The 62,701-nt window shown below is 67.3% G+C and overlaps 1 protein-coding gene and 1 long non-coding RNA gene across 2 annotated transcripts; both read left to right on the top strand.

The window, feature by feature from the left end:
* Window positions 1–4,184: 4,184 nt before the first annotated feature.
* On the top strand, window positions 4,185–5,101 carry LOC122102571. The gene is made up of 2 exons (XR_006146522.1): window positions 4,185–4,557; window positions 4,834–5,101. It is a non-coding gene; the product is annotated as an uncharacterized LOC122102571 (long non-coding RNA).
* Window positions 5,102–24,207: 19,106 nt separating this feature from the next.
* Il16 (interleukin 16) lies at window positions 24,208–58,937 on the top strand. Its single transcript, XM_042673321.1, is given in 23 exon segments — window positions 24,208–24,571; window positions 25,602–25,851; window positions 26,911–27,073; window positions 27,580–27,671; window positions 27,917–28,086; window positions 28,189–28,320; window positions 29,584–29,723; window positions 29,994–30,101; window positions 33,156–33,270; window positions 35,897–35,970; window positions 36,477–36,675; window positions 40,131–40,248; window positions 40,787–40,919; window positions 41,880–41,967; window positions 42,167–42,588; window positions 48,055–48,202; window positions 50,711–51,642; window positions 51,644–51,747; window positions 53,009–53,174; window positions 53,536–53,637; window positions 54,374–54,611; window positions 54,805–54,927; window positions 58,669–58,937. Coding segments are annotated over 23 exon segments (4,560 nt in total). The 5' UTR covers window positions 24,208–24,222; the 3' UTR covers window positions 58,863–58,937.
* Window positions 58,938–62,701: the final 3,764 nt, after the last annotated feature.

Genomic DNA, 62,701 nt, shown 5'->3' with positions numbered 1-62,701 from the left:
GGAGGCAGGGTCCCTGGGGACGGCGGGGGCTGTGGGGGTGGGGGAGGCAGGGTCCCCGGGGACGGCGGGGGCCTGGGGGAGGCAGGGTCCCCGGGGACGGCGGGGGGGGGGGGGGGGGGGTGGGGGAGGCAGGGTCCCCGGGGACGGCGGGGGGGGGTGGGGGGGGTGGGGGAGGCAGGGTCCCCGGGGACGCGGGGGGGGGGGGGGGGAGGGCAGGGTCCCCGGGGACGGCGGGGGGGGGGGGGGGGGAGGCAGGGTCCCCGGGGACGGCGGGGGGGGGGGGGGGGGGGGGGGGAGGCAGGGTCTCCGGGGACGGCGGGGGGGGGGGGGGGGGGGGAGGCAGGGGGTCTCCGGGGACGGCGGGGGGGGGGGGGGCGGGGGGGGGAGGCAGGGTCCTCCGGGGACGGCGGGGGGTGGGGGGAGGCAGGGGTCCCCGGGGACGGCGGGGGGGGGGGGGGGGGGGGTGGGGGAGGCGAGGGTCCCCGGGGACGGCGGGGGGGGGGGGGGGCGGGGGGAGGCAGGGTCCCCGGGGACGGCGGGGGGGGGGGGGGGGCGGGGGAGGCAGGGTCTCCGGGGACGGCGGGGGGGGGGGTGGGGGAGGCAGGGTCCCCGGGGACGGCGGGGGGGGGGGGGGGAGGCAGGGTCCCCGGGACAGCGGGGGGGGGGGGGGGAGGCAGGGTCCCCCGGCGGGACGGCGGGGGGGGGGGGGGGGAGGCAGGGTCCCCGGGGACGGCGGGGGGGGGGGGGGGGGGAGGCAGGGTCCCCGGGGACGGCGGGGGGGGGGGGGGGGGGAGGCAGGGTCCCCGGGGACAGCGGGGGGGGGGGGGGGGAGGCAGGTCCCCGGGGACGGCGGGGGGGGGGGGGAGGCAGGGTCTCCGGGGACGGCGGGGGGGGGGGGGGGGGAGGCAGGGTCCCCGGGGACGGCGGGGGGGGGGGGGGGGAGGCAGGGTCCCCGGGGACAGCGGGGGGGGGGGGGGGAGGCAGGGTCCCCGGGGACGGCGGGGGGGGGGGGGGGGGGGGAGGCAGGGTCCCCGGGGACGGCGGGGGGGGGGGGGTGGGGGAGGCAGGGTCTCCGGGGACAGCGGGGGGGGGGGGGGGGAGGGCAGGGTCCCGGGGACAGCGGGGGGGGGGGGGGAGGCAGGGTCCCCGGGGACGGCAGGGGGGGGGAGGCAGGGTCTCCGGGGACAGCGGGGGGGGGGGGGGGGGGGGCAGGGTCCCTGGGGACGGCGGGGGGGGGGGGGGGAGGGCAGGGTCCCCGGGGGACGGCGGGGGGGGGGGGAGGCAGGGTCTCCGGGGACAGCGGGGGGTGGGGGAGGCAGGGTCCCCGGGGACGGCGGGGGGGGGGGGGGAGGCAGGGTCCCCCGGGGACAGCGGGGGGGGGGGGGGGGGAGGCAGGGTCCCCGGGGACGGCGGGGGGGGGGGGGGGGCGGGGGAGGCAGGGTCCCCAGGGACAGCAGGGCGGGGGGGTGGGGGAGGCAGGGTCCCCCGGGGACGGCGGGGGGGGGGGGGGGTGGGGGAGGCAGGGTCCCCGGGGACGGCGGGGCCTGGGGGGAGGCAGGGTCCCCGGGGACGGCAGGGGGGGGGAGGCAGGGTCTCCGGGGACAGCGGGGGGGGGGGGGGGGAGGCAGGGGTCCCTGGGGGACGGCGGGGGGGGGGGGGGGAGGCAGGGTCCCCGGGGACGGCGGGGGGGGCGGGGGGGAGGCAGGGTCCCCGGGGACGGCGGGGGGGGGGGGGGAGGCAGGTCCCCGGGGACGGCGGGGGGGGGGGGGGGGGGTGGGGGAGGCAGGGTCTCCGGGGACGGCGGGGGGGGCGGGGGGGGAGGCAGGGTCCCCGGGGACGGCGGGGGGGGGGGGGGGGAGGCAGGGTCCCCGGGGACGGCGGGGGGGGGGGGGGAGGCAGGGGTCCCCGGGGACAGCGGGGGGGGGGGAGGCAGGGTCTCCGGGGACAGCGGGGGGGTGGGGGAGGCAGGGTCCCCGGGGACGGCGGGGGGGGGGGGGGGGGGGGGAGGCAGGGTCCCCGGGGACAGCGGGGGGGGGGGGGAGGCAGGGTCCCCGGGGACGGCGGGGGGGGGGGGGGGGGAGGCAGGGTCCCCCGGGGACGGCGGGGGGGGGGGGAGGCAGGGTCCCCGGGGACGGCGGGGGGGGGGGGGGGGGGGAGGCAGGGTCCCGGGGACGGCGGGGGGGGGGGGGGGGGGAGGCAGGGTCCCCGGGGACGGCGGGGGGGGGGGGGGGAGGCAGGGTCCCCGGGGACAGCGGGGGGGGGGGGAGGCAGGGTCCCCGGGGACAGCGGGGGGGGGGGGAGGCAGGGTCCCCGGGGACAGCGGGGGGGGGGGGGAGGCAGGGTCCCCGGGGGACAGCAGGGTGGGGGGGCGGGCCAGGGGAGGCAGGGGTCCCTGGGGACGGCGGGGGGTGGGGGGGTGGGGGAGGCAGGGTCCCCGGGACGGCGGGGGGGGGGGGGGGGGGGGGGGGGGAGGCAGGGTCCCCGGGGACGGCGGGGGGGGGGGGGGAGGCAGGGTCCCCGGGGACAGCGGGGGGGGGGGGGGGAGGCAGGGTCCCCGGGGACGGCGGGGGGGGGGGTGGGGGGGGGGGGAGGCAGGGTCCCCGGGGACAGCGGGGGGGGGGGGGGGGGGGAGGCAGGGTCCCCGGGGACGGCGGGGGGGGGTGGGGGAGGCAGGGTCCCCGGGGGACGGCGGGGGGGGGGGGGGGGGGGGGGGGGAGGCAGGGTCCCCGGGGGACGGCGGGGGGGGGGGGGGGGGGGGGGGAGGCAGGGTCCCTGGGGACAGCAGGGCGGGGGGGCCAGGGGAGGCAGGGTCCCCGGGGGACCGGCGGGGGGTGGGGGGGGTGGGGGAGGCAGGGTCCCCGGGGACGGCGGGGGGGTGGGGGAGGCAGGGTCCCCGGGGACGGCGGGGGGGGGCGGGGGGGAGAGGCAGGGTCCCCGGGGACAGCGGGGGAGGTGGGGGAGGCAGGGTCCCCGGGGACAGCAGGGTGGGGGGGGGGGGCCAGGGGAGGGCAGGGTCCCCTGGGGACGGCGGGGGGTGGGGGGGTGGGGGAGGCAGGGTCCCCGGGGACGGGCGGGGCGGGGGGGGGGGGGGTGGGGGAGGCAGGGTCCCGGGGACGGCGGGGGGGGGGGGGGGGGGGGAGGGCGGGGGGGGAGGCAGGGCCGCAGGTTACTCTACCTCGAGCAGCTTGTGTACATTCTCCCTTTCTTTCATTCGCAGCTCGGCTTCCAGGGCACTAGTTTGACAGCTGGGGCTATAGGTTCAAATCCAAGTGCTTGCTGTGAGGTCACAGGGTCAGGGGGTGCTTCCTGTCCGCTGTGGGAGGTCACGGGGTCAGATGTGCTCCAGCCCACTTGGCCAAGGGCTCCTTTCTAGGGATTGTGAAGGTCTTGGGAAGCACCGAGGGCAGCCAGGGAACAGCACTCGCTGCAGTGCCCGCCGTTCTGGTCCTCAGCCCCGGCCCGGGGCTCCGGCCTGAGGCCTTGCTGTGGCTCCGTGCAGAGGGCAGCTCTGGGTCAGCCAGGAGCGTTGGCGGTTTGGGGCCCATGTTCTGTCTGTGTTCAGTCATGACTGCCGGAGTCACAGAAGCTCTGTTGATGACTGGTGGAATGACTCTCCTCTCCGGGGGGGGGGGGGGGGTGTGGCAGTGGGGCCAGGCTCGCTGCCAGTGCCAGGGGCTGCTGCTGTTTCTGACGCGGCACCTAGCTTGTATGAGACAGGATTTTAGAACAGCATGGTGCCGCACGCCTGCCCTCTCAGCCCTGGGAGGCGGGGCGTCAGGGCTGAGGCTGCACAGAGACCCTGTCTCAGAAAATACTTAATTATAAATACATGCTCACTTACAAAGTCAGAGATCAAAACTAACACAAAAAGTACCATAGCTCTACCTTCCAGAGACAACTAGCATTGTTTATTATTTTTCTCTAGTGTGTGTGCGTGTTTCCTTCTCTTCCTTGTTTTTATAAAACAGGGCATGAAGCTGGGCGCTGGTGGCTCACGCCTGTCATCCTAGCTACTCAGGAGGCTGAGATCTGAGGATCACAGTTCAAATCCAGCCTGGGCAGGAAAGTCCATGAGACTCTTATCTCCAATAAACCACCAGAAAACAGGAAGTGGCGCTGTGGCTCAAGTGGTAGAGCACTCGCCTTGAGCTGAAGAGCTCAGGGACAGCGCCCAGGCCCAGAGTTCAAGCCCCACAAACAACCAAAAACATAAAATAAAACAGGGCATCATAAATGTACTTGTGTTCATTTAATAACACCAAATCTCACATTATCAAAGAGCCTCTCAAATACAACTTTGAATAATTACTGTATCATATGGATGGTATCTACCATAATGTGCTTAGTCAAAGCTAAGCTATCTCATATATATATGTACATCTGTTATGTTAAAATTAACATTAGTATCTTTTCAAATGTTTGCTTACAGGAGATGGAGGCCTTAACACAGAACACTAATAGCACTCTTGTTTTATCTCTAAAGGCAAACAAAAAACTGGTCCTCTACCATCGCTATACGAATCGAGCGCTGGTGGCCCATCGGAACCTGTTCTTAAGGTACTGCAGGGCACAGCGAACATCACAAGAGATGTGGGTGTGAATGTGGGCGAGGTTCCATTAGAGACTGCATGTGCGCGTGTATGTACTCGTGTGCGCACACACATGCATGTGCATGCACACATATGCACACCTGCATGCACTCACGCACACACGCTCACGCACTCACACACACAGATCCTTGGAGGCTGAAGGTTCTGTGGAAGCCAGCCTCACGGGTGCTCTGAAGAGGGAACTAAAACTCAGTAAGGCCACTCAGTTCCTCTCCTTCTCTAGGACGTACTTTGGAAAAGAAGTTGAGGTTGCAGCTCACACATATCTGGATTCACAGAGAGTGGAAAAGCCAAAGAACGTATGGCTTTTAGTGACTGCGAGCCCCAGGGATGACGAGGCCACCATGCTGGACGTGGCCAAGCCCAGGGCCGAGGACACCCGTGCTGTGGAGCAGGCCATGGGCCTTGGCCCGCAGTGACACACGCCCCACGCAGTCCTGTTCTTTCTGACCTTGCTCTTGCCAAATACAGCTTCCAACCAGAGACCTGGGCATGCCTTGCCGTGTCTTTTTGCACAGAGGCACAGGATGTGCTGGTGGTGGGGTTGAGGGTGTGTTAGCAGTGCTGTTAGCAGTGAGCATGCACTGCTCACACCAGGCACCGCAGGCCCGGGGAACCCAGGAGGGAGCAGGCCTGTGCCGGGGGAAGGGGCGCAGGAGGCCACGGCACACTCCAGGCCGCCGCCACGGGGAGACGCAGGGCGCTCGGGTGAGAGAGAGGCCAGGGCCGGGCTGGAAAGTGCTGGTCCACATTTAGCCCAGCACAGAGCTGGAGCAGGGGGAGGAAGGCTGGCCTGGGGAGGAGTGGGGACGGGTGAGTGGAGGGTCCCAGCGGGGCGTGGGGACAGCGGGGCTGGACACACGTGTGCATGCGTGTGTGCATGTGTGTCAACAGAAGACCATGCGTATTCCACTGGCAAAGTCAGTCAGCGTTTCCTGATGCTAGCCGGAGCAGGCGCTTTCCTCTTTCCTCTCCATTTGTTCTTTCCTCCTCTTCTCCCCTCGCCTCTCTTCCTTTCCCTCTTTTCTTTCTGGAACAGGTCCTCATTGTGGAAAGAAGGCAGAAGACTGGAACCGGCAGTTAGGAAAGGAGTAACTCAGTCTCCAAGAAGCATTCCAAAACACATTCAAACAAAGACAGTGACTGACAGGGCCTCCCTGGCCCCTCCCCGCAGAGGACCCAGGCCCTGGTGGGAAAGGGCAGAGCTAAGCGTGGGGACAGAGCCCGCGGGGTGGGGCTGTGGGCCCTGCAGTCCACCAGGGCAGAGAGGAAGCCAGGACTTTCTCCCGTCCGTGTGGTTCCCCAAATGGCCACAAGAGGGCGGCGCCTGAGCCCAGCATGGAATGCTCAGCATGGAATGCTCAGCGGCTGCTTCACCTCAGTTCCCAAAAGGGACATTTGTGGAGGGAGGAGTCACCAGCACCTGGCTCTGAGGTTGGTTCAGTTTTTCTTCATGAAAGAAGCAGTGTGTGGCGTATGTAAGAGCCGCTTTGCCAGGGCCATGGCTCACGCCTGGCATCGCAGCTCCTCACTCAGGAGACTGAGTTCTGAGGGTGTCAGTCTGAAGGCAGCCTGGGCAGGAAAGCCCGTGAGACTCTCATCTCCAATTAACCATCCAAAAGCCAGAAGGGTGCTATGGCTCAACGGTAGAGCGCTAGCTTTGAGCATAAAAAGCTCAGGGTCAGGGACCAAAGCCCCAGGACCTATACAAAAGAAAAGAGAGGAAAGGAGAGGGGAGGGGGGGAAGGAGAGGGGAAGGAGGGGGGGAAGGGGCTGTTTTAACTGGCATTCGGAATATGGGTAGCCAGGGGGTTCAGGTTGGGGTTTTTACGGACATTTCTTCTGGCGTCTGGAAATAGTGCCCACAACCAGGAGCCGGAGAAGCGACACCAGAGTCCTGTGTGTGGACACGCTGTGGCCGAGGCCTTGGTCCTCACCAGCCCTGGGTCTCTGCCGGCCCCGCGTCCTCCCAGAGCGGCTAGAAGATGAAGTGAACTGAGCCGGGCGCAGCATGGACGGGAGGGGAGGTTGCAGGTCTGGGCTCTGGCGCAGCATCAGACAGCTCAGCACGGACGCCTGGCTTCCTGGACATGCCACCCGCCGATCCGTGGCACGAGGAATGCCCACGAGCCGCCTGCCTGCCTCCCAGCACTGGCCCCGGCGCTGGCCCCGGCGCTGGCCCCGGAGCTGGCCCGTCCTGTGGGCCTCCGCCCTGTATTGCCTCTGCACTGTGTTATGGTTGGCTGGTGGGGCCCGACGGAGCCTCTGCCAGACATCTGCTCCTGCTCCTGCATGAACTCCGGGCGGCAGGAAGCGCCCCGCCCTGTCCCACACCGCCAGGCCCCGAGGTGCCACACCAGGACGCTGCCTGGAGGCCGGGGAGGGGGCTCGGAGCTGCGCTCAGCCCCTTCCCTCCCTTTGTGGGTCGAAGTGACTCTCGCGAGACCTCTAGGGCCAGTGCTCTGGGCTAGCGACATGCGGAGAGCGCCAGAGGAAGGCAGGAAGTCAGAGGCCCCGCACACAAGCGGAGGAGAGCGCCAGAGGAAAGAAGGAAGTCAGAGGCCCCGCACACAAGCGGAGGAGAGCGCCAGAGGAAAGAAGGAAGTCAGAGGCCCGCACACAAGCGGAGGAGAGCGCCAGAGGAAGGCAGGAAGTCAGAGGCCCCGCACACAAGCGGAGGAGAGCGGCAGAGGAAGGCAGGAAGTCAGAGGCCCGCACACAAGCGGAGGAGAGCGGCAGAGGAAAGAAGGAAGTCAGAGGCCCCGCACACAAGCGGAGGAGAGCGCCAGAGGAAAGAAGGAAGTCAGAGGCCCGCACACAAGCGGAGGAGAGTGGCAGAGGAAGGGAGGAAGTCAGAGGCCCCGCACACAAGCGGAGGAGAGTGGCAGAGGAAGGGAGGAAGTCAGAGGCCCGCACACAAGCGGAGGAGAGCGCTAGAGGAAGGAGACAGGGCAAGAGCGGCAGCTTGAGAGGAGCCCACGTGACCCGGAGAGACTCCATGAACAGCGTGGTGACAAACATCCCTGTGACCCCTCAAAGAGCCGGGCCCACATCTCTGCTGCCCCCACAGGGACCCAGGGTCCCTGGGGAAGAGGCACACACTGGAGGGGACCCCCATCCCCCCTGGAGACCTCATTGGACAGAAAGACCAGGCCAAAGGGAGGAGACGCAAGTCCTCCGTCTTGCTGACAGAGAACCGAGGCTCAGGACACCATGAAGCTGTCTCCCCCTGTCCCCCAAGGCCTTGGCACTGCCCAGGAGCTGTGTGCTGCTGAAAACCCATCCTTGGGACATTGCAAGCAGAAGTTACCAGCAGAGATGTCTGTGTCCCCCCATTGACCTAAATGTCCAGCGGTGACGATTATTCAGATAAACAAGAGCGCATTTCCACCTGGGGCCTGGGTCCCTGGGTGCTGGCAGAGCCCTCCCCCGGCGGACCGCACAGCCCGCGGACGAGGCTGGGAAAGCGCTTCTTCTCTTGCTTTCCTTGGCAGCTCCTGACTTCTGGTGGCAGAGACTCTTCAGATGGTCTCCGGGACACCAAGCTGCCACAGCCAGGCACTCATGTACGTAACGTGCGAGTGAATCACCAACACGTGGGTCCTATTTCTGCCCAAATAGGCGGGGACTGCAGATGGCAGGAGGGGCGTGCCGTGCAGAGAGCCAGCCCCACCACCGAAGGCACCGAGCCCGTCTCGGCACCCTAGCAACCAGAGCCACTCAGTCTGACTCCAAGAGAGGTGGGCGGCCAGATGGGGTTGCCAGAGGTTCTCCAGGTTTATTTGTCTTGTCCCACAGCCAGCCAGGCCTACGCGGCCTGTAGAGCGACCTCACTTTCCCTGGGCTTCTGTACTGGAACCTTCTCCCACCTTTCTCGAGACTCTCCTCCGCTGGGTGGTGTGAATCTCTTCCCTGGCACTTCTGGCCACACCCTAGGTCTTCACCCGAGCCTCCGGGTCCTGTCCCAGGGCTTCGCCTCTTCTGTGTGTCCCACAGGGGCGTCAGCCGGGTGACCAAGCGACCTCGTCCTGCTCCCCATTGTCCAGCAGGCTGCATCCGGCGGTCCTCACCCCGTCCGCTCAGGCCACAGCAGCGGCCAGCATCAGTTTTCTGTTGCTGATTGCCAGACCCGGGGTCAGTGATGAACAAGACCCAGGGTTGGCCTTCAGTGTGCTCACAACCTGTGGAGAAGATGGACGCAAGAACAATAAGAAACACACCCGGGCAATCCACAGAGCACCCCCGGCAGTGGACAGGGCGGCCTCCCCTTGGTAGGGGTGGACGGCCTCCAGGGAGACTCCCTGTGTCCAGCACGTGTCCCGAGGTCGGCCCGGGCTCCTCTCGTGTTCCGGCATCCCCGCTCTGCCCTTCGGGTCCCAGGCTGCGGTCTGAGCTTTGGAACTGCCCTGGGCCTCTGTGAGCACAGCCGCGGCCCTCGGCGGCAGCCCCGCGGTCTGGCCGGCCTCCAAGGGGAGGCCTGACCCCGGCACCCCCTGGCCTCTCTGGCTGGCTTCCGTCCAGACACGAGCAGTGCCCTGGGGAGGCGGGAGGCGCGTGGCCAGCCTCTGTCCCCGGGCCTTGCATTCTGTGCAGCCTCCGTCTCCACATTCCGGCCCAGCTGCCGCCTCCCCAGCCACTCATGGCCAGCTCTCCACTGGGAAGACTCAGACGTGAACTGCCCAGCAGTGGGCGAAACCTTTCTACCCACACAAGGCAGGAGACGGGCGTTTTGCTCAGGGCCCATTCTGGCCTTTTGTGAGCATTCTGGGCCTCGTGGCCTTCTCTGGTCCCACTGGGAGCCTTTGGGGTCCCAGGGCCTCGTGGGCTTCACATCTTGTTTTTGGACCATGCAGAGGGTCTGACCAAACCTCCGAGGCCTTCAGTCAGTCCGAGGGCCACTGGTGTCAGTCCTGTCCCCAACCCCCACTGAGCCCAGGAGAAAAACCCACCTTCGTGACGCCCCATGACATGCCCGGGCTGCAGCCGGCCTTCGCAGGAGAGGTAGGGAGGGTGAAGCTCATCCCTGGGGAGACGGCGGGTATTGTCACTACCGCCACCACAGCACCCACACCACCAGCATCATCACCACCACCACCGTCAGCACCAGCATCACCACCACCACCCTCGGCACCGTGACAATGCCACTGTCCACACCTCCGCCATCCCTGCTCATGACCTCGACTCCCACCGCCAGTCCCAGTCCAGCGGGAGCCGCCAGGGCTGCCAGCAGCTGGGGCCATGTGGAAGGGGTCAGGGTCAGCACATTCTGTCCCTAGGGCAGGGCCAGGCCGTGGTATGGGGGGAAGGCCAGAGGCCCCGTGGTCTGGGAGTCACCGGGGATGGTCCTCTAGGGGCTGGCATTGAGCAGGGAAGAGGCTGGGAGACAGCCAGGCTGGGACCAGGGCAGTGGATGCCGGGGGAGAGCGGGCAGGAGCGGCCACTGTGTGGGGAGGCACCCCTTCCGGAATGCTGCGGAGGGCAGAGGGCGGCGGGGAAGGACTGCCGGAGGAGGGGCCGGGGCCTGCGCCCCTCAGCCACCCCCGATCCTCGCGGCAGCAAACCGCCATCCCGGGCTGCGCACGGTTAAACGAGTATGTTTGGAATTTTGTGTGTGGGCCGCGGATAACTGATAAATATGCATGTGTGTGCGTGCATACACACACACGACGCAAAACCTTCACATTGAAACAGAAAGGTTCCCCAACAAAATGGACCATGTCTGCAGACAATATCCCGTTCACTCCTAGGATGCCCACAGCCACTGGAGGACGTGCACTTGCTGCCTCCATGCAGGCCCTGTCCCCAACGGGGAGGCCACGGCCCGGGGCTCTCCCCAGCCCCGGCCGCGGCTCCCGGCTGAGGCCCAGGGACAGTGGAGACCCTGCCCGGGCCTCTCCCCAGCCCAGGCCGCGGCTCCCGGCTGAGGCCCAGGGACAGTGGAGACAGGCCCGGGCCTCTCCCCAGCCCAGGCCGTGGCTCCCGGCTGAGGCCCAGGGACAGTGGAGACCGGCCCGGGGCCTCTCCCCAGCCCAGGCCGCGGCTCCCGGCTGAGGCCCAGGGCCTCTCCCCAGCCCAGGCCGCGGCTCCCGGCTGAGGCCCAGGGCCTCTCCCCAGCCCAGGCCGCGGCTCCCGGCTGAGGCCCAGGGACAGTGGAGACCAGCCCGGGCCTCTCCCCAGCCCAGGCCGCGGCTCCCGGCTGAGGCCCAGGGACAGTGGAGACCCTGCCAGGGCCTCTCCCCAGCCCAGGCCGCGGCTCCCGGCTGAGGCCCAGGGACAGTGGAGACCGGCCCGGGCCCCTCCCCAGCCCAGGCCGCGGCTCCCGGCTGAGGCCCAGGGACAGTGGAGACCGGCCCGGGCCCCTCCCCAGCCCCGGCCGCGGCTTCCGGCTGAGGCCCAGGGACAGTGGAGACCGGCCCGGGCCTCTCCCCAGCCCAGGCCGCGGCTCCCGGCCTTCGGCTCAGCCGTCAGCCATGGTTGAGATGGGTTCAGGCGGCAGGGCTGTCTTTGGGACTCTATTTCTAGGATCCTTTGTCATTGAGTGTCCGGGTCCCTTGGTGGGATGGATTTCCCTGTGCTCAGCTGGGCTGGGGCTCTGCAGCCGAGCCAGGGCCTGGACGACAGGCTTTCCGAGTCACATAGCGTGTGATTTTGCAGCTCCGCCCCGCTGTGGCGTTGCTGGCTCAGTGATGCGTCGTGGTCCTGGTGAGAGCCCTCGGGCTTGGTAGGAGGCAGGGCCGGAGCCCCTCCATCCTCCCTGTCTGGGTCCAGGCTGGTTTCACACAGGTGGGCCCTGGGTACCTCCCGCTTTGTAAACCTCCCATCCACTTAGCAGCGTTGCAGATGAGCGCTACAGCGACACAGGGCCTCAATCTCTGCCTGGCACTGGAGGCTGCATTTCCCACCGGGTTGGAGACCGAGGGAGGAAGGCGTGGTGGCCGTCCTGGACCCCTGGCTGGGGCAGCTCGCTGGTGCCCGTAACCCTGGGGCGGGCGCCTCTGGTGGCCTGTGCCAGCCTGCTCTCCTGCCCTGGGTGATGGTCTCCTAGGGGTGTGTGTGCTGTGGCCCACGGGGGGAGGGGTGGGGAGGGCCGAGGGGGAGCAGGGAGGGACTGTGGCCCTCGCTGGTGGTGGAGGTGTGGGTCGGCGGCCGGGGGCAGCTGCGGCGGCCGTGCCTGGACACCCTACGGCACTTGGGAGCTGACGGCGGTCGGGAGCCAGACCAGAGTCTCGGGCCGTGGCCCTGTCGCAGAGTTGACTGGCCCTCCGCTCTGCCTCCCGTGGCTTGATCTCTTTCCGGCTGCTCGCTCACTATGCATGCCTTGTGGGGATCCAGAGATTTACTTAACCCAACAGTCAAAACTGAAAACAACAGCACATCTCACGGCTGTCCAGACCCGAAGCGTGGGGGGAGAAGGTGTGCGGGGCGGGCCGCAGGCCTCTCCCGCGGTCGCCGGGCCAGAGCCCTGTTCTTTAGCCCTCTGGGCCCGGCCGGGCACTCAGAGCGCCTTCTGTCTGTCTGCCTCCCTTCCCCGCGCCCACTGCCTGCTAGGGACACAGGCCACATTCACCACAGAGGCCCTGCAGACCTCATGAAAGGCGTTTCCACTTGGCTTGAACAGGCGCTGTGTCTGTCTGTGGCATGTGTGAGGGAGAAAATGAATCACTGCGACTCGGGGCAGGGGGTTAGGTGTTGTGTGTGTCCCGTACAAGTCCGTAAACGCTTCCTGGCCGCAGGGCGGGGCTCCGGCCTCCACCCCTGGCTGGCCACACGCTTTCCGTACGTGGGACCTCGGAGAGAGCCCAGTTCTGCCCCACAACGCGTGCCCAGTCCAAGGGAAAGTCTGAGGTTTTCATTTCTGTTTGTGCGATCTGAGGACTCCATTCAGCGCATAGCTTTGCCTTTATCCACATTTGCCTCGCAAGAAGGGCAGGAGCTGGAAGCGGCCGTTGTGAAACATTAAAGAGTTTTCTGGCAGAGGGAAAGGGATTTTTTTTCCCTCCCTCCCTGCTGAGAAAAAAACAGTTCTAACGAGGAGTTACTTTGTAGTTGAACTCCTATTCAAATACTCCCAGCCCTAGAGCTGCGGCCGACCCAGCCTGAGCCTGGTCAGCAGGGCCGGCCATGAGCTCGCAGAAGAGCATCTTTCCCCGCAGGGAGACGGGTAAGTGGGGCTCTGTTAACGTCGGGCACACGGGCTGCTGGCCGGTCCTTCTTGACATCTTCCCAGAGGGGTGGGAGAGCAGTTTGTGCTGCTGCGCTGTGTGTGTGTGCAGATCTGAGTGCACATGAGCGGCCATCGCCGCCCCCTCTGCCTGTCCCGGGGTGGAGAGCCGCTCAGGGCTTGCCCGCACCCTCTCCCCTGTGGGTGTTGCTGGCCAGGCCGGTGTGGGGATGGCTGGCCGTGGGGGCCAGCGCGGGTGCCCCACCAGCTCTGCTCTGGTTTTGGCGGGAGCAGAAGGGAGGAGCAGTTACCAGGACTGGGTGGGGCCCGGGCCGCGGAGGTGGGACCCCGCCCTCCTGCAGGTACAAGCCATTGGATGAGATATTTCCTCCCAACAGCCTGCTGCTTCTGCTCGGGAAACACGAGCAGGCATCGGGCACAGGACTGTAACCCTCCTGCCCAGCTAACAAAGTCAGAGCGGCAGGATTCCAGTGCTGCTTTAGCTCTGGCATGGGAGAGCAGACACATGGTTTTCTTTAGAAAGAAGCACAGGGCGCGTCGGGCCTGCTCTGCCTCGCTCAGTGCAGGGCGCAGGGACCCTGGGGCTGTGTGCTCGGTCTCCACGCAGGCTCCTCAGTGCGGGGACCCTGGGGCTGTGTGCTCGGTCCCCACGCAGGATCCTCAGTGCAGGGCGCGGGGACCCTGGGGCTGTGTGCTCAGTCTCCACGCAGACTCCTCAGTGCGGGGACCCTGGGGCTGTGTGCTCAGTCTCCACGCAGGATCCTCCGCGCGGGGACCCTGGGGCTGTGTGCTCGGTCTCCACGCAGGATCCTCCGCGCGGGGACCCTGGGGCTGTGTGCTCGGTCTCCACGCAGGCTCCTCAGTGCGGGGACCCTGGGGCTGTGTGCTCGGTCTCCACGCAGGCTCCTCAGTGCGGGGACCCTGGGGCTGTGTGCTCAGTCTCCACGCAGGATCCTCAGTGCAGGGCGCGGGGACCCTGGGGCTGTGTGCTCAGTCCCCACGCAGGATCCTCAGTGCGGGGACCCTGGGGCTGTGTGCTCGGTCTCCACGCAGGCTCCTCAGTGCGGGGACCCTGGGGCTGTGTGCTCAGTCTCCACGCAGGATCCTCAGTGCAGGGCGCGGGGACCCTGGGGCTGTGTGCTCAGTCCCCACGCAGGATCCTCAGTGCGGGGACCCTGGGGCTGTGTGCTCAGTCTCCACGCAGGCTCCTCAGTGCGGGGACCCTGGGGCTGTGTGCTCAGTCCCCACGCAGGATCCTCAGTGCGGGGACCCTGGGGCTGTGTGCTCAGTCCCCACGCAGGATCCTCAGTGCGGGGACCCTGGGGCTGTGTGCTCAGTCTCCACGCAGGCTCCTCAGTGCAGGGCGCGGGGACCCTGGGGCTGTGTGCTCAGTCCCCACGCAGGCTCCTCAGCACAGGGCGCGGGGACCCTGGGGCTGTGTGCTCAGTCCCCATGCAGGCTCCTCTGTGCGGGGACCCTGGGGCTGTGTGCTCAGTCCCCACGCAGGATCCTCAGTGCGGGAACCCTGGGGCTGTGTGCTCAGTCTCCACGCAGGATCCTCTGTGCGGGGACCCTGGGGCTGTGTGCTCAGTCTCCACGCAGGATCCTCCGCGCAGGGACCCTGGGGCTGTGTGCTCAGTCTCCACGCAGGATCCTCAGTGCAGGGCGCGGGGACCCTGGGGCTGTGTGCTCAGTCTCCACGCAGGATCCTCAGCGCAGGGCGCGGGGACCCTGGGTCTGTGTGCTCAGTCTCCACGCAGGATCCTCAGTGCGGGGACCCAGGGGCTGTGTGCTCGGTCTCCACGCAGGCTCCTCAGTGCGGGGACCCTGGGGCTGTGTGCTCAGTCCCCACGCAGGATCCTCAGCGCAGGGACCCAGGGGCTGTGTGCTCGGTCTCCACGCAGGATCCTCAGTGCAGGGCGCGGGGACCCTAGGGCTGTGTGCTCAGTCTCCACGCAGGATCCTCCGTGCGGGGACCCTGGGGCTGTGTGCTCAGTCTCCACGCAGGATCCTCAGTGCAGGGCGCGGGGACCCTGGGGCTGTGTGCTCGGTCTCCACGCAGGCTCCTCAGTGCGGGGACCCTGGGGCTGTGTGCTCGGTCTCCACGCAGGCTCCTCAGTGCGGGGACCCTGGGGCTGTGTGCTCAGTCTCCACGCAGGATCCTCAGTGCAGGGCGCGGGGACCCTGGGGCTGTGTGCTCAGTCCCCACGCAGGATCCTCAGTGCGGGGACCCTGGGGCTGTGTGCTCAGTCTCCACGCAGGATCCTCAGTGCAGGGCGCGGGGACCCTGGGGCTGTGTGCTCAGTCCTCACGCAGGCTCCTCTGTGCGGGGACCCTGGGGCTGTGTGCTCAGTCCCCACGCAGGATCCTCAGTGCGGGGATCCTGGGGCTGTGTGCTCAGTCTCCACGCAGGATCCTCTGTGCGGGGACCCTGGGGCTGTGTGCTCAGTCTCCACGCAGGATCCTCAGCGCAGGGACCCAGGGGCTGTGTGCTCAGTCTCCACGCAGGATCCTCCGCACAGGGACCCTGGGGCTGTGTGCTCAGTCTCCACGCAGGATCCTCAGTGCAGGGCGCGGGGACCCTGGGGCTGTGTGCTCAGTCTCCACGCAGGATCCTCAGCGCAGGGCGCGGGGACCCTGGGTCTGTGTGCTCAGTCTCCACGCAGGATCCTCAGTGCGGGGACCCAGGGGCTGTGTGCTCGGTCTCCACGCAGGCTCCTCAGTGCGGGGACCCTGGGGCTGTGTGCTCAGTCCCCACGCAGGATCCTCAGCGCAGGGACCCAGGGGCTGTGTGCTCGGTCTCCACGCAGGATCCTCAGTGCAGGGCGCGGGGACCCTGGGGCTGTGTGCTCAGTCTCCACGCAGGATCCTCAGTGCGGGGACCCTGGGGCTGTGTGCTCAGTCCCCACGCAGGATCCTCAGCGCAGGGCACGGGGACCCTGGGGCTGTGTGCTCAGTCTCCACGCAGGCTCCTCAGTGCAGGGACCCTGGGGCTGTGTGCTCGGTATCCACGCAGGATCCTCCACGCGGGGACCCTGGGTCTGTGTGCTCAGTCTCCACGCAGGATCCTCAGTGCAGGGACCCTGGGGCTGTGTGCTCAGTCTCCACGCAGGATCCTCAGTGCAGGGACCCTGGGGCTGTGTGCTCGGTCTCCACACAGGATTCTCAGTGCCGGGACCCTGGGGCTGTGTGCTCAGTCCCCACGCAGGATCCTCAGTGCAGGGACCCTGGGTCTGTGTGCTCAGTCCCCACGCAGGCTCCTCAGTGCGGGGACCCTGGGGCTGTGTGCTCAGTCCCCACGCAGGCTCCTCAGTGCGGGGACCCTGGGTCTGTGTGCTCAGTCCCCACGCAGGCTCCTCAGTGCAGGGACCTGGGGCTGTGTGTTCAGTCCCCACGCAGGATCCTCCGCGCGGGGACCCTGGGGCTATGTGCTCAGTCTCCACGCAGGATCCTCAGTGCAGGGACCCTGGGGCTGTGTGCTCAGTCCCCACGCAGGATCCTCAGTGCGGGGACCCTGGGGCTGTGTGCTCAGTCCCCACGCAGGCTCCTCAGTGCAGGGACCCTGGGGCTGTGTGCTCAGTCTCCACGCAGGATTCTCCGCGCGGGGACCCTGGGGCTATGTGCTCAGTCTCCACGCAGGATCCTCAGTGCAGGGACCCTGGGGCTGTGTGCTCAGTCCCCACGCAGGCTCCTCAGTGCAGGGACCCTGGGGCTGTGTGCTCAGTCTCCACGCAGGATTCTCCGCGTGGGGACCCTGGGGCTGTGTGCTCAGTCCCCACGCAGGCTCCTCAGTGCAGGGACCTTGGGTCTGTGTGCTCAGTCCCCAAGCAGGCTCCTCAGTGCAGGGACCCTGGGGCTGTGTGCTCAGTCTCCACGCAGGATTCTCCGCACGGGGACCCTGGGGCTATGTGCTCAGTCTCCACGCAGGATCCTCAGTGCAGGGACCCTGGGGCTGTGTGCTCAGTCCCCACGCAGGATCCTCAGTGCGGGGACCCAGGGGCTGTGTGCTCAGTCTCCACGCAGGATCCTCAGTGCAGGGCGCGGGGACCCTGTGTGCTGTGTGCTCAGTCTCCACGCAGGATCCTCAGCGCGGGGACCCTGGGGCTGTGTGCTCAGTCTCCACGCAGGATCCTCCGCGCGGGGACCCAGGGGCTGTGTGCTTAGTCCCCACGCAGGCTCCTCAGTGCGGGGACCCTGGGGCTGTGTGCTCGGTCTCCATGCTGGCTCCTCAGCGCGGGGTTCCACAGACACCACCCCTGCCCCATCTGAGAGCCTGCAGGAGGGGACCCCGCCTCCCGTCTCCCTCCCACGCTGTAAGAGTCAGCTACTCCCCTGGTCCCCGCAAGTCCCCCACAGGGCTGTGGTGCCTGCCCAGCCTTGCCGGGAGCCCTCCTCCTCTCCTTGACGTCATCCACGGACTCCTGGCTTTTCCCTGTGCAGGTGGAAAGGCTGCGGGCCGGGGCTTTGAGCAACATCCCATCCTTGCCTTAAAATAGCTTCACCTTGAGGACCAGGGCTCCCGGAGTGTTTGGGCAGTGAGTGCACCTGTGTGTATACCAATGTGTGGGTGTAGACTCGTATGCACTTGTACACACGTGCATGTGCCCTGTGCATGAGTGTATGTATTCATGCACGTGTGTGTGCGTGCAGCTGTGCTCCTGTTGGTGCAGTATGTGTGTGTGTGTGTGTATTCGTACACGTTGAGAAGCCCCCGGGCGCGTTGGCCACTCCCTGTGGGACAGGTGCAGCAGGATGGAGGGTGTGCAGGACTTTCTAGCATCACTTGCTAGCTGGTGTGCAAACCAAAGCCGAGTTCCACGTCCACGCAGGGGCTGGGCGGGTGCTCACCAACCCGGGCCTCCCCCAGCTCTGTTGGGGGCCAGGTGGGGTTGCTCTGTACCTGAGGATACATTCCTCCTGCAAGGCTGAGGGAAATGAGATCACCTGGAAACAGAGGCAGGACCAGAATTGGGCGAGCTGGCAGTGAGGGCGGAGCTGGCATGGAGGGAGGCCCCGGGCCTCCCCAGGCCGCACCCCAGGCTCCGGCCGTGTGAGCACTGCCCACACGAGTCCCGTCACAAGTGGCCTGTGTAATTCCAAGGGACGCCGGGGGTGTGCCTGCCGTGCCCTGGCCGGGGTGGGCACACAGGCAGCCTTGTCTGCAGAGTGGCCGTGGGCCTCGCGGCAGGCCGCGCCTCCGCCCGCGTTAGCACCCGGAGCCGGAGACGCCGCGGAGGTGCCCCGGCCAGGCCTCCACCTGCGTTACCACCCGGAGCCGGAGGCGCGGAGGAGGTGCCCCGGCCAGGCCTCCACCGCGTTAGCACCCCGAGCCGGAGGTGCGGCGGAGGTGCCCCGGCCAGGCCTCCACCGCGTTAGCACCCGGAGCCGGAGCCGCCGCAGAGGTGCCCGGGCCAGGCCTCCACCGCGTTAGCACCCGGAGCCGGAGCCGCCGCAGAGGTGCCCGGGCCAGGCCTCCACCGCGTTAGCACCCGGAGCCGGAGCCGCCGCAGAGGTGCCCGGGCCAGGCCTCCACCGCGTTAGCATCCGGAGCCGGAGGTGCGGCGGAGGTGCCCCGGCCAGGCCTCCGCTGCCAGTGCACCAGACCACGAGGGCCTGGTGGGTGAGGCAGACGTGTGGGTGCCAGATGGGTTGGCTCTCGGAGGGACGGGGGCGCGGACCGCAGGATGCGACGGGCCGGGACACCCCTCCCCACTCTGTGTACGTCAGGTCGCTATTCTCACAGGTGAACATGCCACAGAATCACCCGAAAGGCTCGTGAGTCACCTGGGAGCCCGCCCCTGTCTGGAGGTCTGCGCCGGGGCCCACGTTTTTGTCTTTGTTGTTTTCTAACAGGTGCAGTTGCCCGCTGAGCCGGCTCCCAGAGCTGGGAAGCAGACGGGGCACAGCGGTCCTGGGCTTTACGGGCAAACGGGGCTCCATAGTGCTGGGAGGCTTGGTACCTTGCTAGCTGTGTGGTCTTGGGGAGGTTGCTTGGTTTTGCTGATCCAACCTGCAACTCCAGGACATGAAGTATATAGGAAGTAGGTGCTCACTGAACTCGAGTGGTGACTTTCTCAGCCTGGACCACTGGCAAGATTTGAACAATGACGACGTTCCGTTCATTTTGTGGTACTGGGAACTGAATGCAGAGTGCCCCCCTCTTCCCCCCCAGGTAACCACTGCTCCACTGGAGCCACATCCCAGCCCTTTTCTGTTTTTTTACACTGGAGCCACACCCAGCCCTTTTCTGTTTTGTGGTGAGACAGTCTGGCTAAGTTGCCCAGGCTGGCCTTGAACTTGTGATCCTCCTACGTCAGTCTCCTGGATGTTTGGGGAAGCTCCTAGATGTACCTTGGGCTCTCTTGACCACTGTGTGCTTCCCAGGGAAGGTGGGCAGGCCTGGGCTGGGCCGGAGCCTGGCGGGGTCTCTGGCAGGGAAGGGCTCAGCCTCCTGGGCATCCCCGAGGCCCAGCAGATGGCGGGCTTGTGCTCAGCCGGGCTCGGGGCCCTGGCAGCCCCTTCTTGGACCAGGCCCTGCACACGCTTAGTCAGATGGCCCCGGTTGGGAGTCTGCTGGCAAATCTGCGCAGGCTGGGCGCACCGGCCAGTCCCGGCCCAGGGAGGTGGGAGGCCGTGCTGCAGGGCAGCACCTGTCACCAGAGCAGGTGACTGGAGGAAGAGCGTCCATCGCGCTCCTCTGCTGACCCAGCCCCGGCCCGGGCTCCTGTGTGCTGCGGGCAGCGCTGGAGAGAGAAGGTGGGCAGCTGGGTGTCCTGGGGCTGGGAAGGGGACGCCGATGGGCGTGGGTGAGCAAGTGACCTTCAGGCTGCTGTTTGGCCCAGTGGCGGCTACCTGGGCCTCCTGTACCTCAGTGGGAGGTTCTCGGTGGCCAGAACCGCCCCCCTCCCAGGGAGGCCCCCCCCGGGCCACACACCCCTGTGCTGCCACACTGTGTGGTGGGATGCAGGAGGAGGCAGCGTGGAGGTCGGGTGGGCAGCGGGGCTCTGCAGGGCTGAGCTGGCCGCCCGTCGGGTGGGCAGTGGAGATCAGGGCTGAGCTGGCCGCCCGTCAGGTGGGCAGCGGGGCTCTGCAGGGCTGAGCTGGCCGCCCGTCAGGTGGACAGCGGGGCTCTGCAGGGTTGAGCTGGTCGCCCGTCAGGTGGGCAGCGGGGCTCTGCAGGGCTGAGCTGGTCGCCGGTCGGGTGGGCAGTGGAGATCAGGGCTGAGCTGGTCGCCCGTCAGGTGGGCAGCGGGGCTCTGCAGGGCTGAGCTGGTCGCCGGTCAGGTGGGCAGCGGGGCTCTGCAGGGATGTGGAGGGAGGAGGGAAAGAAAGGGAGGGAGGTGGAGGGGCAGGGGCACACAAGGTCTCGCAAGGTGGTGGTCCTGCTGCCCGGCCAGGCCCTTCCTCTCCCAGGGGGCATTGTTTTTGGTCCCTCAGCCTGGCAGTGCCCCACCCGCTTACGCTAGGGTCCTGGGACTAACGCCTGCAAGAATTAAATAGGAGATAATGCATGTGGAATAAACAAGGGGCTCCGGAACTCTTTGAGCTCTGGATCTCTGTTGAATTAAGGCACAGCTATGTCAAACTTGACCAGGTTGCCACGGTGTCTGCCAGCAGCAGGGGGAGGCTCCAGGCGGATGGGCGCTGTGTGCCTGGTGCAGGGGAGGCTCAGCCACAGGCTGGTGGCGTGGCACAGGTGGACGCAGCTCACAGGTCTCCAGAGCCACATCCGGCTCGGTGCCCTGAGCGACGCGTGACGGGCTCACGGGGCTTTCCGTGCCCGTCCTGCGTGCCCCGGGAGGCCCACCCCAGCGCTTTGCGGTTGCTCTTCCTCTCGGACACTCTCTGCCCTCACGGGGCGCGTTTTGCTGAGGGGAGGGCTCCCCTCCGCCCTGGCACATGCGGCCCACTTGCTCATGGGAGCCGGCTGTGGAAGCGGCCGTTCCCTCCAGGGTCTTGTTCCTGAAACTTGTCAGCACACGGGGATTGGCAGGACTCCTCTTCCCCCTGGCTTCTCCGGCCCGGCCGCGCTGCCCGGTGTCCTGCCCGCGGGGCCTTGGGTCTCCTGCGGCCACCGCTGTACCGTGTCCTGGCCCTGCCTGGTGTCCTGCCTGCGAGGCCTTGGGTCGGCCCTGCGGCCACCGCTGCTGTACCGTGTCCGGCCGCTTTCCTCCACGGGACCAGTGATGGAGGGTGGGACAGGAAGTGGGCGCTGCGGGTCGTGACCTCGGGAGACTGCAGCACAGCTTAGCAGTCGGGTAGGAGAGCTAGCACAGCGCAGAGGGACAGAGCTCAAACGCAACCAGGCGCGGAGGTTGCCCTGGACGAGGCACGGGATGAGATCCAGATCGGATCCCCTGGGTCTTTGGAAGCCATTGTGCCCCATGCCTTGTGCTGGCAGCACCAGGGAGGAGAGCCGTTATGCAGGGAGGAGTATTTTGTGATCTACTGGTTCGTATCACAGGATAGAAATCACTAGAAACATCGTCAAGCATGGCTGCATCCAGCTGCAAGTGTGGCAGCCCCTGGACTCAGCCCTGGGTCTCTCTCTGTCCTTCCTTGCACACCCCTCCCCGGCTAGCTTGCTCCCAGGCAGCCATTTTCACAAAGTGATGAGCAACAGCTCCAGGACCGAGGCTGGAGGGGGAGGAGGCCGGCTCTGGGGGGCAAAGGGTGGGGACAGGGGGAGAGAGGAGGAGTGCAGAGGAAGACGTGAGGGGAAGGGGTGGGGGAGGGGAGGAGAAGCGGGTGCGCTCCCAGGCTAATGATAGAGAGGGTCAGGGGTGGGAGGCCAGATGCCCAGCCGTGTACAGCTGCCCTCCAGGGCCTGGGTTCGTCTACCTGTGTGACCTTGGGAAACGAACTTAACCTCTCTGGACCTCACTGGTGTCTTCTGTAAGACCAGCAGTTGGGTGGAGTCTGACAGTAGAGGCTCAGAGGCTTCCGACCCTCTGCTCCTCTGTTCTTGGTGGCTGGCGGCCGGCCATAGGCTGCTGGTGAGTGAACTCTTGGTAGAAGTGAGAGCAGATGCAGACATCGGTGGAGGCGGCAGTGCAGGGGTGAGGGGAGGGGCTCTCCCCACGGCCTCCATGCCAGGGCACAAAACGCAGCCCTGGCCTGGCCCGGCTGCCCAGAGCAGTCCGCCCTGTGGATCTGGAAGCAGCTTCGTGCTGTGGCTTGGGCCCCAGTCAAAACTTCTCTGGAGGCTGCCACCTGCCTCATGGCGCTCCCAGAGGTGTCTCATGGGGAGGCTGGGCTGGGGACCAGGCTGGGCCGGGTGTGGGGAGGCCAGGGACCAGGCTGGGCCTGGTGTGGGGAGGCCAGGGACCAGGCTGGGCTGAGGTCTGGGAAGGAGGCCAGTTGGGGTGGGTATGGGGCTGGGTTGGGGTCTGGGTTGGGGTGGCTGTGGGGCTGGGGTCTGGGCTGGGGTCTGGGTTGGGGTGGCTGTGGGGCTGGAGTCTGGGCTGGGGTCTGGGTTGGGGTGGCTGTGGGGCTGGGGTCTGGGTTGGGGTGGCTGTGGGGCTGGGGTCCGGGATGGAGGCCCGTTGGGGTGGCTGTGGGGCTGGGCTCCGGGATGGAGGCCCGTTGGGGTGGCTGTGGGGCTGGGCTGGGGTCTGGGTTGGGGTGGCTGTGAGGCTGGGCTCCGGGATGGAGGCCCGTTGGGGTGGCTGTGGGGCTGGGCTGGGGTCTGGGTTGGGGTGGCTGTGGGGCTGGGCTGGGGTCTGGGTTGGGGTGGCTGTGGGGCTGGGCTCCGGGATGGAGGCCCGTTGGGGTGGCTGTGGGGCTGGGGTCCGGGATGGAGGCCCGTTGGGGTGGCTGTGGGGCTGGGCTGGGGTCTGGGTTGGGGTGGGTGTGGGGCTGGGCTGGGGTCTGGGTTGGGGTGGCTGTGGGGCTGGGCTGGGGTCTGGGTTGGGGTGGCTGTGGGGCTGGGGTCCGGGATGGAGGCCCGTTGGGGTGGCTGTGGGGCTGGGTTGGGGTGGGTTGGGGTGGCTGTGGGGCTGGGGTCTGGGTTGGGGTGGGTGTGGGGCTGGGCTGGGGTGGCTGTGGGGCTGGGGTCTGGGTTGGGGTGGCTGTGGGGCTGGGCTGGGGTCTGGGTTGGGGTGGCTGTGGGGTCTGGGCTGGGGTCTGGGCTGGGGTGGCTGTGGGGCTGGGCTGGGGTCTGGGTTGGGGTGGCTGTGGGGCTGGGCTGGGGTCTGGGCTGGGGTGGCTGTGGGGCTGGGGTCTGGGCTGGGGTGGCTGTGGGGCTGGGGTCTGGGCTGGGGTGGCTGTGGGGCTGGGGTCTGGGTTGGGGTGGGTGTGGGGCTGGGGTCTGGGTTGGGGTGGGTGTGGGGCTGGGCTGGGGTGGCTGTGGGGCTGGGCTGGGGGCTGGGTTGGGGTGGCTGTGGGGCTGGGGTCTGGGCTGGGGTGGCTGTGGGGCTGGGGTCTGGGCTGGGGTGGCTGTGGGGCTGGGGTCTGGGTTGGGGTGGGTGTGGGGCTGGGGTCTGGGTTGGGGTGGGTGTGGGGCTGGGGTCTGGGTTGGGGTGGCTGTGGGGCTGGGCTGGGGTCTGGGTTGGGGTGGCTGTGGGGCTGGGCTGGGGTCTGGGTTGGGGTGGCTGTGGGGCTGGGGTCTGGGTTGGGGTGGGTGTGGGGCTGGGCTGGGGTGGCTGTGGGGCTGGGCTGGGGGCTGGGTTGGGGTGGCTGTGGGGCTGGGCTGGGGTCTGGGTTGGGGTGGCTGTGGGGCTGGGCTGGGGTCTGGGTTGGGGTGGCTGTGGGGCTGGGCTGGGGTCTGGGTTGGGGTGGGTGTGGGGCTGGGCTGGGGTGGCTGTGGGGCTGGGCTGGGGGCTGGGTTGGGGTGGCTGTGGGGCTGGGCTGGGGTCTGGGTTGGGGTGGCTGTGGGGCTGGGCTGGGGTCTGGGTTGGGGTGGCTGTGGGGCTGGGTTGGGGTGGCTGTGGGGCTGGGCTGGGGTCTGGGTTGGGGTGGCTGTGGGGCTGGGCTGGGGTGGCTGTGGGGCTGGGCTGGGGTCTGGGCTGGGGTGGCTGTGGGGCTGGGCTGGGGTCTGGGTTGGGGTGGCTGTGGGGCTGGGCTGGGGGCTGGGTTGGGGTGGCTGTGGGGCTGGGCTGGGGGCTGGGTTGGGGTGGCTGTGGGGCTGGGCTGGGGGCTGGGTTGGGGTGGCTGTGGGGCTGGGCTCCGGGATGGAGGCTTCGGGTGTGAAAGCTCACAGCTCTGGTCCCCACGGTGCCCGCTCTCCCCTGCCCGCCTTTGGCTCTTCTGCCTGGGACTCGGTGTCCCTGGGCTGGGGGGAGGTGACCCCCTGACTGCCCACGGGGGGGCCGGCGGGACCCTCGCGCGGCCCTGCGGCCGGGCCAGCGCCCCGGTGTCAGCAAGGCCTCCCTCTTCCCTCCAGCGCCGCGCGCTGGGGCGGCGAAGCCCGGCTTGGCCGCCTCCCTGAGGATGGAGCCCCGCGGCGGCCCTGGGACGAGCCGCCCGTCCCGGAAGCTGCGGTCCATCTCCCGCTCCCTGATGCTCTGCCACGGGAGGGCCAGCGAGGACAGCTCCAGCCCCGAGGAGGGGTTCCCCGGCGCCCCGGGGCGCCGGCGCCCGGCCACCCCGCTGGACGGCGCGGCCCAGCCCGGGCCCCCGGGCCTCGCGGACCTCGCGCCGGCCGCGGAGGCCGCGGGAAGCACGCACGGCCGGAGGACGCGCTTCGCCAAGGTAGGCCGGGCGCTGGGGGCCGCCTTCGGCCGCGCTTCGGCATCCGGGCGCCAGCGGAACCGCACGCCCGACGGCAGCGAGGGTGCGGGTGACGCTTGGCCGAGAGCCGGGACGGGTGTCGGTGCCAGAGCCCCAGCGCGGAGCCCCGCGGGACGGGCCGTGCTGTGCGTGCGCGTCCCCCTCCTGCGCTCCTGCGGCGCGCGCGCGTCCCCCTCCTGCGCTCCTGCGGCGCGCGCGCGTCCCCCTCCTGCAGTGCGCGTGCGCGTCCCCCTCCTGCGCTCCTGCGGCGCGCGCGCGTCCCCCTCCCGCGGCGCGTGCGCGTCCCCCTCCCGCGGCACGTGCGCGCCCCCCTCCTGCGGTGCGCGTGCGCGTCCCCCTCCTGCGGCGCCTGCGCGCCCCCCTCCTGCGGTGCGCGTGCGCGTCCCCCTCCTGCGGCGCCTGCGCGTCCCCCTTCTGCGGCGCGTGCGCGTCCCCCTCCTGTGCTCCTGCGGCGCGCGCACGTCCCCCTCCTGCGCTCCTGCGGCGCGCGCGCGTCCCCCTCCTGCGGCGCGTGCGCGTCCCCCTCCTGTGCTCCTGCGGCGCGCGCACGTCCCCCTCCTGCGGCGCGCGTCCCCCTCCTGCGGCGCGCGTCCCCCTCCCGCGGCGCGCGTCCCCCTCCCGCGGCGCGCGCGCGTCCCCCTCCCGCGGCGCGTGCGCGTCCCCCTCCTGTGCTCCTGCGGCGCGTGCGCGTCCCCCTCCCGCGGCGCGCGTCCCCCTCCCGCGGCGCGTGGAAGTGTGGGGTGTGTGCGCGTGCGTGTATGTGTGCGTGGTGCATGTGTATATATGTGTGCATGCATGTGTGTGCGTGTGTGGTGTCCACCTCCAGACGGAGGTGTAAGTAGCCTCCCGCCGCGGGCTGGGTGCTGGGGAGCGTGGGCAGGGGAGGGGGGTCTTTGGGCCGGCGGGGAGGGAGGGGCAGAGCCCGGCTCGGCCCTGGGGCCTCACGGCCGTCCGAGGAGGAGCCGGGCTCCGCCTCTGTGTGGGGCTCTCAGTCGGGGGCCGGTGGCAGAAGCCAAGGGCGCATCCCTGCCCTCTCCGAGGTGCCCGGAGGACTGCCCTGCCCTCCCCTCCCGGCACAGCCCCGCCCGGGTGTGACTCGGCCTGCACAGCCTCCTCAGCCTCCAGCAATGCCGTGGGTTTCAGAACAGCATCTGGAGGGCCCTCCGCAGCCACGCTGACAAAAAGCCTCTTCAGAGGGGTGGAGGTGCACGCGGCCCAGGGCCGCCAGCTCCCGCCCGAGGCCGTGCGGGGTGCGGGGTCCAAAGCCGGCCCTGGAGCCAGGACGCCCAGCGGCACCCGGGTCGGAGTCCGGAGGCAGAATGCTAGGCGGTGCCAGGCTCCAGGGGCCGGCGGGAGAAGCGGGGTGAAGACAGCGTCCGCCCCGAGCCCGTCCCCCCCAACACACGCCACGGCCTCCAGCATTCTCTCTTCTTTTCTTTTTGTGCTGGTCTTAGGGCTTGAGCTCAGGCTCTGGGTGCTGTCCTTGAACCGTCTTTGCTCAAAGCTAGCACTCTACCACCTGAGACACAGCTGCACGTCCAGCTTTCTGCTGATTGATTGGACATAAGAGCTTCACAGACTTTCCTGCCGTAGCTGGTTTCCAAACCGTGCTCTTTAGATCTCAGACCAGGAGCTGGGATGGCAGGCGTGAGCACCCGGGCCCGGCTTCTGGCTTTGCTGGGTTAGGGAAAGGCCCCGTGCTGAGCGCAAGTTCCAAGCCGTCCAGTCAGGCTTGCGCTGCTGCAGCAATGCCCCAGCCAGGGGACCAAGTGCGCAGGAGCTGGGCCTGCGGTGCGTACCAACTCAGGCCTCCCCCGGTCTGGATGTGCAAGCTGAAGCAGGAGGCACATACCTGCAGTCAAATAGATGGGAGGGGCGAAGGAGGGAAGCAAGCCTGCACAGAGACCAGCAAACTCACACAGGACTTTTCTGTGAAGTGTTTGCATATCAGTTTACCCTTTTCCTCTCCAATCTGTGCTCACCTACTCCAAGGGTAGCTTATGTAAGTTCTTCTTCTTCCATCTTAACAACTTATTTGATAGTTACGGGTTTGGCACGATACTTGGTGTGGTTTCCGAAGCGTTTGGATGTGTATGCAGGTTCTTGCTCTCGCTTGTGAATTATTCCGGGTGCTCTATGCGCTGTCCTCCCGCCTCCTTCAGGCTAATGCGCCCTTTGCAAGTCCGCTGCTCTTTCTGTTATCTCGTTAGGCATATGATTTTGTTATCATTAAAATATAAACATACTTTCTGGAAACACCCGTCTCCTACAACCTCTGCTAAGAGCAGAGAATTCCACAAGGTGGCAGAGGCGGGCTGGCTGCCCGGCTCGCTGATGTCGGGCGTGGTCCTGGATCTGCTGCCCCCTCCCCCTGTGCGTCTTCACCAGGCCCTACATGCAGCCTGTGGATGCCTGCAATGTCCAGCCACAGGCCGGGGTGACGGGCGCCAGCCCTTCCGAGGCCATCTTCTACCCACATCTGCGCACGTGCCTCGGCGTCTCGGTGGCTAACGTCACCCGGCTGCGCTCACTCGCCGGCCGGGCCTCCACGGTGACACCGGGGCGTGGCTCACGGCTCAGGGGCGTGGGTGCCTGCAGATCCTTGCGGGGAGGGATTTGCACGGGGGTCGTCCATACAGGCATGGCCCAGGCTGGTGTCCATTCTCCTGAGACAACCCCGGGTTTACCGAGCTCGGGTCCGGCTGGGGTCCGGAGCCCCCGGGGTTTATGGAGTTTGGATCTGGCCAGGGTCCGGAGCCCTGGGGTTTACGGAGCTCGGGTCTGGCCAGGGTCCAGAGCCCCAGGGATTACAGAGCTCGGGTCCGGCACCCCAGGGTTTACGGAGCTCGGGTCTGGCCAGGGTCTGGAGCCCCCCGGGGTTTATGGGAGCTGGGGTCCGGCCGGGGTCCGGAGCCCCTGCCCTCCCCCCGCCCCCCGCCGGCTCAGGCAGCGTTGCCAAGCATAGAGGCTGCTCGGGTGGTGAGTTCGGGTGTGTGCCATGTGTGGACATGGTCCGGCCTGGCAGCTGAGCTCCTTTGTCTCCCTGCCGGTGGGCAGCTCGGCCTGCGGCGTGGTGGCCTAGGCATCCCTGGCGAGTGGGAAATGAAGTCCCTGGGCCGCAGACCTCTTCCTGCCACAGAGGAGCAGCTGTGAGTGCTGACCACAGCCGGGGGGGGGGGGATGCAGGACTCCCGTGGAGCTGCCGTGTCCCTGTGTGTGTGCACGCGAGGCGAGGAGGCCCCGAGGAGTGTGTGGCTTCCAGTCCGTGTGCAAGCGCCTGGGCTCCTCCCCTAGGAGCTGCTGTTGGTCTTGGTATTTTGAGAGCGTGGTGGGAAGGGGGAAGAAAGGAGCGTGGGAGAAGGTGAAGCGTCCATCTTCCCGTCTGCTCTCGAAGCTGCCCCTTCTACAGCGCGGCCCAGCCCGGCCTCCCCCCTGATCGCCTGGCCACGGACCTCCGCCGGCGGGCCTCTACCCCACCCGGCCATGCTGCCGCCTCCACCCGAAGCCCCATCCCCACCCTCTATGCAGACAAACCCCGGCCCTCCCGATCCTCAGGCCCAGCGGGTACCAGAGATAATCAACTCAGAGGACAGAAGGCTTGGTTTGGCTGAGACAGAGAGATTGGGGGGGGACTGAAATTGGCTCATTCTCCCCCTTACATGAAAGCCGGGTCCTTTGCTGCTTTGCAGGAATCTTCCACGGCCCCCTCTAGAGAAAAGCCGGGCGGAGCCGAGGCCCAGCGTGGTCACTTCCTGTTTCCTAAGGCCTGCCACCAGCGGACACGCAGCAACTCCACCAGTAAGTGTGTCCTCCGTGGCCCGGACGTCCCGGAGCCAGGGCCGGGGCTGCATCCAAACCTCAGTCTCCTTCCTGCCTTCCTGCCCACCTGGACTACACCTAGCGGGCGTGGCCGGCCTCGCCCGGGCACTCTTCAGGGCCTCCACCCCAGGCTGGCCTCCTGTAGCCGGCTCCACGTGGCCGCGCTGCCGTCTGCACAGGCCTCTTCTGGCCTCGGGCGGCAGGGGTGCGGGGAGACACCTCGTCCCTCTGAGGGCTTGAACCGGGCGCCCTCCGGTGGAGAAGGTGGGAGGTGCGGAAGCTGCGGCTCTGAAGCCAGTGCTGGGTGGTGGGAAGGACAGGGGTCGCTAATACACTCTTTCGGGAGTCTCACTGGTTTTACCTGGTGTTGCCTGTGTGGCTGGCGTGGTGCGTCAGCGGCTTGAGCTGGAGGATGGGAAGGCGGAGGATGCTGTATAAGTTGCTTTCTGAGATGCTGAGGGCTGTCCCTGTGGGAGTGGCTGCTGTGGGGGTCTGCGGGGCCTCCCCGACGGGCCCTCGCTCGGTTCTGCCGGCTGGGGATGGGGGGGGGGGTCTGCCGGGTCTGCGGGGTCTCCCTGATGGGCCCTCGCTCGGTTCTGCCGGCTGGGGATGGGGGGGTCTGCCGGGTCTGCGGGGCCTCCCCGACGGGCCCTCGCTCGGTTCTGCCGGCTGGGGATGGGGGGGTCTGCCGGGTCTGCGGGGCCTCCCCGACGGGCCCTCGCTCGGTTCTGCCGGCTGGGGATGGGGGGGTCTGCCGGGTCTGCGGGGCCTCCCCGACGGGCCCTCGCTCGGTTCTGCCGGCTGGGGATGGGGGGTCCTCTGCTTCCACCCCCTTCTTGTTGAGACTGGAACGCATTGGCAGGTGGACAGGCTGGATGTGGTTGTGGTTTCCCGGGGCCTCGTGCTGGAGTTGGCATGTGGAGATGTCGGTCGTCAGCCTGCCAGCCTGAGGAAGGGCCGCCTGCCCCCGCAGGGCAGGGCTGGTGTGCGGGAGGAGGGACGCGCTGCCTGTGCCTGTGCCGGTGCCCCCCCCGCCATGCCTGGCTCGGGGCGCCGCGCGAACCCCGGCTGGTGAGGAGGGACGCGCTGCCTGTGCCGGTGCCCCCCTGCCCCGTGCCTGGCTCGGGGCGCCGCGCGAACCCCGGCTGGTGAGGGTCCGGCAGGGGCAGAGGCTGGCCCCCCCCTCCAGCTGTGCCTTTTGAGACGGCCGATGCCTTCCCAGGTTTCCCCCTCTCCACCCAGGTGTTAATCCGTACTGCTCGGGAGATGACTTCCCAATGACCAAGAAACCGGCGGCCGCTGCCGACCCGCAGCCGCACCCTCTCTGCAGCACCAGGAAGTCGCTCTCTCAGCAGCTGGACTGTCCGGGGGCACAGACGGCGGTGAGGGCGGAGGGCGGGCGGAGGGCGGGCGGAGGGCAACCTCGGCCGGGCTGACCACGCCTCGCCGGGTTCATGACACAACCACAGCGGTGCTGGACTCAGGCAAAATAGAGAGCAGATTTAGAAATCCTGCAGGAGGAGCCGTCTGCTGAGCTCCACACACGCACCAGGCCCGGGTGGCAGCGGGGCTGCCTCTCTCCTGCCCGGGTCTGAGGACGCAGGCCTGGCGTGGGCTCCACCAGGCCCACGAAACCCTGGTTCTCCTCACAGGGAGCCTGGAGGCCCACGCGGTCGCTGAGCACGGTGCAGCTGGGGCAGCCCTGGGGGCCACAGGCCTCTGTCATCTCCAACGTCGTGCTCATGAAGGGCCAGGCCAAGGTAAGTGGGGCCATGGCCGCCGGCTCCTCTCCCAACGTGGCGCGGTACTCTCGGCCGGCCTGGGGACCCGCCAGGCGGCATTGAACCCTCGGAGCTGGCTCCCTCTTTCCTTCACGGAATCCTAGCTCCAGGACTTGTTCCTACCTGACACCCAAACCCACATCGTTGGCAGAGATGTAGGGGAAGACACGTTACCTGTCCTCTCCAGAGGGCGGGAGAAGAACACTGGGCACACAGATGTGTGAGCTCTGGGTTCCCTGCTCCACTGGGTGGCTCAAGGGTGTGTGGGCTTGGCCATCAGCTGCAGCGCCCTCCAATTCCTGGGGATGACAGGGCCGCGGGCCGACCGCTGTGTCCAACTGGAGTCTGTGTCCAGGCTGCAGTGCAGTGCATCAACCTGGGCTGTGGTATGATGCACGTCACGGGCTGTGGTATGGTGCAGGTCTCGGGCTGTGGTATGGTGCAGGTCACGGGCTGTGGTATGATGCAGGTCTTAGGCTGTGGTATAGATGCAGGTCACGGGCTGTGGTATGATGCAGGTCACAGGCTGTGGTATGGTGCAGGTCACGGGCTTTGCTATGGTGCAGGTCACGGGCTGTGGTATGGTGCAGGTCACGGGCTGTGGTATAGATGCAGGTCACGGTCTGTGGTATGGTGCAGGTCACGGGCTGTGGTATGGATGCAGGTCACGGGCTGTGCTATGGTGCAGGTCACGGGCTGTGGTATGGTGCAGGTCACGGGCTGTGGTATGGTGCAGGTCACGGGCTGTGGTATGGTGCAGGTCACGGGCTGTGGTATGATGCAGGTCACGGGCTGTGGTATGGTGCAGGTCACGAGCTGTGGTATGATGCAGGTCACGGGCTGTGGTATGGTGCAGGTCTCGGGCTGTGGTATGGTGCAGGTCACGGGCTGTGGTATGATGCAGGTCACGGGCTGTGGTATGATGCATGTCACGGGCTGTGGTATGGTGCAGGTCACGGGCTGTGGTATGATGCAGGTCACGGGCTTTGCTATGGTGCAGGTCACGGGCTGTGCTATGGTGCAGGTCACGGGCTGTGGTATAGATGCAGGTCACGAGCTGTGGTATGGTGCAGGTCACGGGCTGTGGTATGATGCAGGTCACGGGCTGTGGTATGGTGCAGGTCTCGGGCTGTGGTATGGTGCAGGTCACGGGCTGTGGTATGGTGCAGGTCTCGGGCTGTGGTATGGTGCAGGTCACGGGCTGTGGTATGGTGCAGGTCACGGGCTCTGGTATGATGCAGGTCACGGGCTGTGGTATGATGCAGGTCACGGGCTGTGGTATGGTGCAGGTCACGGGCTGTGCTATGATGCAGGTCTCGGGCTGTGGTATAGATGCAGGTCACGGGCTGTGGTATGGTGCAGGTCACGGGCTGTGGTATGATGCAGGTCTCAGGCTGTGGTGTGGTGCAGGTCTCAGGCTGTGGTATGATGCAGGTCACGGGCTGTGGTATAGATGCAGGTCTCGGGCTGTGGTATGATGCAGGTCACGGGCTGTGGTATGATGCAGGTCACGGGCTGTGGTATGATGCAGGTCACGGGCTGTGGTATGGTGCAGGCCTCGGGCTGTGGTATGGTGCAGGTCACGGGCTGTGGTATGGTGCAGGTCACGGGCTGTGATATAGATGCAGGTCACGGGCTGTGGTATGGTGCAGGTCACGGGCTGTGGTATAGATGCAGGTCACGGGCTGTGGTATGGTGCAGGTCTCGGGCTGTGGTATGGTGCAGGTCACGGGCTGTGGTATGGTGCAGGTCACGGGCTGTGGTATGATGCAGGTCACGGGCTGTGGTATAGATGCAGGTCTCGGGCTGTGGTATGGTGCAGGTCACGGGCTGTGGTATGATGCAGGTCACGGGCTGTGGTATGGTGCAGGTCACGGGCTGTGGTATGGTGCAGGTCTCGGGCTGTGGTATGGTGCAGGTCACGGGCTGTGGTATGGTGCAGGTCTCGGGCTGTGGTATGGTGCAGGTCACGGGCTGTGGTATGATGCAGGTCACGGGCTGTGGTATGATGCAGGTCTCAGGCTGTGGTGTGGTGCAGGTCACGGGCTGTGGTATAGATGCAGGTCACGGGCTGTGGTATGGTGCAGGTCACGGGCTGTGGTATGATGCACGTCACGGGCTGTGGTATGATGCAGGTCACGGGCTGTGGTATGGTGCAGGTCACGGGCTGTGGTATGGTGCAGGTCACGGGCTGTGGTATGGTGCAGGTCACGGGCTGTGGTATGATGCAGGTCACGGGCTGTGGTATAGATGCAGGTCTCGGGCTGTGGTATGGTGCAGGTCTCGGGCTGTGGTATGGTGCAGGTCACGGGCTGTGGTATGGTGCAGGTCACGGGCTGTGGTATGGTGCAGGTCACGGGCTGTGGTATGGTGCAGGTCTCGGGCTGTGGTATGGTGCAGGTCTCGGGCTGTGGTATGGTGCAGGTCACGGGCTGTGGTATGGTGCAGGTCTCGGGCTGTGGTATGGTGCAGGTCACGGGCTGTGGTATGGTGCAGGTCTCGGGCTGTGGTATGTTGCAGGTCACGGGCTGTGGTATGGTGCAGGTCACGGGCTGTGGTATGGTGCAGGTCTCGGGCTGTGGTATGGTGCAGGTCACGGGCTGTGGTATGGTGCAGGTCTCGGGCTGTGGTATGGTGCAGGTCATGGGCTGTGGTATGATGCAGGTCACGGGCTGTGGTATGATGCAGGTCACGGGCTGTGGTATAGATGCAGGTCACGGGCTGTGGTATGGTGCAGGTCACGGGCTGTGGTATGATGCAGGTCACGGGCTGTGGTATGGTGCAGGTCACGTTCTGTGGTATGGTGCTGCAACCCTAGTTGCAGACCATGCAGCACCTGTCTTCAGTATAATTCAACAGCCCAGGCTGCGTGTTTCTGCTCCTCCCATCCCCGTGTGCGCCCCTGTGGCCCTGTCCCTCTGATCCCATGTGATCCCCTGTGGCCGTGTCCCTCGGGCCCTGGCCCCCTCTTTGTCCGGGGGTCGGGCGGGTGCTCAGGAGGTGCACTTCTACCCCAGCCTCTCTTCCCCCCAGGGCCTGGGCTTCAGCATCGTCGGGGGAGAGGACAGCATTTATGGCCCCATTGGGATTTACGTCAAAACCATCTTTGCAGGGGGAGCTGCGGCGGCGGACGGAAGGCTACAAGAAGGTAGGCTGTCCGCCCCTTGCCAGGGAGTAGCCGAGAAACCAAAGGCAGGGCCCAGAATCATTTGGCCATACACAACCTGGGGTCTGCAGGTGTGTGTGCGGGGTCTTCTCCCTGAGCTCCCCACCATCGCTGGCCCAGGGGCCTTCACCAGCCTGGACTGCACCTCCCCTCCAGTGCCTCCACGCCGTGCTCCGGCCACGGCCAGTGTTCCCTGAGGCCCGCTCTCCTCCCCACCCCTGCCCACCTTCACCTGGCCATGGGGACCAAGCCCCGTGGTTTCAGCAGAGGAGGGAGAAGCCATTCTTTGAGAGGCTGCAGAGCCGAAGGCCTAGTAACATAGAGAAGAGTCGGACGTGACCCATCTGCTGGACTCCCGCCCCGCGACCCCCCGCCCCAGCTCCTTCCCCTCAGCGCTTGGTGTCTCCGTAGAACGGAAGCCCCGAGACCGCCTGGGAAGCGGAGGCACTTCCTGTGGGTGCTAGGGGGTCAGGGCCCCACCTTCAAGTCTACCCTGACGCTAGGTTAGACTGTCGGGTGGCCACTTGGTCTGCAGAGGTCTCTGGAGTCGAGCGGGGCGGTGAAGTTCACGGGCAGGCTGCAGGAGTCAGGCAGGCTGAGGGTGGGTATGGAGAGATGACTCACGTTGCCGACTGGCCGGGTAGCGACCACGTTTGCCAAACTGACACAGCGCCCCCCGGCCGCTGGCCTCGACGTGGGCAGCCCACGGGCCAGCTCCGGTCCAGCGCACCTGGGTTTATACTGCTCACGAATAAAGCCAGGCTCGCTCTTCTCGGGCTCGAACTTCCACACCGTTCTCTTTATTAGTGACGAGGAATCGGCATGAAGTTCTGCTTCTGCTGTCAGAGGGGAGCCTTACTGAGCTCGGCCAGGCTGCCCCTGGGCGTGCTGCGGGTGGCCTGCTTGGCTTTGACGCGGGCGCTGGGTGGTGAGATGGCCTGGCTCCACGGGAATTGGGGCGTTCGGCTCTGCCAGGAAGCTCGCAGCGGTATCCCGTGGCTGCGGGGCTGGTGAGCCGGGGCTGCCCGCCACCAGGAGCTGCGCCCGCAGGGGGCACGAAAGACGGAGCCAGAGCCCAGACAAGGAGGCCGGGCGGGCGGGGCAGGCCGGAGGAGGAAGAGGAGGAGGCGGGAAGGAAGAAGGGACGCCGGGGTGGACGGATGGCAGAGGGGAGGCCATGGGTCCCGGCGGACACCAGGGGCTGCTGTTCACCAGCCAGCAGTGACCAGCCAGCGATGGCGGAGTGCAGAATCCAGGGCCTTCAGCACTGGGGAAAGAAGGGAGGAGGGGGGGAGGGCAGTGCGGGGAGGGGAGGGCAGTGCGGGGGGGAGGGCAGTGCGGGGAGGGGAGGGCAGTGGGGGGAGGGGAGGGCAGTGCGGGGAGGGGAGGGCAGTGCGGGGGGGAGGGCAGTGCGGGGGAGGGGGGAGGGGAGGGCAGTGCGGGGGGAGGAGGGCAGTGGGGGGGAGGGGAGAGGGGAGGGCAGTGGGGGGGGAGGAGGGCAGTGGGGGGGAGGGGAGAGGGGAGGGCAGTGGGGGGGAGGGGAGGGCAGTGCGGGGGGGAGGAGGGCAGTGGGGGGGAGGAGGGGGGGGAGGGCAGTGCGGGGGGAGGAGGGGGGAGGGCAGTGCGGGGAGGGGAGGGCAGTGCGGGGAGGGAGGGGAGGGCAGTGGGGGGGAGGGGGGAGGGGAGGGCAGTGGGGGGGAGGGGAGGGCAGTGGGGGGGAGGGGAGGGCAGTGGGGGGGAGGGGAGGGCAGTGCGCGGGAGGGGTTAGTGTGGGGAGGGGGAGGACAGTGCGGGGGAGGGGAGGGCAGTGCGGGGGGGAGGGGAGGGCAGTGCGGGGGGGGGGAGGGGAGGGCAGTGCGCGGGAGGGGAGGAGGGCAGTGGGGGAGGGGAGGGCAGTGCGGGGGGGGAGGGGAGGGCAGTGTGGGGGGGAGGGGAGGGCAGTGCAGTGGGGGGGAGGGGAGGGTAGTGCGGGGGGGAGGGGGAGGGCAGTGCGGGGGGGGAGGGGAGGGTAGTGCGGGGGGGAGGGGAGGGCAGTGCGGGGGGGGGAGGGGAGGGCAGTGCGGGGGGGAGGGCAGTGCGGGGGGGGGGGAGGGGAGGGCAGTGGGGTCATCCGCGGACGGGCGGAGGGAGCGGCCGCTGGGACTGGCACTGCCCTGTGAGCGCAGAGTGGCGTGCTCTGTGTTCCTGCCTGGAAAGTGAGGCTTCATTACTGTTTTCTGATTGTCTCTCTAGTTCACAGCAATCCTAGGAGGGGAATTTCAACGCGCGGAGGAGATGCCGTGCTCCTAGTGTTTGTTCTAATTAATTAGCTGTGCCCTCAGGCTGTCTTTGTGAAGGGAGTTCTCACCCATTCTCTGGTTTCCGCAGGAGTACAAGAATGTTCTAGATCAAAGCTGCCGATGCTCTGACTGATGGTCTAAAGTGTATTTGGCAGAGCTCAGGCCCAGGCTTTTGACCAGGGTGGAAGCGCGGGGCTGGACCGCGGGGGCTCCTGGGGTAGACGCGTTCTTCCTTGGGGACGAAGGCCGCCCCGAGGCCTGCCTGCGGGGACTGAGGCCGCGGCCACACGGTGCTGTGCCCAGCGCTGTCCTCACTCTCCTGACAACAGGTGACGAGATTCTGGAGCTCAACGGGGAGTCGCTGGCTGGGCTAACACATCAGGCTGCCCTGCAGAAGTTCAAGGTGACTGTTTCTTCCCGCACGCGGCCATGACACCCGAGGGTTAGGAGCGCAGTCAGCTCAGGGCTGTCTGGAGTGTCTGTTTACATGCAATACATGTTGCACCGTTTACCCAGTGTGATAGTAGCACACGTGCACGCGTGTGTTGCACACGCGTGTTGTCCGCCTGTGCGGGAATGACGTGTGCGGCGTGGAGCACGTGGTGTGCACACGTTTGTGACGTGTAGTACTGTGTTGTATGGCGTGTGCCGTATGAAATCTGTAGGTGTGGATCTCAGAATATACCGCGCATACCGTGAACACACGCATGTGTGGAGTGGGATGCTCCACGTGTAACAGTGTGTGCGCACGTGACCGTGTAGTGGTTGTGTGTAGCGCACAGTGTGTGTGTCCTGCGCCGTGCGTGTGGAGCTCACGGCGTGTGCGCTGCGTGTGCGCGGCCGCGGCTGGTTTTGCTGTCTTCTGCGTCGGTCCTGAGTGGCTGATGGGGGACCCCTGTCCCCCCGCAGCTCGCCAAGAAGGGGCTGCTCACCCTCACGGTGCGCACCCGCCTGACGGCGCCCCCCGGGCCCGGCCGCCGCCCCTCGCCCCCTCTCTGCCGCTCCCTCAGCTCCAGCTCCTGTGCTGCCGGCGACGGCCCCCCCTTCCCCCCAGAGAGCCCCGCCAGGCCCAACTACAGAGTCATGGTGGAGGTTTCGCTGAAGAAAGGTTAGCGCGTGGCCGCGGGAGGGGCCCGGGCCGCCCTGGCTTCCCCCAGCCCCCTCCCCCTCAGCCTCCTCCCCCCTCCCCCTATCCTCAGCCTCCTCCCCCCTCCAGCCTCCTCCCCCTCCAGCCTCCTCCCCCTCCCCCTATCCTCAGCCTCCTCCCCCCTCCAGCCTCCTCCTCAGCCTCCTCCCCCCAGCCTCCTCAGCCTCCTCCCCCGCTAGCCTCCTCCTCAGCCTCCTCCCCCTCCAGCTTCCTCCCCCCTCCAGCCTCCTCCTCAGCCTCCTCCCCCTCCAGCTTCCTCCCCCCTCCAGCCTCCTCCTCAGCCTCCTCCCCCTCCAGCTTCCTCCCCCCTCCAGCCTCCTCCTCAGCCTCCTCCCCCTCCAGCTTCCTCCCCCCTCCAGCCTCCTCCTCAGCCTCCTCCCCCTCCAGCTTCCTCCCCCCTCCAGCCTCCTCCTCAGCCTCCTCCCCCTCCAGCTTCCTCCCCCCTCCAGCCTCCTCCTCAGCCTCCTTCCCCCCAGCCTCCTCAGCCTCCCCCACCCCCTCCAGCCTCTTCCTCAGCCTCCCCCACCCCTCCCCCTCCTCCTCAGCTCCCTCCACCCCATAGCCCCCTCCCCATCCTCCCCCCTCCATCTCTTCCCCTCAGGACCAGTTCCTCTGGCTGAGCTGGCCAGGCTTTCCCCTTTGCTGTCAGCCCAAGGACACTTTGAACCTCCCGGCTCTTTGTCACCTTAGTCTAAAGGTGGTCTCCTCTGAGGCTTGAACTGCCATCTGTCACCTGCTAGAACATGTCCCTTATGTCTCCCCTTCCCCCTTCCTGGTCTTTCTCCCACATCAACTCATTGCCCTTCCTGCCTGACCCGAGCACCAGCTGTTCTTGATGGATGGTGGGGTGGGCAGGTGGTGGGCGGGGTCCCTGTGGGCGGTGGGCGGGGTCACTGTGGCGGGTGGTGGGCGGGGTCAGTGGGCGGTGGGCGGGGTCACTGTGGCAGGTGGTGGGCGGGGTCCCTGTGGGCGGTGGGCGGGGTCACTGTGGCGGGTGGTGGGCGGGGTCAGTGGGTGGTGGGCGGGGTCACTGTGGCGGGTGGTGGGCGGGGTCACTGTGGGTGGTGGGAGGGGTCCCTGTGGGTGGTGGGCGGGGTCATTGTGGGTGGTGGGCGGGGGTCCCTGTGGGCGGTGGGCGGGGTCACTGTGGCGGGTGGTGGGCGGGGTCAGTGGGCGGTGGGCGGGGGTCACTGTGGCAGGTGGTGGGCGGGGGTCCCTGTGGGTGGTGGGCGGGGTCACTGTGGCGGGTGGTGGGCGGGGTCAGTGGGTGGTGGGCGGGGTCACTGTGGCGGGTGGTGGGCGGGGTCACTGTGGGTGGTGGGCGGGGTCACTGTGGGTGGTGGGCGGGGTCACTGTGGGCGGTGGGCGGGGTCACTGTGGGCGGTGGGCGGGGTCACTGTGGGTGGTGGGCGGGGGTCCCTGTGGGTGGTGGGCGGGGTCCCTGTGGGTGGTGGGCGGGGTCACTGTGGAGGGTGGTGGGCGAGGTCCCTGTGGGTGGTGGGCGGGGTCACTGTGGGTGGTGGGCGGGGGTCCCTGTGGGTGGTGGGCGGGGTCACTGTGGGTGGTGGGCGGGGTCACTGTGGGTGGTGGGCGGGGTCCCTGTGGTGGGTGGTGGGCGAGGTCACTGTGGGTGGTGGGCGGGGTCACTGTGGGTGGTGGGCGGGGTCCCTGTGGGTGGTGGGCGGGGTCACTGTGGAGGGTGGTGGGAGGGGTCCCTGTGGGTGGTGGGCGGGGTCCCTGTGGGTGGTGGGCGGGGTCACTGTGGAGGGTGGTGGGAGGGGTCCCTGTGGGTGGTGGGCGGGGTCATTGTGGGTGGTGGGCGGGGTCCCTGTGGGTGGTGGGCGGGGTCACTGTGGGTGGTGGGCGGGGTCCCTGTGGTGGGTGGTGGGCGGGGTCACTGTGGGTGGTGGGCGGGGTCCCTGTGGGTGGTGGGGGGGTCACTGTGGGTGGTGGGCGGGGGTCCCTGTGGGTGGTGGGCGGGGTCACTGTGGAGGGTGGTGGGAGGGGTCCCTGTGGGTGGTGGGGGGGGGTCATTGTGGGTGATAGGCGGGGTCACTGTGGGTGGTGGGCGGGGTCACTGTGGGTGGTGGGCGGGGTCACTGTGGGTGGTGGGCGGGGTCCCTGTGGGTGATGGGCGGGGTCCCTTGGGTGGTGGGCGGGGTCATTGTGGGTGGTGGGCGGGGTCCCTGTGGGTGGTGGGCGGGGGTCCCTGTGGGTGGTGGGCGGGGTCACTGTGGAGGGTGGTGGGCGAGGTCCCTGTGGGTGGTGGGCGGGGTCACTGTGGGTGGTGGGCGGGGTCCCTGTGGGTGGTGGGCGGGGTCACTGTGGGTGGTGGGCGGGGTCACTGTGGGTGGTGGGCGGGGTCCCTGTGGTAGGTGGTGGGCGAGGTCACTGTGGGTGGTGGGCGGGGTCCCTGTGGGTGGTGGGCGGGGTCACTGTGGAGGGTGGTGGGAGGGGTCCCTGTGGGTGGTGGGGGGGGTCATTGTGGGTGGTGGGCGGGGTCACTGTGGGTGGTGGGCGGGGTCACTGTGGGTGGTGGGCGGGGTCCCTGTGGTGGGTGGTGGGCGGGGTCACTGTGGGTGGTGGGCGGGGTCCCTGTGGGTGGTGGGGGGTCACTGTGGGTGGTGGGCGGGGGTCCCTGTGGGTGGTGGGCGGGGTCACTGTGGAGGGTGGTGGGAGGGGTCCCTGTGGGTGGTGGGGGGGTCACTGTGGGTGGTGGGCGGGGTCCCTGTGGGTGGTGGGCGGGGTCACTGTGGAGGGTGGTGGGCGGGGTCACTGTGGGTGGTGGGCGGGGTCATTGTGGGTGGTGGGCGGGGTCACTGTGGGTGGTGGGCGGGGTCCCTGTGGGTGGTGGGCGGGGTCCCTGTGGGTGGTGGGCGGGGTCATTGTGGGTGGTGGGCGGGGTCCCTGTGGGTGGTGGGCGAGGTCCCTGTGGGTGGTGGGCGGGGTCACTGTGGGTGATAGGCGGGGTCCCTGTGGGTGATAGGCGGGGTCACTGTGGCGGGTGATGGGCTGGGTCCCTGTGGGTGGTGGGCGGGGGTCCCTGTGGGTGGTGGGCGGGGTCACTGTGGGTGATAGGCGGGGTCACTGTGGGTGGTGGGCGGGGTCCCTGTGGGTGGTGGGCGGGGTCCCTGTGGGTGATAGGCGGGGTCACTGTGGGTGATGGGCTGGGTCCCTGTGGGTGGTGGGAGGGGTCCCTGTGGGTGGTGGGCGGGGTCACTGTGGGTGATAGGCGGGGTCACTGTGGGTGGTGGGCGGGGTCCCTGTGGGTGGTGGGCGGGGTCACTGTGGGTGATAGGCGGGGTCACTGTGGTGGGTGATGGCCGGGCGGGCCGGGCTCTGAGCTGTCGGCCAGGCCGCCATGGGGTGCGGCCCGCCACGGCGCACCGGGGAAAGCCCTCCCTTGTTGTCCTCAGAGGCCGGCGTGGGCCTGGGCGTCGGCCTGTGCAGCATCCCCTACTTCCAGTGCATCTCCGGCATCTTCATCCACACGCTCTCGCCGGGATCCGTGGCTCACCTGGATGGACGGCTGCGGTACGTCCGTGTCTGTGTCCCGCAGGCCCGGCCTCGGCCCCGGCCGCGCCCCCCCACGCGTGATCCCGGAGCCCGTGATCGGCTCGGCCCCGGCCGCCCCCCCACGCGTGATCCCGGAGCCCGTGATCGGCTCGGCCCCGGCCGCGCCCCCCACGCGTGATCCCGGAGCCCGTGATCGGCTCGGCCCTGGCCGCCCCCCCCACGCGTGATCCCGGAGCCCGTGATCGGCTCGGCCCCGGCCGCGCCCCCTCCCCACGCGTGATCCCGGAGCCCGTGATCGGCTCGGCCCCGGCCGCGCCTCCCCACGCGTGATCCCGGAGCCCGTGATCGGCTCGGTGAAGCAGCGCCTCGGGCGCGTCTGCAAACCCTGGGGTGCGGCCCGGGTGGGAGGAGCCGGGTCCGGGGCTGCTCGGGGGCTGCGGCCGCGCTCCCGGCCACCTCCCCGCGGCCCCCCCCCCCACACGGGAGGCTGCGGGAGGCTGGGCCCGGGGCCACCCGCGTCCGGCCGGGCCTCCACGGCGCGTGCGCGTGACCGCAGGTGTGGCGATGAGATCGTGGAGATCCGCGAGGCCCCCGCGCGCTGCATGACCCTCAGCGAGGTCCACGCCGTCCTGAGCCGCTGCGGCCCCGGCCCCGTCCCCATCGTGGTCAGCCGGCACCCGGACCCGCAGGTGACCGCCGCCGCTTCCTTCTGTGACCGCACGAGGCGGCCTGCAGGCTGCGCGCCCCCTCTCGGCCTGACGGGCGCCATGACGGCGGCGGCCCGGGCCTCGGCCTCGGACCGCGCGGTGCCAGCGATGTCACCGCGGACGGGAGAGCCGGGCGTGGGTGATGGCTCCTGAAGCCTGCAGAGCGCCGGGGGGGGGGGGGCACCTCCTGATGACAACGCTGGGGGGGGGCGCATGGAGAGGGGCCCGGGCACCTCCTGATGACGACGCTGGGGGCGCATGGAGAGGGGCCCGGGCACCTCCTGATGACGACGCTGGGGGGGGCATGGAGAGGGGCCCGGGCACCTCCTGATGACGACGCTGGGGGGGGCCATGGAGAGGGGCCCGGGCACCTCCTGATGACGACGCTGGGGGGGGGCCATGGAGAGGGGCCCGGGCACCTCCTGATGGCAATGCTGGGGGGGGGCATGGAGAGGGGCCTGGGCACCTCCTGATGATGGACGCTGGGGGGGCATGGAGAGGGGCCCGGGCACCTCCTGATGATGGGCGCTGGGGGGGGGCATGGAGAGGGGCCCGGGCACCTCCTGATGATGGACGCTGGGGGGGCATGGAGAGGGGCCCGGGCACCTCCTGATGACGACGCTGGGGGGGCATGGAGAGGGGCCCGGGCACCTCCTGATGACGACACTGGGGGGGGGGCGCATGGAGAGGGGCCCGGGCACCTCCTGATGATGGACGCTGGGGAGGAGGAGCAGAGAGGGCGCCCAGGCACCTCCTGAGGACGGACACTGGGTGTTGTCTGGAGACTGCGGGGCCAGCGACGCCCAGAGCGCCTCTGGAAGTCGAGCTGTGGCTGTCGGCTACGCAGGGAGGGAGGAGGTGGAATCTAGGCGCAGCCGGGCGCTGGCCAGGCCCAGTTCGGGAGTCTCCTTCTTCGTCTCAGAGGGCCATGATGTTTCCTAGGTTTCCGAGCAGCAACTCAAAGAAGCTGTGATGCAGGCCGGGGAGAGCCTCAGGCTGGGGAAGGAGCGGCAGCCGTGGGTCCTGGAGGGTAAGGACTTGCATGCCTCTGGCCAGAAGCCCGGGCTTCAGACATGAGCCTGAGGTGCAGGGCGCGTGGATTCAGATGGATCCGCTCGGTTCCCTCTCCACATGCAGCTCTGTGGGGACAAACCCCAGGCGATGCCAGCCAGTGGGGCCGGAGCTCACCCGAGGACACCCTGTCCACTTGTGTCCCGTGTCCCACGCAGGAGGGAAGAGGCTGGAGAGCAGCTGGCACGGGCGGCCCACGGTGGAGACGGGGCGGGAGAAGACCTCGGCGGCCGCACAGCGCCGGGCACAGGCCATGGTCCGCTCCAGCAGCGACTGCAGCTGCATGGCGGGGTCCCCCGGGGGAAGCCCCTGCAGCGGGGGCTCGGAGCCCCCGTCCTCGGGCCGGGGCAGGGAGCCCGGGCTGCCCCCGGACAGCCCCCCGCTCCCCGGCAGCCTGCACACCCACCCTCCCCTGAGACTGAAGAAATCCTCTGAGATTTTGGTGAGGAAGCCAACGGCCTCTAAGCCCAAGCCTCCTCCCAGAAAGTACTTCAAGAGCGACACCACGCCTCAGAGGAGTCTGAAAGAGAGAGAGAGCCTGCCATGTGCTTCCTGGCACACCCTGCCCACCTGCCGCCAGGTAAGGGGCTGTGCCCGGGTGCAGGGCTGCTCCTCTGTGTCCAGGTGTGAGGCTGTGCCCAGGTGTGGGGCTGCTCCTCTGTGCCCAGGGGCAGGGTTGTTCCTCTGTGCCCAGGGCAGGGCTGTGTCCAGGTGCAGGGCTGTGTCCAGGGGCAGGGCTGCTCGTCTGTGTCCAGGTGTGAGGCTGTGTCCAGGTGTGGGGCTGTTCCTCTGTGTCCAGGTGTGGGGCTGTGCCCAGGGCGGGGCTGTGTGCAGGCTCCCTGCGCCGTGCACAGCTGTGCCACGCAGACCTGCCATCCCCTGGCTCTGCAGAGAAGCCAGTACACAGGACCACGCGGAGAGAAGAAGTACAACAGCGGAAGCCTGGCTGGCTCATGGGCTTCCAGCTGTCCATCATAGACAGGCTGACCACAGACCGATGCCACACCGAAAACTACCAACACACTGACCCACGGCACACCAACACACAGTGCACACACAGTGCACACACACAGGGCACACCGACACACAGTGCACACACACACAGTGCACACACACAGGGCACACCGACACAGTGCACACACACACAGTGCACACACACAGGGCACACCGACACACAGTGCACACACACACAGTGCACACACACAGGGCACACCGACACACAGTGCACACACACACACAGTGCACACACACAGTGCACACCGACACACAGTGCACACACACACAGTGCACACACACAGGGCACACCGACACAGTGCACACACACACAGTGCACACACACAGTGCACACCGACACACAGTGCACACACACACACAGTGCACACACACAGGGCACACCGACACAGTGCACACACACAGGGCACACACACACACAGTGCACACACACAGTGCACACACACAGGGCACACCGACACACAGTGCACACACACACAGTGCACACACACAGGGCACACCGACACAGTGCACACACACACACAGTGCACACACACAGGGCACACCGACACACAGTGCACACACACACACAGTGCACACACACAGGGCACACCGACACAGTGCACACACACAGGGCACACACGCACACAGTGCACACACACACACAGTGCACACACACAGTGCACACACACAGTGCACACCGACACACAGTGCACACACACACACAGTGCACACACACAGGGCACACCGACACACAGTGCACACACACAGTGCACACACACAGGGCACACACACAGTGCACACACACAGTGCACACACACAGGGCACACCGACACAGTGCACACACACACACAGTGCACACACACAGGGCACACCGACACACAGTGCACACACACACAGTGCACACACACAGTGCACACACACACACAGTGCACACACACAGGGCACACCGACACACACAGTGCACACACACACACAGTGCACACACACAGGGCACACCGACACACAGTGCACACACACACAGTGCACACACACAGGGCACACCGACACACAGTGCACACACACACAGTGCACACACACAGGGCACACCGACACACAGTGCACACACACACAGTGCACACACACAGTGCACACACACACACAGTGCACACACACACACAGGGCACACACACACAGTGCACACACACACACAGTGCACACACAGTGCACACACACAGGGCACACCAACACACAGTGCACACACACACACAGTGCACACACACAGGGCACACCGACACACAGTGCACACAGTGCACACACACAGGGCACACCAACACAGTGCACACACACACAGTGCACACACAGTGCACACACACAGGGCACACCGACACAGTGCACACACACAGTGCACACACACAGGGCACACCGACACACAGTGCACACACACACACAGTGCACACACACAGGGCACACCGACACAGTGCACACACACAGGGCACACCAACACACAGTGCACACACACACACAGTGCACACACACAGGGCACACCAACACACAGTGCACACACAGTGCACACACACACAGTGCACACACACACAGTGCACACACACAGGGCACACCAACACACAGTGCACACACAGTGCACACACACAGGGCACACCGACACAGTGCACACACACACACAGTGCACACACACAGGGCACACCAACACACAGTGCACACACACACAGTGCACACACACAGGGCACACCGACACACAGTGCACACACACAGTGCACACACACAGGGCACACCGACACACAGTGCACACACACACAGTGCACACACACAGTGCACACACACACAGTGCACACACACACAGGGCACACACACAGTGCACACACACACACAGTGCACACACAGTGCACACACACAGGGCACACCAACACACAGTGCACACACACACACAGTGCACACACACAGGGCACACCGACACACAGTGCACACACAGTGCACACACACAGGGCACACCAACACACAGTGCACACACACACACAGTGCACACACACAGGGCACACCGACACACAGTGCACACACACACAGTGCACACACAGTGCACACACACAGTGCACACACACACAGTGCACACACACACAGTGCACACAGAGTGCACACACACAGGGCACACCGACACAGTGCACACACACACAGTGCACACACACAGGGCACACCGACACACAGTGCACACACACACAGTGCACACACACAGGGCACACCGACACACAGTGCACACACACACAGTGCACACACACAGTGCACACACACACAGGGCACACACACACAGGGCACACCGACACACAGTGCACACACAGTGCACACACACAGGGCACACCAACACAGTGCACACACACACAGTGCACACACAGTGCACACACACAGGGCACACCGACACACAGTGCACACACACACAGTGCACACACACACAGTGCACACACACAGTGCACACACACAGGGCACACCAACACAGTGCACACACACACAGTGCACACACACAGGGCACACCGACACACAGTGCACACACACACAGTGCACACACACAGGGCACACCGACACACAGTGCACACACACACACAGTGCACACACACAGGGCACACCGACACACAGTGCACACACACACAGTGCACACACCCAGGGCACACACACACAGTGCACACACACACACAGTGCACACACACAGGGCACACACACACACAGTGCACACACACAGTGCACACACACAGGGCACACCAACACAGTGCACACACACACAGGGCACACCGACACACAGTGCACACACAGTGCACACACACAGGGCACACCACCACACAGTGCACACACACACACAGTGCACACACACAGGGCACACCGACACAGTGCACACACACACAGTGCACACACACAGTGCACACACACACACACAGTGCACACACACACACAGTGCACACACACAGGGCACACCAACACACAGTGCACACACACACACAGTGCACACACACAGGGCACACCGACACAGTGCACACACACACAGTGCACACACACACAGTGCACACACACACACAGTGCACACACACAGTGCACACACACAGTGCACACACACAGTGCACACACACACACAGTGCACACACACAGGGCACACCGACACACAGTGCACACACACACAGTGCACACACACACAGTGCACACACACAGGGCACACCGACACAGTGCACACCCACACAGTGCACACACACAGGGCACACCGACACACAGTGCACACACACACACAGTGCACACACACAGGGCACACCGACACACAGTGCACACACAGTGCACACACACAGGGCACACACACACACAGTGCACACACACACACAGTGCACACACACAGTGCACACACACACACAGTGCACACACACAGTGCACACACACAGGGCACACCAACACAGTGCACACACACACAGTGCACACACACAGGGCACACCGACACACAGTGCACACACACACAGTGCACACACACAGGGCACACCGACACACAGTGCACACACACACACAGTGCACACACAGGGCACACCGACACACAGTGCACACACACACAGTGCACACATACGGCACACCAACATGGCACACACATACACCCATGGCACACCAACACAGTGCACACCAACACACACGGCACACCGACACACAGTGCACACCCACACACACACTCAGCACACCGACACGGCACACACACACACTCAGCACACCGACACGGCACACACACTCGGCACACCGACACGGCACACACACACTCGGCACACACACACACACACTCAGCACACCGACACGGCACACACACACACTCAGCACACCGACAGCACACACACACACACACTCGGCACACCGACATGGCACACACACACACTCGGCACACCGACACGGCACACACACACACACTCGGCACACCGACACGGCACACACACACACACACAGCACACCGACACGGAATGAAGGCGCTCCTGTGTGGGCCTTTGCCGCGCACACTGATGGAGACAGCAGAGGACAGAGATGTCCGTGCTCAGGTCCTCGGGAGCCGTCCGCTCCCCTCCTCCGCCCGTGGGCAGGCCCCAGGGTGCTCCCCTCCTCCGTCCGTGGGCAGTCCCCGGGGTGCTCCCCTCCTCCGTCCGTGGGCAGGCCCCGGGGTGCTCCCCTCCTCCGTCCGTGGGCAGGCCCCGGGGTGCTCCCCTCCTCCGTCCGTGGGCAGGCCCCGGGGTGCTCCCCTCCTCCGTCCGTGGGCAGGCCCCGGGGTGCTCCCCTCCTCTGCCCGTGGGCAGGCCCCGGGGTGCTCCCCTCCGTCCGTGGGCAGGCCCCGGGGTGCTCCCCTCCTCCGCCCGTGGGCAGGCTCCGGGGTGCTCCCCTCCTCCATGGGCAGGCCCCGGGGTGCTCCCCTCCTCCGTCCGTGGGCAGGCCCCGGGGTGCTCCCCTCCTCTGTGGGCAGGCCCCGGGGTGCTCCCCTCCTCCGTCCATGGGCAGGCCCCGGGGTACTCCCCTCCTCTGCCTGTGGGCAGGCCCCGGGGTGCTCCCCTCCTCCGTGGGCAGGCCCCGGGGTGCTCCCCTCCTCCGTCCGTGGGCAGGCCCCGGGGTGCTCCCCTCCTCCGCCTGTGGGCAGGCCCCGGGGTGCTCCCCTCCTCCGTGGGCAGGCCCCGGGGTGCTCCCCTCCTCCGTCCGTGGGCAGGCCCCGGGGTGCTCCCCTCCTCCGTCCGTGGGCAGGCCCCGGGGTGCTCCCCTCCTCCGTCCGTGGGCAGGCCCCGGGGTGCTCCCCTCCTCCGTCCGTGGGCAGGCCCCTGGGTGCTCCCCTCCTCCATCTGTGCATCTGTTCCTTGGGGCTGTGTGGTGGGGGCAGGGGCACACCCTTGGGGCCCGTGGGACCAGTCCTGGGCCTCCTCGAGGCCCACTCGGCACACAGAGGCGGGAAGGATGCGCTCTGTGAGGTGCGGTGACACTGCTGCCGTCCACGCTCTGTGTCCCTCCTTCCGCCCCGGTGAAGGCCCCTCACCTTCCCGCGGGGCTGCCGCTCTGATGCTTCCTGTTTACACCACAGGAAGCCAGGGAGCCGCTGCCTGCACCACCTCAGCAGGAAGACACCGTGGGGAGAGGCCCTGGGGCCACTGCCTTCGGCCCAGGACCTGAACTTGGCCCACAGACTGAGCCCCCCACGGAGGGCAAGCCAGGGAGAAGGGCCGGCCCAGGTAAGCGCCAGCCCCTCCCCAGGAGGAAGGCTGGGCAGAGATGGCTCCACTGGGAAAGTAGGGGAGCACCTTGGGCTGGAGACCACATGCTGCGCTGGCCTGCCCACCACTGGGGCTGATGGACAGCGCTGGCCTGCCATCCACTGGGGCTGATGGACAGCGCTGGCCTGGCCACCACTGGGGCTGATGGGCAGTGCTGGCCGGCCCACCACTGGGGCTGATGGACGGGGGGCCCCAGCGTTGGGCAGTGGGGGTGCTGCCCACAGTGGAGCCGGCCTAGAAACAGCGGTAGGCCCGTGTGCTCACACCTGGTACCTGAGTGCCCTGCGGGAAGCACGTGAGATGTCTCTGACAAGGAGCTGGGGATGGAATGTGCTCCCACACCACCCCCGGAGCAGGCCGACACGGCGGCCCCCCCCCCACGGCGGCCCCCCCCCGACACGGCACCCCCCCCCCCGACACGGCACCCCCCCCCGACACAGCAGCCCCCCCCGACACGGCGGCCCCCCCGACACAGCAGCCCCCCCCCGACACAGCGGCCCCCCCCGACACAGCAGCCCCCCCGACACGGCGGCCCCCCCAACACCGCGCCCCGCCCCCCCCGGCGGCCCCCCCCCCCCGGCCCATTCCCTCAATCACCCTGACTGACGAACAGCCGACCACCCCTGGAGCAGGCCCTGGCACGGCGGCCCCCCCCCCCCGACACGGCGGCCCCCCCGACACGGCACCCCACCCCCCCCCCCGCCCCGTTCCCTCAGTCACCCTAACTAACTGAAGAACAGCAGGAGAACGCGGTGTCCTGCCTGTTTGCGCAGGACACGCGCAGGTGGCCGTTGGCTCGAGGTCCCAGCGAAGGGCTCCTTCCCGCTGGCAGCTCTTCAGGGCAGAGCAGGGACGGGCCGGACTTCATCCCTACGTCCTGGTCCTGGAGCCCCGCCGCGTCCTGGAGGGGTGGGGAGGCGGGGTCTCCCCTCCCCTCCCCCAGACCCAAGAGGGTCAGAGGTCAGCCAGTCCCCCCAGGTCCTTCCGGTCCCTCCGGTGGTCTCTCAGATGGTGAGATGCTGTGCGGTCTGCTTCCTGGAGGGGCTGGCGTCTGGGCCCGGGAGAGGAGGGGCCTGTGCTCCTCACCCTGGGGTGCGAGCTGGCGCTCCGTGTTCTCCACAGACCCCCGCGGCCTCCTCGTGGCCACGGAAAGGTGTCCTGCGGCAAATGCTGAAGGCCGCAGGATGACCTTGCCTCTTGGCTGCCAGGGCACATGGGCAACCCTGGGCACGTGGGAAGAGTCTGGCAGTCTCATCGGCAGGCAGATGAACGCCGGCTCGATGCCCTGTGTGGGGGGGGTGGCACACACCGGCGGGCAGCGGGAGCCCCGGCCCCCGGCTCCGTCCTGGGCTTGTCCAGTCAGATCTCAGGAGTGCAGTCTTCAGGCTCCAGGGTGCTGTCACCAATCGGTGCGCAGGTTTTGTTTTCCTGGGCCTTGGGGTTGAGCCAGCGGATCGCCATCTGAGCACAGGCCTGTCCACACGTGTGAGCGGCACAGGAGCTTGCTGGCCCAGAGAGGCAGGCAGCTGCTGATGGGTGCAGAGCTGGGTCGGCCAGCAGCCCCGTCTGCTTCTTGCTCACTGCTGGGTGGTGGTTGTGTTGTTTTGTTTTGTCCTGGGGCTGCAACTCAGGGTCTGGGTACTGTCCTTAAGCTTTTGTGTTCAAGGCTAGCATGCTACCACTTTGAGCCACGCTTCTACTGGCTTTTAGGTAGTTAATTGGACGTGAGAGTCTTACATGCTTTCCTGCCCCAGCTGATTTTGAACCGAGACCCTCAGATCTCCACCTCCCGATTAGCTAGGATGACAGGTGTGAGCCACTGGTGCCTGGCTTACTTTGCTTCGGAATGGCCTGGCAATCCATAACAAATATGGCAGCCAACCGGTGGCCCCCAGCTGAACAGCTTTGGAAGGTAAAATAATTGCTTTGGCTTTTGCATCGGGTATGACTTGTATCTACTGGGCCTGGGGGCCTCCCAGGCTCTGTCCTCAGAGGGCCTCCTGCCTTATTGAGCACGGGAGTCCTCCGTGACACGCCGAGGTGGGCCGTCCCAGGGCCAGCGGTAGCACGCTAGCAAATAACTCCCCGTCCAATCCTGGATCCTGTCCGTGGGCACCGGGGCCGGGTGATGGGGCCCGGGGCCACCCCTTGCAGCCAGCGAGGGCTCACTGCGGTGTCTGCGGCCTCCATGTCTCCTCCATGGTCCTTACCGCGTCGCTTTGCAGCTAGAATTTAGGAAGGAAGCAAGCACACACAGCCCTGGCTTTGTCTCTGCTGGCGTGTGTAACGCTGGGTCCTGGCTTTGTCTCTGCTGGCATGTGTAACGCTGGGCCCTGGCTTTGTCTCTGCTGGCGTGTGTAACGCTGGGTCCTGGCTTTGTCTCTGCTGGCCTGTGTAACGCTGGGCCCTGGCTTTGTCTTTGCTGGCGTGTGTAACGCTCGGGCCTGGCTTTGTCTCTGCTCACAGTGGCCAGCGCGTCTCCACTAAAGCACCGGGTACTGAGGCGGCAGGTGCGGGTGGACCACGGCTTTGAGCCCACAGCTGAAGACCCGTGGGTGAGGATTTCCGACTGCATCAAGAACTTATTTAACCCCGTCATGAGCACCAGCCACAGCCGCGTGCCACGGCAGCCCGGCGACGGGCTGTGCGGAGAGGACGGGACGCAGGGCCACCCCGGCGAGGCCCTGCCCACGGCGGACACTGCCAACGGCGGGCCCAAGGTCCACACGCCAGCGGACAGCAGCGGCGTGAAGAGAGGGCCCCCCGTGGCGCCCAAGCCAGCCTGGTTCCACCAGAGCCTGAGCGGCCTGCGGAGGCGGCAGGAGGTCCCCCCGGCCGGCCAGCCCCAGGGGACTCGTGCCCCAGCCCCTGCCACCTCCATCAAGCAGAGGATCAGCTCCTTTGAAAACCTGGCCTCCTCTCAGACACCTGACAGAGCTCAGAGGCTGAGCCTCCACCCCTCCTCCGGGGAGGCCCCCAGCCCTTCCGGGAAGCCCGAGGACGGGCGGCCGCCTGGGCTTTGGGGGCCAGGAGCCCCGCTCTCTGCCACGCACAAGCAGCCAGAGCAGCTGCCCCAGGGCCTCCCGGAAGCCTCACCATCTGGTGACCCAGCTGTGCCTGCGTCCCCGACCCCAGCTCGGCCGCCTGGCCGGGAAACCCGGGACTCGGGCTCCCGCCCGAGGCCGCTGTCCTCAGAGGCCGAGGACGCCCAAGGTCCAGCCCTCAAGATGCCAAGCCAGCGGGCACGGAGCTTCCCCCTGGCCAGGACCAAGTCTTGTGAGGCCACGGCCGGGGCCGGGAGGTCCGGTGAGCTCTACGCCATCAGCAGCCAGGTGTCCTCCGCCGTCATGAAGTCCCTGCTGTGCGTGGCGTCCCCTGCCCCTGGCAGCCAGGCCGCCCGCCCCCCCCCCGGAAGGGGCAGCCCCCCGGCCGGCCTCCAGCCAAGACGCCCCTGCAGACGGGCCTGCCAACGCCGCGGCGCCGGACACCAGCTTCTCCCTCAAGTGAGGGCCGCATCCCCGGTCTTCTGTCTCGTCTCTCCTTTCTCCTTGTTATAGGTTATAATCCTACGTGTCAGTTTAAGGTTTGCTCGGCTCTACCAGCCCAAAGGTGGTTCTTTTCTGGTGTGTGTGTGTGTGTATACACATGTGCGTATAGTACACCTGTTTTCACTCCTGGCCTCCAGAGGGACGGCAGGTGGTGGACAGGGCCGGGGAGGCAGGGAGGTCTGGAAGGGGAGGTCCTGGGGCAAGGCCCTGACCTCTGGAGGAGCAGGCTTCCTGGGGAGGCCTTCCCCAGCAGGACCATTTCCCTCTGCCTCGGGGTCAGCCCTGAGCAGGGCCTGAGGTCCTCTGCGTTGGTTCCAGCCCCAGGCCAGTGCCAGCTCTGACCATGGGTTCCCGCCACGCAGGCGCAGTGCCAGGCCGGAGCCGTGGGGCTCTGGCCGCGGGCCTGGGCTGCCATCTCATTTATTTTTGTGCAGAAGCCTTTGTAACCTGAGGGTGCTCCATGGTGACATTCCCCCTCCCCACCCCCTTCCCCACCCCAGACTCTTCCTCTCATCCCATTCCCTCACCCAAATCCTCCTTTCCCGTGCCCGTCCCCCGTGCAGAGTTTGGAGGGTTTCTTGGTCTCCCTCCTTGACCCACCATCTCTGCCCCTGTTAAGTTCTATCTGTTGTTATTGTGCCGCCGAGAACAGATTTGTTGCCTGAATAAAATGCGCAGAGCATCTGGCCCTGCGTCCGTGCGGGTGCGGTGCTGATGCTGCGTCCGTGCGGGTGCGGTGCTGATGTTGCGTCCGTGCGGGTGCGGTGCTGATGTTGCGTCCGTGCGGGTGCGGTGCTGATGCTGCGTCCGTGCGGGTGCGGTGCTGATGCTGCGTCCGTGCGGGTGCGGTGCTGATGCTGCGTCCGTGCGGGTGCGGTGCTGATGCTGCGTCCGTGCGGGTGCGGTGCTGATGTTGCGTCCGTGCGGGTGCGGTGCTGATGTTGCGTCCGTGCGGGTGCGGTGCTGATGTTGCGTCCGTGCGGGTGCGGTGCTGATGCTGCGTCCGTGCGGGTGCGGTGCTGATGCTGCGTCCGTGCGGGTGCGGTGCTGATGCTGCGTCCGTGCGGGTGCGGTGCTGATGCTGCGTCCGTGCGGGTGCGGTGCTGATGCTGCGTCCGTGCGGGTGCGGTGCTGATGCTGCGTCCGTGCGGGTGCGGTGCTGATGCCAGCTTTACGGGCTTGTTATTCACGCTGTGCACTGCTTCCTCCCGTCAAGCCTTTCTGAGCTGAGAGGATTCACGGAGGGGCTGGCCGCGCCCTCGGAGGCCTGCTGCGCCTCTCAGCCCTCTCAGCCTGGCCAGTCGGTCATCGCCCTGCTGAGCCCGGCGGAACTGAGACAGCTCAAGGAGGAAGTGAGCGCCCTGGACGAGGCCTCGCTGAAAGTAGGTTCCCCCCCCCCCCAGGGCGCTGTGGGGGGGCGTGGCCACCCGGGGCCTGCAAGGATGGGCCTGAGGGTTGAGAGCATGGCTCCAGGGATGGGCCTGAGGGTTGAAGCGTAGCTCCAGGGATGGGCCTGAGGGTTGAGAGCATGGCTCCAGGGATGGGCCTGAGGGTTGAAGCGTAGCTCCAGGGATGGCCCTGAGGGTTGGGAGATGGTCACGTCCTCACAGTCAGCATCCTGTTTGGAGGAAGCGTTACAGCCGGTGCCCGGGCAGGGGAGCATGGGCGTGCGAGCCCCATGCCGGCCGGGGAGTGTGCACTTTCTTGCGGGCACAGGATTGTTACAGGTGTTCTTGTCTGCAGAAACTAGACAGCATCCGAGTCACAGTTCTGCACAAGGAGGAAGGAGTCGGCCTCGGGTTCAGCCTGGCAGGGGGTGTGGACCTGGAGAACAAGGTGATCACGGTGAGTGGGCCAGCGTGGGCCAGCGGTGAGGGCCGGCCAGGCTGGATGGTGGGGAACTGAGGGAGAGGCGGAGCTCTGGGGAGGGAGGGAGGGAGGCGGAGCTGGGGGAGGGAGGCAGAGCTTGGGGGAGGGAGGGAGGCAGAGCTCTGGGGAGGGAGGGAGGGAGGCAGAGCTCTGGGGAGGGAGGGAGGGAGGTGGGGCTCTGGGGAGGGAGGGAGGGAGGCGGAGCTCTGGGGAGGGAGGGAGGGAGGTGGGGCTCTGGGGAGGGAGGGAGGCGGGGCCCTGGGGAGGGAGGGAGGCAGAGCTGGAGGAGGGAGGCGGACCTGGGGGAGGGAGGGAGGCAGAGCTCTGGGGAGGGATGGAGGCAGAGCTTGGGGGAGGGAGGTGGAGCTTGGGGGAGGGAGGGAGGCGGAGCTCTGGGGAGGGAGGGAGGGAGGCGGGCCCTTGGGAGGGAGGGAGGCGGAGCTCTGGGGAGGGACTGAGGGAGGCGGAACTTGGTGAAGAAGGTAAATGTGGAACTTTGGTGGGGAAGGAAGTTAGGAGGAACTCTGGCCCTGAGCTCTGCCCTGGGGCTGGAGGGAAGGAGGGAAGGAACGCTGGCCTGCCAGCAGCCCTGTCCTGGCACCCAGAGACCCCAAATCTGTGCCTCCTTCCTCTGGGCTGGTTACTGGCAGTCAGGTCTGGTCTCGGGGGCAGGCCTGCTGGGCGGCTTCCACACCCACTGTTGGGCCGGCAGGTTCACAGAGTCTTCCCTGGGGGCCTGGCCTCCCGGGAGGGCACGATCCGGAAGGACGACGAGGTTCTGTCCATCAACGGCAAGTCCCTCAAAGAGGCCACGCACAGCGACGCCCTGGCCGTCCTCCGCCAGGCTCGGGACCCGCGGCAGGCCGTGATTGTCACCAGGCCGGCGGAGGGGCCCACGCCGGACCTGCACGGCACAGGCTCGGCGGCCAGCCAGGCTTCTGCAGAGCCGGGTAAGCTCTCCCGGTCAGAGGAGGCCTTGACCCTTTGGAGCCGGTCTTGTCGCCCCACACTGGGGGAGCTCCAACGGGCGATCACAGCGCAGCCGTGCGGGCCGCCTGGTCCACCCGGTGAGTGGGCGCGTGCGTGAGCGGCCGGGCGTGGGCACGCGTGGAGCTCCAGCCAGGCCTGCGGTTTCCTCCACAGCAGGAGCCACCGTCCTCACCGTGACCCTGGAGAAGACCTCTGCAGGGCTGGGCTTCAGCCTGGAAGGCGGGAGGGCCTCCCTGCTCGGGGACAGGCCCCTCACCGTCAACAGGATTTTCAAAGGTGGGTGCTAGGCTTGCTGTTCCTTGCTGGCTGGATGTGTGTCCAGGTGTGGGTGTGTCCAGCTTGGGTGTGTGTCCAGCGTGGGTGTGTGTCCTCGTGGGTGTGTGTCCAGCGTGGGTGTGTGTCCAGCGTGGGCGTGTGTCCCGCATGGGTGTGTGTCCAGCGTGGGTGTGTCCAGCGTGGGTGTGTCCAGCGTGGGTGTGTCCCGTGTGGGTGTGTCCAGCGTGGGTGTGTGTCCAGCGTGGGCGTGTGTCCCGCGTGGGTGTGTGTCCAGCGTGGGTGTGTCCCGCGTGGGTGTGTCCAGGTGTGGGTGTGTCCAGCGTGGGTGTGTGTCCTCGTGGGTGTGTGTCCAGCGTGGGTGTGTGTCCAGCGTGGGCGTGTGTCCCGCGTGGGTGTGTGTCCAGCATGGGTGTGTGTCCCGCATGGGTGTGTGTCCAGCGTGGGTGTGTCCCGCGTGGGTGTGTCCCGCGTGGGTGTGTGTCCCGCGTGGGTGTGTCCAGCGTGGGTGTGTGTCCTCGTGGGTGTGTGTCCAGCGTGGGTGTGTCCTCGTGGGTGTGTGTCCAGCGTGGGTGTGTGTCCAGCGTGGGTGTGTGTCTGTCCAGCATGGGTGTGTCCAGCGTGGGTGTGTCCGCGTGGGTGTGTGTCCCGCGTGGGTGTGTCCCGCGTGGGTGTGTGTCCCGCGTGGGTGTGTGTCCCGCGTGGGTGTGTCCTCGTGGGTGTGTGGCTGGGCGTGGGTGTGTGTCCAGCGTGGGCGTGTGTCCCGCGTGGGCGTGTGTCCAGCGTGGGTGTGTCCAGCGTGGGTGTGTGTCCAGCGTGGGCGTGTGTCCAGCGTGGGTGTGTCCCGCGTGGGCGTGTGTCCAGCGTGGGTGTGTCCCGCGTGGGTGTGTGTCCCGCGTGGGCGTGTGTCCAGCGTGGGTGTGTCCCGCGTGGGTGTGTGTCCGCGTGGGTGTGTCCAGCGTGGGTGTGTGTCCGCGTGGGTGTGTCCCGCGTGGGTGTGTGTCCGCGTGGGTGTGTCCAGCGTGGGTGTGTGTCCAGCGTGGGTGTGTGTCCGCGTGGGTGTGTGTCCTCGTGGGTGTGTGTCCAGCGTGGGTGTGTCCAGCGTGGGTGTGTGTCCGCGTGGGTGTGTGTCCCTCGTGGGTGTGTGTCCAGCGTGGGTGTGTCTCCCGCGTGGGTGTGTCCTCATGGGTGTGTGGCTGGGCGTGGGTGTGTGTCCAGCGTGGGTGTGTCCCGCGTGGGTGTGTGTCCCGCGTGGGTGTGTGTCCCGCGTGGGTGTGTCCAGCGTGGGCGTGTCCAGCGTGGGTGTGTCCAGCGTGGGTGTGTGTCCCGCGTGGGTGTGTCCCGCGTGGGTGTGTCCCGCGTGGGTGTGTCCACCGTGGGTGTGTTTCCACCGTGGGTGTGTCCCACGTGGGTGTGTCCCGCGTGGGTGTGTCCACCGTGGGTGTGTGTCCACCGTGGGTGTGTCCAGCGTGGGTGTGTGTCCCGCGTGGGTGTATGTCCAGCGAGGGTGTGTCCAGCGTGGGTGTGTGTCCCGCGTGGGTGTGTGTCCCGCGTGGGTGTGTCCCGCGTGGGTGTGTCCGCGTGGGTGTGTGTCCCACGTGGTTGTGTGTCCCGCGTGGGTGTGTCCCGCGTGGGTGTGTCCAGCGTGGGTGTGTCCAGAGTGGGTGTGTCCAGCGTGGGTGTGTGTCCCGTGTGGGTGTCCTCGTGGGTGTGTGGCTGGGGGTGGGTGTGTCCCGCGTGGGTGTGTCCCGCGTGGGTGTGTCCAGCGTGGGTGTGTCCAGCGTGGGTGTGTCCGGTGTGGGTGTGTGTCCCACGTGGGTGTGTGTCCCACGTGGGTGTGTCCCGCGTGGGCGTGTGTCCCGCGTGGGTGTGTCCCGCGTGGGTGTGTCCAGCGTGAGTGTGTGTCCAGCGTGGGTGTGTCCAGCGTGGGTGTGTGTCCAGCGTGGGTGTGTCCGGCGTGGGTGTGTGTCCCGCATGGGCGTGTGTCCCGCGTGGGCGTGTGTCCCGCGTGGGTGTGTCCAGCGTGGGTGTGTCCCGCGTGGGTGTGTCCCGCGTGGGTGTGTCCCGTGTGGGCGTGTGTCCCGCGTGGGTGTGTGTCCCGCGTGGGTGTGTGTCCCGCGTGGGTGTGTCCCGTGCGGGCGTGTGTCCCGCGTGGGTGTGTGTCCCGCGTGGGTGTGTGTCCCGTGTGGGTGTGTGTCCAGCGTGGGTGTGTGTCCAGCGTGAGCGTGTCCCGCGTGGGCGTGTGTCCAGCGCGGGCGTGTTCTTGTGGGTGTGTGGCTGGGCGTGTATGTGTAGCCGGTGGGCATGTGGCCAGGTGTGGTGTCTGCACCATGCACAGGCCTGCGGCGCCTGCGGCCTTGCCTCTTGAGCTGCTCTCCGGCATCTCCTGACCTCTCTTTGGCTGGGTCCCTTTATGGGACTGAAGTCTGTGGGTTCAGTTTTGCAGAGGCAGCGTATTGCCTTGAGGCACAAAACTGAAGGGGTCCCCAAATATGTAGTAATCAAGGCCAGTAATATTCCAGTCTAAAACCCCAAATGAGTGTTTAAAAAGGCCCATGGTGAACGAAATGTCAGGGTAAAAGCCAGAGGCTGTCCCACACGGCCTCCTGCCTGCCTGTGACCCAGGGTAAAGCTGGAGGCCGGCGCTGTGCTCCTGCCTGTGACCCAGGGTGAAGCCGGAGGCTGGTGCTGTGCTCCTGCCTGTGACCCAGGGTAAAGCCGGAGGCTGGTGCTGTGCCCGTCCACATAGCCTCCTGCCCTACTGCGTCCTGAACCCCTCATTGCTAGTGCCTCTATAATTCTGGCACCGTACCTGTCATGAACTGGGATACAAGACAGTAAAATGAGGGGGGTCACCTAGATTTGGGGTTTCCTGTGACACCTCTGGGGATGGCCTGTAACGCCCCCTACTCCACCCTGACTTCCTGCTGCTCACGCTGGAAGCCCTGGGCCACGGGGCAGGCTGAGAGGAGCACTGGACAGGGCCTTCCTCATGAAAGGAGGCGACAGATACGGTGGTGTCTGGGGTGCTCACGGACCCCGAAGCACCCTGGCCCTGCCCCGGCCTGTGGCCTGGCCCCGTGGGAGTTCACACGCCTGTGGCCTGGCCCCGTGGGAGTCCACACGCCTGTGGCCTGGCCCCGTGGGAGTTCACACGCCTGTGGCCTGGCCCCGTGGGAGTTCACACGCTCAGGGCAGGCAGGCCCTCACCTCAGTTTGGAGAGGGGCCCGTCCCCCCTCCGGAGGCGGGTCTAGAGTCAGCAGCAGCTCTAACACCAAGGGACGCGGGGCCCAGCGTCCGCGCTGCCGTTCACACACATGGCGCGGCATCCACTTACAGAGGGCCCACGGCAGGGACACAGCATCCCCGGTGGAAGGCCCCACCAGGTCCTGGGCACAGCGCGGGCTGTGGCTTTTTAGGGGCCACAGAGTGCGGAAGCCCAGCACCTGCCTCGGGAGCCACTGCTTACAGACGCCGCCTTTTAGACACGCCAGGCTTGTCGGAGCAGGGCAGAGGCTGGCCTCGTCCTCAGAGCCCACGGGCTTGCGGGGGCAGGATGGAGGCCAGCCTGGCCCTCAGAGCCCACGGGCTTGCAGGGCAGGACGGAGGCCGGCCTGGCCCTCAGAGCCCACGGGCTTGCAGGGCAGGATGGAGGCCAGCCTGGCCCTCAGAGCCCACGGGCTTGCAGGGCAGGACGGAGGCCGGCCTGGCCCTCAGAGCCCACGGGCACTTTTTCATCTCAGGGACCACCTCAGAACAGAGTGACACAGTCCAGCCGGGAGACGAAGTCTTGCACGTGGCTGGCACTGCCACGCAGGGCCTCACGCGGTACGAGGCCTGGAGCGTCATCAAGGCCTTGCCGGAGGGGCCTGTCTCCGTGGTCATCAAGAGGAGGAGGCTTCCGTCCAAAGCCGCTGTGGCTGCTGAAGATGCCTAGGCAGAGGACTGCTCGTGGGGGCGAAGCCATGCTGATTCCCCAGACCCCCCCCCCCCCGCAGTGTGCGCCCCACGGCTGCTGCCCCCCCCCCGCAGTGTGCGCCCCCCCCGGCTGCTGCCCCCCCCCCGCAGTGTGCGCCCCCCCCGGCTGCTGCCCCCCCCCCCCCGCAGTGTGCGCCCCACGGCTCCCCCCCCCCCGCAGTGTGCGCCCCACGGCTCCTCCCCCCCCCCGCAGTGTGCGCCCCACGGCTGCTGTCCCCCCGCAGTGTGCGCCCCACGGCTCCTCCCCCCCCCCCCCGCAGTGTGCGCCCCCCGGCTGCTGTCCCCCCCCCCCCGCAGTGTGCACCCCACGGCTCCTCCCCCCCCCGCAGTGTGCGCCCCCCCGGCTGCTGTCCCCCTGCAGTGTGCGTCCCACGGCTCCTCCCCCACCCCCCCCGCAGTGTGCGCCCCCCCCCCGGCTGCTGCCCCCCCCCCCCGCAGTGTGCGCCCCACGGCTGCTGCCCCCCCCCCCGCAGTGTGCGCCCCCCGGCTGCTGCCCCCCCCGCAGTGTGCGCCCCCCGGCTGCTGCCCCCCCCCCGCAGTGTGCGCCCCCCCCCCGGCTGCTGTCCCCCCGCAGTGTGCGCCCCCCGGCTGCTGCCCCCCCCCCGCAGTGTGCGCCCCCCGGCTGCTGCCCCCCCCGCAGTGTGCGCCCCACGACTGCTGCCCCCCCGGCAGTGTGCGCCCCACGGCTGCTGCCCCCCCCCCGCAGTGTGCGCCCCACGGCTGCTGCCCCCCCCCCCTCAGTGTGCGCCCCACGGCTCCTCCCCCCCCTCAGTGTGCGCCCCACGGCTCCTCCCCCCCGCAGTGTGCGCCCCACGACTGCTGCCCCCCCCGCAGTGTGCGCCCCACGACTGCTGCCCCCCCCCGCAGTGTGCGCCCCCCGGCTGCTGCCCCCCCCCCGCAGTGTGCGCCCCCCAGCTGCTGCCCCCCCCGCAGTGTGCGCCCCACGGCTCCTCCCCCCCCCACAGTGTGCGCCCCCCCGGCTGCTGCCCCCCCCCCCCGCAGTGTGCGCCCCACGGCTGCTGCCCCCCCCCCGCAGTGTGCGCCCCACGGCTGCTGCCCCCCCCCCCGCAGTGTGCGCCCCACGGCTCCTCCCCCCCCCCCCGCAGTGTGCGCCCCACGGCTCCTCCCCCCCCCCGCAGTGTGCGCCCCACGACTGCTGCTCCCCCACAGTGTGCGCCCCACGGCTGCTGCCCCCCCCCTCAGTGTGCGCCCCACGGCTCCTCCCCCCCCCCCCGCAGTGTGCGCCCCCCCGGCTCCTCCCCCCCCCCCGCAGTGTGCGCCCCACGACTGCTGCCCCCCCACAGTGTGCGCCCCACGACTGCTGCCCCCCCGCAGTGTGCGCCCCACGGCTGCTGCCCCCCCCCGCAGTGTGCGCCCCCCGGCTGCTGCCCCCCCGCAGTGTGCGCCCCACGGCTCCTCCCCCCCCCGCAGTGTGCGCCCCCCGGCTGCTGCCCCCCCCGCAGTGTGTGCCCCACGGCTCCTCCCCCCCCCCCCCGCAGTGTGCGCCCCACGACTGCTGCCCCCCCCATAGTGTGCGCCCCACGACTGCTGCCCCCCCGCAGTGTGCGCCCCACGGCTGCTGCCCCCCCCCCGCAGTGTGCGCCCCCCGGCTGCTGCCCCCCCGCAGTGTGCGCCCCACGGCTCCTCCCCCCCCGCAGTGTGCGCCCCCCGGCTGCTGCCCCCCCCCCGCAGTGTGCGCCCCACGGCTGCTGCCCCCCCCCCCGCAGTGTGCGCCCCACGGCTGCTGCCCCCCCCCGCAGTGTGCGCCCCACGGCTCCTCCCCCCCCCCCCGCAGTGTGCGCCCCACGGCTCCCCCCCCCCCCCTCCCGACAGCACTGAAGCAGATGGCTGCTGACAGTGGCGGAGGAGCCAGGATGGCAGTGCTGTGTATGAGTGACGGATGTCGCTGTCAGAATACAACCTTCAGACTCAGCTTGTTACCAATGCATAGCACGCGTTGCAAACAACCGTCGCAGTACGGTAACCACTTAGCCTGTAACAGCAACTTTGTTTTCTCGGCAGCGGATGAGGCAGGGTGGGAAGGGTGGGGGTGGACGGGGGTGGAGGGGGAGCCGGCCCCTGACAGCCCTGGAGCAGCTCCGTGCTGGGGCTGCGATGTGGGAGCCCCTCGGCTGCCCAGGGGCTGAGGCTAGCTGATGGCGGGAACTCTGCTGACCTGGGTCTGCCCACCTGCGGGAGGTTCTGTGGAAGGCTCCTGAGGGCAGGGTGTCCGGCAGACTTCCATACAGAGCAGCTGGCACACAGGGGGACCCAGAGACAAGGGGCGGGCTGAGCCGCACCACTCAGAGACAAGGGGCGGGCTGAGCCACACCACCCCAGGATCAGTACATCAGGAGACACTGAAGGAGCCTTCCACCAGCCTGACGCCAGGCCATCATGACAGAAAGCTTGCTCCCCTGCTGGTTCCCAGGAAAGGGAGGGACCAGGGCTCTGACACCGCCATGGAAACTAGCATCACCCAAAAGAAGTACTTTAGAGGCAGAAGGATGGATATAATGCACACCTACCCAGGCTGCCACATGAGAACTATTGGCCTGAACACAGGAGGAGTAGGTAGAGGAGGTCTGTGTGTGATCACAGGAGACAGTGGGTAGAGGAGGTCTGTGTGTGGTCACAGCAGACAGTGGGTAGAGGAGGTCTGTGTGTGGTCACAGGAGACAGTGGGTAGAGGAGGTCTGTGTGTGGTCACAGCAGACAGTGGGTAGAGGAGGTCTGTGTGTGGTCACAGCAGACAGTGGGTAGAGGAGGTCTGTGATCACAGGAGACAGTGGGTAGAGGAGGTCTGTGTGTGGTCACAGGAGACAGTGGGTAGAGGAGGTCTGTGTGTGGTCACAGGAGACAGTGGGTAGAGGAGGTCTGTGATCACAGCAGACAGTGGGTAGAGGAGGTCTGTGTGTGATCACAGCAGACAGTGGGTAGAGGAGGTCTGTGTGTGATCACAGCAGACAGTGGGTAGAGGAGGTCTGTGTGTGATCACAGCAGACAGTGGGTAGAGGAGGTCTGTGATCACAGGAGACAGTGGGTAGAGGAGGTCTGTGTGTGGTCACAGGAGACAGTGGGTAGAGGAGGTCTGTGTGTGGTCACAGCAGACAGTGGGTAGAGGAGGTCTGTGTGTGGTCACAGCAGACAGTGGGTAGAGGAGGTCTGTGATCACAGCAGACAGTGGGTAGAGGAGGTCTGTGTGTGGTCACAGGAGACAGTGGGTAGAGGAGGTCTGTGTGTGATCACAGGAGACAGTGGGTAGAGGAGGTCTGTGTGTGATCACAGCAGACAGTGGGTAGAGGAGGTCTGTGTGTGGTCACAGGAGACAGTGGGTAGAGGAGGTCTGTGTGTGGTCACAGGAGACAGTGGGTAGAGGAGGTCTGTGTGTGGTCACAGCAGACAGTGGGTAGAGGAGGTCTGTGTGTGGTCACAGCAGACAGTGGGTAGAGGAGGTCTGTGATCACAGGAGACAGTGGGTAGAGGAGGTCTGTGTGTGATCACAGCAGACAGTGGGTAGAGGAGGTCTGTGTGTGGTCACAGCAGACAGTGGGTAGAGGAGGTCTGTCTGTGATCACAGCAGACAGTGGGTAGAGGAGGTCTGTGTGTGGTCACAGCAGACAGTGGGTAGAGGAGGTCTGTGTGTGATCACAGGAGACAGTGGGTAGAGGAGGTCTGTGTGTGATCACAGGAGACAGTGGGTAGAGGAGGTCTGTGTGTGATCACAGCAGACAGTGGGTAGAGGAGGTCTGTGTGTGGTCACAGCAGACAGTGGGTAGAGGAGGTCTGTGATCACAG

Source organism: Dipodomys spectabilis, unplaced genomic scaffold (genome assembly GCF_019054845.1).
Source record: "Dipodomys spectabilis isolate Male_0828 unplaced genomic scaffold, ASM1905484v1 ptg000797l, whole genome shotgun sequence".
NCBI lineage: Eukaryota > Metazoa > Chordata > Mammalia > Rodentia > Heteromyidae > Dipodomys > Dipodomys spectabilis.
Note: the sequence above shows the minus strand (reverse complement) of the source record. Positions and strands in the feature narration are given on the sequence as shown.